This window comes from Lycium barbarum, chromosome 11 (assembly GCF_019175385.1).
Source record: "Lycium barbarum isolate Lr01 chromosome 11, ASM1917538v2, whole genome shotgun sequence".
Classification (NCBI taxonomy): Eukaryota; Viridiplantae; Streptophyta; class Magnoliopsida; order Solanales; family Solanaceae; genus Lycium; species Lycium barbarum.
Genome location: NC_083347.1, coordinates 89,584,584 through 89,653,861, shown reverse-complemented (window position 1 = coordinate 89,653,861; position 69,278 = coordinate 89,584,584). Strand labels below are relative to the sequence as shown.

The following is a 69,278-nucleotide window of genomic DNA, read 5'->3' as shown; positions in this document are numbered from 1 at the left end:
TAGATGAAGTATGTGGAGAGGTCTAGAAGTTTCTTGAGTTGTGTGGAAGAAAATGACGTGAGTTGAGGCTTAAGTTCCCTTTTAATAATTCAAAATCTGGTCTTTAATGAAAAATTGTCGGGATGAACAGTGGCCGTAAATTGCAGTTTACGGACCGTATTATGGTTTACGGTCCGTCCTCCATGGTCGTTTTAATCATCCCAGAAACAGAAAGTTTGGCTGAGGATTATGGCAATTTACGACTGAGGTTTACGGTCCGTAAACCAGTTTACAGGCCGTCCTCCAAGTCGTATTTAACCAATATCACAATTTACAGAAAGTTGAGATTTTTGACAAGCTGGAGGACGATTGCACTATACGGTCCGTAAATCACTTTACGGGCCGTATAGTGCCATATACGACCACAGGGCTGAAAATTTTTCCGCGACTTTCTTATTTCCAAAAATTCATAATTTGCCATTCCCGACTTAACAAAACATCATACACTCAAACTCTTCATCATTCCACTCATCATACAAGTACGGAGAAATTTCCGAGGTGTAACATGACTTCTGCCCCAGTTCTGACACTTCCAGAGGGATTGGAAGGATACGTTGTCTATTGCGACGCTTCAGGTGTTGGTCTAGGCTGTGTGTTGATGCAACATGGCAAAGTGATTGCGTATGCTTCAAGGCAATTGCGGAAACATGAGCAGAATTATCCTACCCATGACTTAGAATTGGCCGCGGTGGTCCATGCATTAAAGATATGGAGATATTACTTATATGGTGTCCACGTGGATATTTACACAGATCATAAGAGTCTTCAATACATCTTAAAGCAGAAAGAGTTGAATTTGCGGCAACGACGTTGGCTAAAGTTGCTAAAAGACTATGATGTTGAGATCCTGTACCACCCCGGAAAAGCAAATGTGGTGGCTGATGCTCTTAGCCGTAGGTCGATCGGAAGTCAAAGTGATGTACGACCAGAAAAGAAAGAGATGTCCCATGAGCTTCAACAGTTAGCTAGCCTAGGAGTCCGAGTAGTGGACTCAGGTAGCAGCGGAGCTACTATCCAGAATACAGCAGTCTCGTCGCTAGTAGCAGAAGTTAAAGAGCGACAATATGAGGATCCTATGCTAATGCAGTATAGAAATACACTCCCTCAGAAAAAGGAGTCATCACTTGACATTTCGGGAGACGGAGTTCTCCGATGTAGAGGGAGATTATGTGTTCCCGATGTGGCAAGTTTACGCCACCAGATTTTGAGAGAAGCTCATAGTTCCCGTTATTTTGTTCACCCCGGAGCGACGAAGATGTATCATGATCTTAAATCTATATATTGGTGGAATGGGATGAAGAAAGATATAGCGGAATTCGTAGCTCAGTGTCCTAATTGCCAATAAGTGAAAATTGAACTCCAAAAGCCGGGTGGATTGTTGCAAGCTATAGAAATCCCAACTTGGAAGTGGGAAGTGATTAACATGGACTTCATTTCAGGCTTACCCCGTTCTCGACGTAAGTATGATTCCATATGGGTGATTGTGGGTAGACTCACCAAGTCAGCTCATTTATTACCGGTCAGGACGACCTATGAGGCAGAAGATTATGCGAAGCTTTATCTTAAAGAGATAGTAAAACTCCATGGCGTCCCGGTATCTATTATCTCCGACAGAGGGACTCAGTTTACAGCTAAGTTTTGGAGGTCTTTCCAAGAGGGTTTAGGGACCCGAGTTAGCTTTAGCACGGCATTTCATCCCCAGACCGATGGACAAGTTGAACGTACTATTCAGACTCTTGAGGATATGTTACGAGCATGTATGATAGATTTTGGAGGAAATTGGGATGATCATTTGCCACTCATTGAATTTGCTTACAATAATAGTTATCATTCCAGCATTCAAATGGCACCATATGAAGCTTTATATGGGCGAAAGTGTAGATCCCCAATTGGGTGGTTTGAAACCGGAGAAACTAAATTGATAGGGCCAGACTTGGTCCAGCAAGCTATAGAAAAATTCAAGCTTATACAAGATCGGTTGTTAACAGGCCAAAGTCATCAGAAGTCCTATGCGGATAATCGTCGAAGAGACTTGGAGTTCAAAGTGATGGATTGGGTATTCTTGAAAGTGTCGCCAATGAAAGGCGTTATGAGATTTGGCAAAAAGGGGAAGCTTAGTCCCCGGTATATTGGACCATATGAGATTGTGCGCAAAATAGGCAAAGTGGCCTATAAGTTAGATCTACCTCCGGAATTGGAGTCAGTCCATCCAGTATTTCATGTCTCGATGCTTCGAAAATGTGTTGGAGATCCCACTAGGATCGTCCCAGTAAATGATGTGCAAATGACAGAGAAATTGACTTATGAAGAGGTACCCATTGCCATATTAGACAGGCAAGTATGGAGGCTTAGAAACAAAGAGGTGGCCTCGGTTAAGGTTCTATGGGGAAGCAGTAAACGAGAGGAGATGACATGGGAAGCAAAAGAAAGTATGCGATCCAAATACCCACATTTATTTCAGCCCTTGGAAGAAGCCCAAGATGAGACGTCAAGATCATAAGGTATGTATATTTTCCTTTTATGCTTTTGGGTCATGTGTGGCCAAAATTTTATGTTGTTATGTTGTGGCCCTGTGTGGCATCGATATTATGGGTTGTTGTGGCAGGATGGTAGCGCCATATTATAAGGGCAACTCTGGCGAAATTTTTGTAGAATTCCCGAGCACTTTAACATTCGGGGACGAATGTTCTTAAGGGGGGAAGAATGTTACACCTCGGAAAAAAATTCCGTTGGTACGTAAGTGAACGAACTAGTGATAAGTATGAGTGTATGCTGTTCATGAGCAAGAAATGACGTTTGATGACCTTAGGCGAGATTTCGAAGGTATCCGATGCGAGATGGGAAAGTTGGCTAAATTAAGATGAGATATAAGGTGAGCAATGCATGTGCATGGACGTGGGTGATTAAAATGAGAAGTCTAAGAAATATGGGAAGTTGCAGAATTGCAACTGCCCAGTGGTCGTAAAGTGCTAGGACGGACCGTAAACTGGTATATACGGTCCGTAAACTAGCAGGTCGTAAACTGCCATGCAAGGCTTCAACTTTCTGCCAGCCGAGAAATGGTAAAATACGACCTGGAGGACGGACCGTAAAGTGATTTACAGCCCGTAAACCATGGTCGTAAATCACCATGCAAGCAGCCAAAGCTTCTGGTTCTGGAAATTGTTATAGACGATCACGAGGGACGGTCCGTAAACTGCAATACGGGCCGTAAACCATGATGGACGACCACTGTTCACCTCAGCACAGATTTTGCAAGTCATTAAATAAAGGGGACCAACACTTGTTTTATTTCATTACAACATTACACCACTTCTCTCTAAAACCTCTCTCTACATTTATTATACAAGTTTTCAAGGATATTTGAGGATCAACAACATAAAACAAGGTGAATCAAGAGTAAGAACATCATCAAAGATCATCTAGGTCAAGAAATCCAAATGAAGAAAAACTAGGGTTTTGCTCAAAGTGGAGTATTATTAACCAAAGCTTGTTCCTACAACTTCTAAGATAAGATTCATGATTTTTACATGATGTTTAAGGTATTGAAGAGTTGAAATACATGGATTGTAGAAAATATGGTCAAGTAGGTCATTAATGATGAATAGTGACATTTTGAGGAATAGTTTGAATTGAATCATGAATGTTGTTGTGTTGTGATATGAATGCATTATAAATGGTACTAAGATCATGAACTAGACACTTTTGATGAATGGACGAAGTTGGATGTTATGACCATGAATATGGGTGAATTAGAGGCAAATTAAGGAATCTAGATAATGTGGATAATGTGAATGACTAATGGCCATTGTTATGATATTAATGAAGGTATAGACGCTAGCATTGGAAGGAAACGTGCAAGTGTAGAATAGTCCGACGAAAAGGTATCTAAGGCTAACCCTTCTTTCATAAGGCATGGTTCCTTGGCCAAACTCTTAAATCCTCTATATGAGTATGTTGTATTCAAATGATTGACACTCCGAGCTCATAAGCTCATGATCCTTGATATGTGCTACGATTGTACTACGCACCCCATATGACGAATAAGCATAAGATATAGATGTAGCGAAAATGATGATAATAGTGATGACGATGATAATAATAATGATGCTAAAGGTGCCTACGGGCTATTATACTTACATGTGCCTATGAAGGGCTATAATGACACCCCGAGCTTATAACGCCGGTTAGGATATATGTATATGAATATGTATAAAGTATGTATACAATTACGAAACGCGCGCACACCTCTGCAGATGGTACGGATAACCTTGAAGCCTTGGTAGGGCCAGGTATGAGTAACCTTGAGCCTTAGTTGGCCAAGTATGTATGAAACACCGATCCTATGAGGTCGGGTATGCTATGTAAATACTATGTATATGAAATGACTATGTATATAATATGAATATGAATGTGATAAGACTATGTATAAGAATACGAATAAGGACATGTATACGAATATGAGCACAAGTATGGTACGAGTACTATTATGGAATACGGATGATGACGTAGGTGTACAAATACGTATGAAAAATGGAAAGTCCTACGAAAGGCAGGTAAGTGCTATGACGATGATATTATTGTCTCCCCCTCCTATGCTATTTCATATGTTGTTCATGATGCTTATTTATTGATGTTGCTCATGCTTTACATACTCAGTACATTCTTCGTACTGACGTCCTTTTGTTTGTGGACGCTGCGTCATGCCCGCAGGTACACAGGGAGACAGACTTGATCCATAGCTGCCGATTCGGAGATTACATAGAGAGCTCCATTTCCTTCGGAGCCATATCTTTTGGGTACTCATTCTTTTGTGTATATAATTATGGGCATAGCGGGGTCCTGTCCCGCTAATGTGATATGTTATACTCTTAGAGGCTCATAGACATGTGTGTGTGTGGGTAGATGTGTTTGGCCTTGTCGGCCTATGTTTTGTATATCATTTTGTCGGCCACGTTGGCCCATGTACATTGATGTGGCATAGATGCCTATGATGATATAAATGTGGTGTTGTCCAAATGGGACTAGTTGACGAATGAATGGAAATGCATGTATAATTATGTGGCTCACCTAGATGTAAGCATAAGAGTAAGCTAAGAGGGTGCCCGGGTGGGCTAGCACCGAGTGCTCGTCGCGGCCCCGAGTCGGGTCTTGACAATAACGCCTATCCCTTTCCCCATACCCAATATACATATAATATATGCGTATATAACGTCTTCTGGTCACGGGTCAATATGCATATGTAAATGAATGCAATGCACAAATGAAATGATTACATAGAACTCTCGGAGTGACATAAGGTCGTACTACCTCCGATAAACATCCTTTGAGCTAGCATCATCAATATAAGAAATCTCAAGACCCATGAATAGAAGGAATAATCATAAAAGAGGTACAGTATCATCAAATACTGAAGTACTCCTAGTGCTTCTAAGAGTAGAGCAATATGGAAGCTCGTTTGCTCGCTTGTTCATTCATATCGTAAGATCAATGCCAAAATAAAAGAAAGGATATCCTTAACATACTTCACGTCTCCTTAACTACTAACATTTCCTCCCAAGCCGGCAAAATCTACATTCAAGAGGATTCACAATGAAGTTAAGTCTTAAAAACATTCTTAAGTTCAAACTAGAACGACTAAGAAGGCTAACGGAATTTGGACAGCACTTCCCCTATTTCATCAACTTCCACCATATGACAAAACAACTCCCAAATAACAATAACCACATCCATAATGTCACAATCAAGAATTTATATTCAATTCAACCTCAAATTTATTCAAAATCCCCTTTTTGGGTTCACCTCATAGTCATCTTCTTCATTACACCATTCATGGCTTCTCCACTTTAATTATATTCCTTTCTAAGGGGTACCAAACATTTACATCAACTCAACCATAAGAATAAGATGGAAAACATACCTCATAATTAAAGAACTTAACCTCACTCAACTCCCTCCAAGATCAAGCTCACCACAACTTTGGAAAGAAGCAAGAACAATCAGCTTCCTTGGATTACCTTCGAGTTTTGATGTTGATTCTCTCTTTAGATGATATGTAAAGGTGTGGAGTGATTGGGAACCTTAAAGAACTACTAGAAAGCCTCTATAAAGGTAGGGAAATGAGTGTGGAAAGTTGTAAATGAAGTTGGGGTCGTTTGGGATTTAAAAAGGTGGCAAAATCACACCCCAACTCACTTAGCGGAAAGTATACGACCTTGCACACTAAGTGTGCGGCCGCACACTGTATCCACCACTTATTGGTGGTGTTGGCCAGTGAGTCCACCCAAAATGGGCAGTTGGCGTGCAGTGTGTGGCTCAGCACACTCCATGTGCGACCGCACACTACCCTAATTTCCCCGATTTTGCGAACTCGCATTTCTTTCAATTCGTTTGACCTCCAATCCTTATGGAACCTTCTTGGAACTTGTATAAAACTTCATTAGCCATCTAAGGGGCCTTATATATCTCCCTCAAAGTGATTCTAAGCAATATGTAACTCACATGACGTGAAATCTTTCCAAACATGACTCAACCTCGACTTTCTCCGTCGAGCTTACTTCCATTGCCTCATATGGCCTTGGAACCTTGAGGTATACTCTTAGCATTATCAAATACCCTTCTTAACCTTACAAGGGATTCATGTCCAGTTTAGGTTTACATTAGCATATTTATAATGCGAGCGTCACGAAATTTCCAAGGTGTAACACAACATGAAATTAAACCTCTAGGTGATCAATTCCTATCATTAGCAAGCTAGAACAATCAACAATTCACTTAATTTTGGATTCTAGGCAAAACCCCCAAATTTAGGTATAAACGCTAACTTCTAAATCCACAAATTAGCCTCTAATTAGGAAGAAGTTATGAAATAAGGGATCTAATCATCAATTCAATGCTTAAAGAAGCTAACCCAACCAACAAATCATGATTTAGAAGCCTAGATAGAATATCCATTAAACCCACTTTTAATCTTCATCACTTAATGAACTAATCAAGATGAAGGGGATTCTAGAATGATTAGGGGTAATGGAATAGCAAGGACATTAGAATGACTTACCACCAAGAATCTTTTCTAAGAATCCTCTAGAATTTCTCCCAAAAGCTCAATTTTCGAAATAGTAATAAATGAGAGACTAAGGGCTTTTAACACATACTTAATGAATATAACAGGCCCGATACTGATATGGCGGCAGCGGGACAACTGCAGCAGTCTCGCCCTAACGGCCCATCAGACCGCCGAGACGGTCTGCTATAGTTACGCTTGGCCGCCCCAACGACCCATCCCACCGCTATGACGGCGCCGCTCGGATGGTAATGGTGCAGCCATGGCGGACAGCAGCACCAGAATTTCCCGAATTAAACACAATCTCAATCCCGAAATCCCGACTAATACCCGAGGCCATATGCTCACAAACCACATACACAGACACATACAAAAACACGCTACGAACGCACCCGTGACCTCGAAATTCCCAACGAAGGTCTCGTTAACCGAGTCAACCCCCGATACTTCAATTCCAACCTCCCAACCCAAGTCCCAAAATGCATCTGAGTGCATTGGGAGCCGAACCATATATGCACACAATGTCTTTGGCTTCTATGATGGCATTAATTTTACTCTCCCATGAGTCAAGTAGAATGTCAAGCGGCTTTTCAATCAGATTTTCTTGAGGAATATTCGCACCAAGAAAATCTAGTTCATTGGTTATATTGGTAAACCTATTGAACATCTCTTGGATAGATTCTCCTTAGTTCATCTTGAACAGTTCATACCCTCGATTTAATATGGAAGACCTTTGATTTCTTTACCTGACTCATTTCTTCATGTATGGAATGTAAGGTGTCCCACACTTTTTTGGTCATTTTGGAGGAGGAGATTTACTGTATTCTTCAGGTCTGATGCCACAAATTTATATTTCTTGACCTTGGCATTCTTTTGAATGACCTGATAGTATCTCTCCGTGCAGTCTTTCTTTTCTTTGGGGAGGACGTTGCTCCTTTGTCGTTTGTGATCATGGGAATACATGGGCCCTTCTGGATGATTTTCCAAAATTCAGGGTCGTCTCCAATTATAAAGTCCTCTATCCTTACTTTCCACCAGTCATAGTATTTTCTATTGTAGCTTGGTGGTCTTATTGTTAATTGTCCTTCTTGTGCCACTGGAGGTGCAACCATCTTTCAAGGTGCCAGCCTTTGTAGAAATATGTAGCTCTAATGCCACTTGTTAGGATCGGGCTACTACCTATGTACTCGAAGAACTAGATTCTTTGAGTCCACAAAGGTAAGTTGCGGAATATGTAGATCAACACAAGAATTTTTGCGTGGAGAACTCCTTGCTCGATGGAGGAAAAAACCACGAACTATCTCTTATAGGACTTTCCCAACTTCACTAAACTCGAGCAGTTTAAGGTTACAATGCCTTGTAACCTAAGGAATTGTTCCTTAATAGTCCTTCTTCTACCCTCTTAATGCAGAATACTTCAACGACTCTTACCTAGTCAAAGAATTCCCTTACAACTTATTATCAACTAATACCTATTACACAATTCTCGCAAAGGTAAATATATGGAACCATAATAAGAATCTAACTATCATAACTACATTGTTGATATGTAGTTGGCTCTTCTTGAGACTAGGTGTTGATGCTGCCCACTCTTGTCTCATGTTGGAATGTTACGATTGTGGTTAAGCTCCGAAGTACGTTCGTGTTATGTTTATATAGAAGTAGTTGTCGCCTTGTCTTGTTGAATCCAACCAAGTATTGATTTCATAATTGTACCCGAAACCAATCCTTGTTTGACTTGGATCTTCCTTCTTTCCTTGTATGTGCTTCAGCTTCCCTTTCCTACTTCAACGCTAATTCCATGTTGATCAACTTATGGTAATATTTTCATAACTTATTTTTCAACCTTTCATCGAATAGGGAATGAGTCAATATTCCGTTTTCTCCTAGTTGTATGAAATAGCTCTTTGGCAGTCTCCAGTGTTGCGTGATAAGGATTAGTTTCTTTAAGCAGTTCCTCTGATATTGTGACTGCTTCACTAAATCCTTTGGAGATCTGTTTGGACTTCTGATTCTTCAAATGCCTTCCTTATATCTCGCTTGTGCTTGACTGTCTTTGGGTACATTGTTTGTCAAATCATCAAAACATCATTTTAAGCTCAACATCTATTATTATGCCAGCAGCTACTCAACAGAAGTAGTGGCACGGATATAGCAAAGAGGAATAAAAAGAATAAAAAATTCAAAATTAGAGAAAAGGGTCAAATTTTCCCTAAAACTATGTGAAAGGTTCAAATTTTCCCTCTGTTTTAGAAATTTAATCTTTAATTGTGTGACACACGGCATCACTAGGTGCTAAGCTTCCACGACTTAAAATAAGGGCAAATTTGTTCCATTTCGCATAGTTCATGGGCAAATTAACCCCAGTTAATAATGGCGACGACATATTTGACCCCAACTATTAATGGAGTGCAAATTTATTTCGTTTCGCATATTTCCGACGCAAAATTTCTAAATTTTTGGTCCACCTTTTTTTTTTTGTGTGTTTGAAGTTCCCAAATTTTTGGTCCAGCCCCCTTTTTTTGTTACCCCTAGTCCCCCTATACTTGATATTTTACAATTTTTGATTCCGTAAATTTTGGCAATAATATGAGTCTTGCTATTTGTCCTCTCGCCATCGTCGTGGTACCCACTATGATGAATTATTAAATCCATCCGCGGGAATAATATTTTATTATTTGTTTGTTAAGACTAAAACGAATTATTTATTTGATAGAAAAACCAAACACGAAAAAAGTCATTGTCTTGTTTTGATGGAGAAACACAGAAAAAAGCAAAGTTATCTTTGTCTTCACTCAACAACACCTCACCAAATTGATGTTATTGCTATGACTATAACAAAAGGCTCCAACCATACTTTTTCTTTATAGCTAAAATCAAATCTTTTTATGGGAAAGATTGAAATAACTAAAAATAGGAAGGCACAAGAGTTGCAGTTTATTGTATGTTTGGGACAACTGTTTAGCTCTGTGTTTGCTGTTGAAGATTTGATGAGGATGGTAATTTTTCTTGCATGGATGATGTGTATAAAAAGTTGATTTCTCTTGTGTGGAAAGCCTCAACTTTTTGTAACATGCCTTTGTGTTTTTTATGTTGGGGGGGTGGCTTAGAATAGAAGGTACTATCTTTTTTGTGGTGGGTCACAATCTTTTTCTCAGATTTTGTGTGGGTTTCTTTAAGATGGGGTTTATCCCCAGTTAGTTTGCTTTGGCTTTGGCTTTCATATCATATGAGTTGTTGATTTTGAAATGCCTCCATCTTTGAAAGTGTTAGGTAGTGATTGTGAAGTGTGAATTCTAATCAAAGTTAACAAAAAAGCCCCCTTTTTTCACGTTTTCACTCAGATGAATAAACCAGCTTCCCTATTTGGGTTGTTGAGTATTGCTGATTAAATTTTGCTATTTGTTTGGATACAATTTAGGAATTTTGTTTAAGAATGAGGAGGTAGGTTGTCCCTTGGATGGACCGAAGGAGTTGGTTGTGGCGGAGGAAATCATCGGAGAAAAGTCCGAGTGGTGAAACTGAAAGCTCAGTTGGATCCATTTCATCCCTTTCTGAGAGGTTCTCTGATGATCAGGTTTCTTCTTTAATTAATATCCCTTTTTCTATTTCCAATGAGTACCGGCTGTATTCTTTGATTACTTAAAATGGACTACATTGTTGTGCTTATGGTTGGTTGCCATATATAATCATTTTCTTTTCACCCTATACTTGCTAGTCACATGACCATTCTATTCAATCTACTCATCAAGTTACATTCAATTCAGATTGCTTCTTTTTGTTCCTTTTCTAGAGTATTATTTTTTACTAGCATATTATGTGGATTGTACTTCATTTGTATTTGATATTCAGTGCACTCATGAATAGCTGCTCTGAGTGCTGAACTTGTTACCTCTGTCTCAAATATATCAGATTGGCTGCGGCATGAAAGGTCTTGTGTTAGGTCCCTTGTTAAAAAGAAATGTATCACTTAGCCCTAATATCTCTTGTACTTGCCTGTCATCGATTTCAACTCATTACTAGCTTCTTTGGTGCTATGCCTATTTACCTCAAACTGGCTGCTGCATGGCAACTTTTGCTTTAGGGTTTTCAGTGAATATTCAAGCTTCAGACAGGAAATTCTGAATGGTTGCGCACTGTTGTCCAGCAAGAAGCCTAGTTAATTGCGCAGGGTAATAAAAATTACAGAAACGCTACCTCTGTCCTATACATTGAATGCTCTAAGCACATAAGTGATAAGATATGTACTAGGTGACACATTTGTGGAATTTGAGTACACAGTGGTCAAAATGTTTCATTACATCCCGCTTGTCATGGATGAATCCACATGTGTTCTATACATGATTCATAGGGTGCTCAGAATTACATGGACTTGATTCCTCCATGTACATATCGACCCATCATTTCTCTAATATCTGGGAAGCAAGAGTTATATGATATTCTAACGCTCGTTACCCTGTTATTGCTGTAACTTTTTCCCCACACTCCTGCCTTTGCTGAAAATAGAAAGTGGGAGATGTACGGTAGAAAAATACTGCGAAGGAATAATTATCATTTCCCTCCGGGGTCTTAATTGATTAAACAAGATCATTTTAATGACGGAAAAGATACTGAAATATTGGTGTAGTGAAGTCACCTTTTTCTTGATGTATGCTTGCTGATGGATCTTTATTTGTTTCCAAAGGTTCTTCTGAATCACAACATTCAATCACCTGAAGTCACATCTAAAACTGCTCCCAATGATGAAGAACTTAATGAAACTGTCAAGACTCTATCAGCTAAATTATCAGAAGCTCTTGTGAACATCCGTGAGAAGGAAGACTTGGTAAAGCAGCATGCCAAAGTAGCCGAGGAAGCTGTCTCAGGTAGAACTTTATTTCCTTGAAGGTGAATCTTATGCTGGAACTCCCTCTGCGACTTTACTAGTTGTCATTATTGCCAATCATTTTCAATACATCCTCCATAGATTTAATTTTTAAAGGACACTGTAAATTGTGACCTCTTGCCTCTAACTTATATTATAGTAGTTGAGCTCAATATTATGTATTATCTATCATATTAAGGGTCACAGGCTTGTTGAACAAGCATAGATCATTGGTTGGCTCTTTATTTACAGTTTCTCCAACAGTTTCTTGAGGAAGATATGTTGTGAGTTTTCCATTTACTTGGGCTATGCTATGTCAATGATGTTTAAGCTCATAATCAATGAATTGGTTGTGCAAGTGGAGATCCAAAATCCTTTGCAGCTTGAGCTGAAGTTCTTTAATGAAGTCAAACCCTAAAATGGAGTATTTAATAGTAGTTGAAGTCTAAAATGGAGCATTTAATAGTTTCTACATAACTGATTGGTAACTTGGTATATAAATTTCTGCCAGTTAGATATTTGCTTTTGACATTTCTTCTGGTCAATAATTTTGTTTTATAAGGATGGGAGAAGGCTGAAGCTGAAGTATTGATCCAGAAGAGACTAGTTGAGACAGCAAACCAAAAGAACTCAATCCTTGAGGACCGTATCAGCCATCTTGATGGAGCACTTAAAGAGTGCCTGAGACAGCTTCGACAGGCAAGAGAAGAGCAAGAGCAGAAAGTCCAGACAAGTTCTGAGTGGGAGCCTAGAAAGTCTGAACTTGAAAATAAGCTTGTTCAGCTCCAGTCTCAACTGCAAGCCAAAGACAGTAACGTCCAAGATGTTCAGATTAGGCTTGAATATGTGGAGAAACAGAATTCAATCCTCAAGCTTGAGCTTGTTTCCATATCTGAGGAGCTCAAACTGATGACATCTGAGAGAGACTTAAGCACTCGTGCTGCTGAAACTGCTAGCAAACAGCAGCTGGAGAGTATCAAGAAGGTGGCTAAGCTTGAAGCAGAATGCCGTATGCTCAAGGCAGCTCAGAAAAGATCAGCAGTTAATGACCACAAGTCTACAGTCAGAAATGATAGTTGCAAAATGAGTAGTTTGGAGCCAATTAATAGTGACCAGAGCAGTTCTGGCTTCTTGTCTTCTGCTTTAGTTTCTGAATTGAGTCAGTATAAACATGAAAAGCCACATACAAGAGACCTTATAGCATCGTCTCTGGAGATAAATCTGATGGATGATTTTCTTGAGATGGAGGAGCTTGCAGCACGTCCTGACACAGTGTGTGAAAGCAGCAATGACAGAGGAGCTCACACCAGTGAACCCATTTCAAAAACTGAAGTTAGAGCCGCAATTAGTCAGACAGCTGAAGTGGAAAAGTTGGCAAAGATGGAGGAGGAGAAATTGAAACTAGAAATGGAATTAACTGAGTGTCAGGGCAAGCTTAAGATATCTAAAGAACAGTTAGAAGAAACAAAGGACAATCTAATTGAGGTAAGAGCTCAGTTATCTATGGCAAATGAAGCAAGGAGAAAATTGGAGGCTGAATTCAAGGCTAATACAACAAAGCTTAAAGACTTCACAGAACATTCGCAGAAAATGGAGGCTGAGATTGTGGAGCTCAAAGCAAAGTTATCTATGGAAAATGAAGCCAGGAGAAAATCGGAGGCTGAATTCAAGACTACTATGACAAATGTTAAAGATTTAACAGAACATTCGCAGAAAATGGAGGCTGAGATTATACAGCTCAAAGCAAAGTTATCTATGGCAAATGAAGCAAAGAAGAAGACTGAGGCAGAAGTCGAGTCTGCCAATACTACAGTCAAGAATTTAGATGAACGCTTAGAAGAAACACAAATTGATGTAGCGGAGCTCCAAGCTCAGCTCATTATAGCTAATGAAGCAAAAAGAGCTGCTGAGGCTGAACTTGAGGCTACCAATGTGAAGCTTATGAAATTAGAGTTTTGCTTGGAGGAAACTGAAAGCAAGTGTTTAGGGCTTCAAACCCAACTAGAAATGGTGGAAGGAATGAAATCTGGAGTTGAGGCTGAACTTGAAGCTACCAATGCAGAGAAATATGTGTCAGAGTCACAACTTAAAGCGACAGAAGTGAAGCTGCAAACGTTGCTTTCTAAAGTTGATTCTCTTCAAGAAGAGCTTTGCGAGGAAAGGGATTTGCACCAGAAAACTGCTGCAAAGTTGCAGCAACTGGAAATTGATAATTCAGTGATAAAATATGCCCACCTTCAGAAAGCAACTATAGTCGGGGAATTTAAAATCAATAAGGTCAGTCGCCAAATACTTTCATAGTTCAACCTCTTGTGCAAGAATTTAAAACCTTAAAATAGCTTAGAAGTTCTTACAGATTACTTGCTAATCAACTGGCAACCTGTTGCTAAGTGCTGATCCTTCATTTTCGTAGCTTCTCTTTGTCTAGAGGAGATTAAAGATTGATCATATTTTTATTCTCGGCAACAGTTAAAGGGAAAATTGGTTGTCATCTACATTCAGTGATATTTTTAGTTGCACAGAATGTGACAATACATGATTACTTTAGGTACTATAGTATATTTGAACGCTCAAAAGATATGTTTAAAAGTTGAGCGTTGAAGGTGGAGTAAAAGGTTACTTAATGCGGAATATGCTTTGGCTGCATTTGGTGTTTCAAAACAATAAAGAATGAACGTGAGAACATCTTTCTATTGTCTAGCCCTTAAATTATATTAAGGTTGTCCTAAGAAGTCGATATTTTCATTAGAGTAACTTTTCTTTAAACACAAGACTGATTCATAAGTTATTCAGGTTTTCTGTTACTTATAAGGTAAAAATGACAGTTTATTCAGTAGGCTCTTGAGGACAACCAAACCCAGTAATTAATTTTCTGTTAAACATAAAACTGCTTCATAAGTTATTCAGATTTTCTGTTGCTTCTAAGGTAAAAATGACAGTTTATTCAGTAGGTTCTTGAGGACAACTAAAACCCTGTTTTACTTACAGATCATCCATAGCTTATCTGGTTATATGCAATAAGTTTTTGTATTGCTATGTGATTTTTAACTCTCCAGAAGTCCTTATGTTTTACACTATGGTGAGAGCATAGTGTAAAACATTGTATCTCTTTTTTCTTTTTTTTCTTTTTTTTTAAATGCTAGACATTCCAATATTTTAGGTCTCTTATCGCTAGTAAACTTTTTGTAGGATAGCGCTAATATAAGACTTACATTAAGTGGGGTAATTTCGGTGTCATTTGTTTTATGTTGCATGCACAAATTTATATTCCAGAAACCCTTGCCAGTGGGTTTTCAGTAACTAACAAGTTTCCTCATGTTGATATCCATCTTTTCATGTGCATGGCAGGATAAAGAAATGGCAGTAGCAGCTAGTCGATTTGCAGAGTGCCAAAAGACAATCGCTTCCATTAATTGGCAATTGAAATCCCTTGCTATCATGGATGATTTCTTGATTGACTCAGATGAAACATTGCAGATACAATGACATCCCCCTAAAGGTTTGGTTCAAGGAGTTTCCTTCTTGTGGCTCTCCCTACCAAAGATTCTGAAACTCAAGAACTTCGAATAGACTGACAGGGTTGGTCGCCTTTAAATTGACAATTTCTTTTTGGAAGGAGGATAAATGTCGAAGATTGAAATGCAGCATAAAACCCGTAGAATTCACGATGGAACAATTGGATAGCTGAAGAAGTTGCAAAGCTGGAATAACAAAGTCTTTGGTGCCATTTATTAAGTGCTTAGACATGAATTTATTAGGTAGATAATTTTTTTTAAAAGTCATGCGATGTACTATTGATTATTAAGTGCTTATTTGAAGTATATAAAGGTTCCAAATTCATTGTACAGGACGTTTCACAAGAAAAAGTATGTCCTCATGTATCATACAATTATTGCACGACTCTTTATCTCATTATTAAATGGTTGAGAAACAATAGAGGTGTCAAATGGGCGGGTTGGACTGAAATTAGCCCATTTTGAATGGGCTGAGGTAATAAATGGGTTGGGCTAACATTAGCTCAAAAGTTACTTGGGCTGAAATGAGCTAAAAATGGGCTGGGTCATGACCCGCCCAACTTGACCCAGTTTTTTGAAGGGTCTATTTTCTAGAAAAACATTTTTCGCGAAAATTATTTCCGCCGATTTTTTGTGAAAAATATTTTTGAGGAAAATATTTTTTGTGGTAAATATTTTCGAGAAAAACATTTTTCGTGGTAAATATTTTCAAGAAAAACATTTTTCTTGAAAAATATTTTCCTTCATATTAAATATACCACAAACTTATAAGATACATGATACAAGAAAAGTGTACATATAAAAAAAATAAAGTAAATTTCAAGTAATAAACCCAAATTTAAGTAAATCTTAAAAATGGGCTAAAATTGGGTTAAGTTGGAGATCACTTTGGGCTATGTTGGATTGGGCTAAAATCAGCCCAATATGAAATTATCTTGAGCCCAACCCATAAAGTTTTGGGGGGGTTGGGCGGGACATCATCTTTTGGGCCAAATTTGACACCCCTAAGAAACAGTAATACCAGATAGGCTAGACACTACGTCGGAATGGGTTATACGTAATCCTTTTCAAAGCGAATGATCAAAATGATCCGCTTAATGTATGAGCTTTGGTTCCATTTGTTCCTTAAGGTCGTTTGGTACTCGGGATAAGGTAGAATATTCCGGGATTAAGTTTGACATTAAATTTATACTATGTTTGGTTGACGGTATAAATTTATGTCCGTCAACCAAACACAGTATAAATTTAATCTCAAAATTAATCCTAGATATCTCACCTTATCTCATCAAATTTGAAATTGTTTTATTTCACCTAACAGGGGGATAAATTAGTCCAAAAATTGTAATTCCAGGACTATAATCTTGGGACAATTTAGTTCGCGAACCAAACGACGTATAAGTAAGATAGAAAAATGGTCCTTAATGTATTTCAAAAAGTCATCGATTTGGTCCTAAGCCATATAAATGAAGATAACTGTTACTATTAATCTCAACGTAAATGGAGGCCCTCAGTGTCTTTCTCCATCACTTACTTAGCTCAATCGAAGACATTATAGATTTCTCCTCCCATACAGGGGCGGCTCAATGATATATGTGGCCTGAAGCGAAACTTCAACGAGAGGCCTTAAGTTTTTCGGTGCGATGTTTTCCTATATCGCTATACAATTACAATCCATTTTTGCTCAATGGATACAAAACACACATGCTTTAGCACCTGGTGCAATGGCTCCTGGTCGGTGCAACAGCAAGCAACAATTTAACTTGGGGGGGGGGGGGGGGAGGGGGGGGGGGTGATTCAGTGACAGTGAGTGGCAAGGTGGCTTTGTTGCGGGCGGATTCTAATGATTACGAGATAAACAATGAGACAAAGGAGAGCACTTAGACAATTCACCTTGAGTACAGAGAAGTCTGCCGATAAGAATTCTAATTTTTCTAGATTTTGAGATGCAAAATTATTATAATAATTTGTTTATAATCGATTTCTTCCAATAGTTCGTTTTCAATTAATAATATAGTTAATCCACTGATTTTCTTGAAGATACTTGTCGTTTTCTCACCAACTTCTTCTTGAATTTTATTTTATCGTCTAACTAAACTTTATCACCAATTTGCTCATCTACAATAAGTTCCCCCATATTTTTCACTTGTAGAATTTTTTGTTTATTAAAATTTATCAAGGGCTCCATTTTGATATTGTATTCAAGTTTCAATCTTTCTCTTTTTTGGGAGTTTTAAATATTCGGATTCATACTTTCTAGATGGCATATTTAAACTTTAAAAGATAACTAAAAATATAATATATACTATGAAGAAAAAATAAAAAATAAAAATAACAAACTTTAAATGCAAAATGATAACAATCAAACCTGGTTCAGCAGATATAAAACTTGATATTATTTTCACTGCTTGAGTGTCACGACCCGTCTAGGGGCCGTGACGAGTACCCGATACTTGTACCGAGCACCCCTTGTCTATCGTTTTACCTTTACCTCTTAGCAAGCCATGTAAACAGAGCCATTTTTTTTTTTTGAACATTAACATTAGCGGCGTCATTCTGAACATAGACTAATAAACTTCGTTATCACTTATACATCAACATTAGCATGCCAAAACACCATATACCTAACTATACTTAACTGACTATACATATCTGTCTACGAGCCTCTAGACATAGTACGTTTATACATAGAAAGGGCTGAGTACTGCCGTGCCCGAATATATATACACAAAATAGTACCAAGGAAGTGAGGCTCCGGAATAACTGGAGCACTGTCAACACTGCTGGTAGAGCTTCTAAGGATCAAATCCGCCTGTCTGCTGACCTGCGCGGCATGAAACGCAGCGTCCACAAGAAGGGACGTCAGTACGAATAGTGTACCGAGTATGTAAGGCATGAATAGTAGCATACGGAAAGTATAAAACGGAAATAACGACATAAGAGAATAATAGCACATGTCCTGAGGTAGAAACATAACCTGTATATATATATATACCCTTGGCAGGTGCTATGCGTACTTAGCTTTCCTTTAAGAATCTTTCCTTGTTCATATACATATACATATAAAATAGGACATCTCATATTGCCGAGGCGTCGGCAGCCGATGCATTTAACCATAAATATACACATCCCGCGTCCGGGCATCCCGCGTCCGGGACGATATCATATCATGTAATGCCAACTGATCAGGTGGATATGCGTTCATAACGCTCTGCCCTTACCTCCATTTTCCCCGTATACACATGCATATATCATGTACATATATCAGCGTCTATAGCGCTCTAGCTCTTTTATCATATACATATACGTGTGTCGTGTAAGTACATCAGCGTCTATAGCGCTCTAGCTCTTTCATCATGTGCATGTTTTAAAAATATATACACATATCTTACATACATTTACATGTCTTATATGCATTTACGTATCCTATATACATATGTCTCATAGGCACGCAGGAAAGTCCAAAGAAGAATCATGTAGTCATCGGAGTGACGTAAGGTCGGTGACCTCCAATTATATTATAGAATACTCGTGATCGCTTTGTCTCACCTTGAAGGAACGAGTATTTTAAGGTGAGACTACCAACGGGGAATAATATTAAAGTAAACGTAGAATGAAATCGGGGCATCATAGATGACAGTTCATAGACTTTGAAATCTTTTAGAAAATAAAGTCATAGCTAGGAAATATAAATAAGATTCAAAAATTAGTTTATCATTTTCATGTTTACATAAGATACTTAGCTTAGTCATCTTAGTCATAGAGTCGTTCCGGTAGTACGTATCATAGACATATTCTCTTATCTAACATCATTGTTATCATTATCGTCATGGAAGTGCCCTCGTTAGAGGAGTCATAGTATTTATCATTTGGTAACGAAATCAGGATCAAAGGTTCCCTTTGGATTCACTTCAAGTAAGTCAAGCAAGACTGTAAGGAAAAATCCGAGAGTAGCGGGCCCACCTCGGGCCGGATGGGGTGACGTATATGATTTACATATATTACGTGTCATGTCATTACTTGTGAGGGTCCTAGGGTAATCGGGTCCCACTTATGCAAGTTCAAGGGGTTTAAGAGGTCTTTCCATCATTTGCACACTTTCTAGTTCAATTCTATTGAACAAAAAGTGGAAAACTTTGGATGCGGATTCCGGGGAAGAGAGTTGTCCCCGAGGCGCGTACCCAACTTATTCCGTCTAAGACATGCCATAGAAAGAAGGGTGAAACCTTACATACCTTTTTCCGCTTCTTTTGCTATTCCGAATTCACGTTGCAATCTCGTCAAAATCTGCAAATTGGTCATGTTTACCAAAACTCTTATTAGGATACTTAGAGTTGAATTCTTAAGGAAACATTTGGCTATCGAAATTTCGGCAGCACTTCCCCTATAAATACTCCATCCCACCAAGTTCAACTTGGCAAATTTCAATCAACAACAATCCCGGGAATTCAAACCCGGCCAAAATATCAACCACAATTCCAACAACAACAATACTAACAACTTCCATATTCAATCAACTTACTACTTCTTCCAAAAACTTTCTAACTTTAATGAAAACAATCACAACCTCATGATCTATATTCCAACAACATCATACTAACCACATTACCTTCCATGCATGCAAGAACATTACATTCAATTCACATAACTTCTAAAACAAACCTCCACCTACTTCAACTTCACAAGATTATTATGCATTCATTAGCAATCTAGCATCCACAATTCAACTACAACCAAAACATTAAATAGAATTGACTCATTTTCTTCCATATTACTCTACAACTACACGGCCAACATCAAGCATACACACTACAACCTCTCCAAATTTATTCAACTTCCATTTTCCACATATCATTCACAACAATAACAACCAAACACTAGATAAATTAATTAAAACACAATTTCTACACACATATACATGTTCCATACCTCACGGCCACACCCCTATTTTTATCTCTTTCATGAATTTCATCCATTTTAACATACTACAACACATATAAACCATTCATAACACATAAAGAAAGATCAAAACTCACCTTTCTTCTTCAACTTCTCACTTGACTACAACTTGGCAACTTGTATGATTTTGAATCTTTCTTGCTCCAACAACAACTCCACCTTGTTAAGCACCCTTTACTTGGTAGGGATTGATTTTTGAAGAATTTTTATCAATTTTTCTCATGGACTTTCTCTATGGCCGAAATGGCCTTAAGCTTTTCTCTCTTCTTTCTCTTGTTCTTCTTTTCTTGAAACCTCTAGAACTTATTGTGATAAGGATGACTTAGTCATCCTTTTATTGACCAAATTTTATTTAATATTGGCTTGGGCCATAACCATGGCCGGTTGGGCCTCACAAATTTGGGCCTTATTATTTTTTTTGATTTTTTTGGGCCAACTCGGTTTGGTCCCGAGTTGGGCCTATCCCACTGACCTTTCGACCTTAAAACGTTCATATCTCCTTGTACCGACGTCACCTGGGGACCCACGACCTATGGTTGGAAAGCTAATTCAATTATCTACAACTTCTATTTCTTGGTACTTTTCCAAATTCCAAACTTATAATACCGTTTTTTCCCCTTGAAGTCAGATCACCCGAAAACGTTTTCTTAAAAATATTCGTTTGGAGGACTTCCACTTTGATTTGGCCCAAGGGTCCTTCTTGAGTCGTGTTTAACTTCTCATATGTGATTCATATGAATTTTTTTTAGATGTCCCAAAAAAAAAATCTTGATGTGTGGGTCCCACCTCAGCAAATAATCTGACGTTCAAAAATACGGGATATAACATTGAGTACTCTTGATGCAACGCTAGAATTTGAGAAAAAAAAACAAAAGAATTGTCAATTGACTTTTTTTAATGAAAAACAAGATTTGAAATCTGTAGAATGGAGAAAGGCCAAAGTGAAATATAAAAGTAAAAGTGAAGGGGCAATTCACAGTAATGCCCTTATTTTGGGGTGGTCTTTAATTTTTGCCCATCAAAATAAAAGTATTTAACTTTTATCCTTCGCCTAAAACCTCAGGGTTCCGGATTCGAACCCCTGCTCAGGCGAAAATTAAAAAAAAATAATAGCTAGGCAGAGGTTGCCTACAAACTATGCCTTAAGGTAGAGTTTTGCAGGCAAACTATGCCTTAGCAAACTCTTCCTTAAGGTAGAGTTTTGGGCAAAACTCTGCCTTAAAATTTTATCTTAAGGCAGAGTTTTGAAGCAAAATTATGCCTTGCGAATTCAAACCTCTGCCTTGCGAAATTCCTTAGTTTTTTTACTGAGCTGGGTTCGAACCCAGAACCTTGAGGTATTAGGCGAAGGGCAAAAATTAAAGACCACCAATTTGAGGGGCAAAAATTAAAGACCACCCCAAAAGAAGGGCAATCCGCGCAAAAAAATGAAAGTGAAGTACAAGTAGAGAGAGAATAATAATAAAGGGTAAAAATAATGTGGGCCCTGTGATAACGATGATTGTGCACAAATGAAGAAAAAAACCAATTATGGGAAAAATTCCCAAAAATACTTTCACTTCCCATTGTTTATGAAAATTATACTTTCAATTGTTTTAAAAAATAAAAAATAAAAAAAATAGCATGTACTAATTACAAGAAAATTTTGAGGCCCCTATAGTGATGGGGCCTAAAGGAGCTGCTTGGGCCGCCTTATCCTTGGACCGGCCCTGCTTCCCTATATCATTGGATATATTCGCCGTAAACTTACAATTTTCTTCAAGCTCTATCCCTATATCGAAAGTTTTTTCATGTCTCTTTTCAAGTATTAGGGATTTTGATGTGGAATTTGAAATTGTGTTGAACGATACAAGAGGGTATTTTTGTATTGTTGTTTGATAGCTCAGAAGATGTCACACGCCTAGTGCCTCCGTTTATTTGGATAGAAAAAGTAGATATTGTCTTTACTTATACGACTTAGGACCAAACTAATCATTTTTTTAGATACATTAAGGATCATTTTCGTCATGTTTATATATTAAGAACCAGATGAAACCAAAATACACACATTAAGGACCATCTTCTCTATCTGAGTCCATTCCTCCCGCATAACAAACGAGCCATAAGTTTAATGGCTGGTTGTTATCTGTTTGGATGGTTGTTACATCACTTACATGCCGTTTCATAAATGTATCCTATTATATTGTATTGTATTGTGTAGTATTTTATCATATGGTATTGTTTTGATGAATATAACTTTTGGATATATTGTATCGTTACACGTCGTTATATAATGCTACACACTAGCAATTTGCAGGATAAACCTACAAGAAAAATTAGGGTACATTGTAGAGCTAGTATAAAAATGTAGGGTAAAGGATAAACTAAGATTTTTGGATAGTAAATAAGGACAAAAGTAAAAGAAAAAAGGTAATGACGGAATCACACCAAATCGGTTGTTTCAAAAAATGAGATTTTTCATCGTTACATATTAATAAATTTAACGATATGATATATTAAAATTTAAGTAACAATCAAAACACATTCTAGTTAAATTAACAACAAATACAATACAATACAATAGGTAAGAAGACCAACCATGCAAACAAGAAGCTAAAGTTTGCCTATGAAGCAATTAAATGTCAAAAATTCTCACCAATTTTCATGTAATATATTTCTTGCTTTTGGTGGGACCTTTAGTTAGTAGGAGGTACTGACCAAATGGCTAACACGAGGACACATTTATCAAAGGAAATTAAATATACAACAAAATAATTTTTCATTGGTAGATTTTTGTTTTCCTCTTTAAAAAAATGAGGAGTCACAATTACAAAACTAACACAATGTTACGATAGACTGTATTGTTTATTGTAGTTTAATAACATTTGTATTGCTTGGTTTGACTGTATGATATTGTATAATAACTTGTAAGTTTACTAAAATACCCTTAACTCTTAATTAGAAATTAATTTATATATATTAATAAAATTCAGGTAAAGAATAAAATAGAAACTTTAAAAAATAAGTAGGCAGTGGGTGGGCATCGTGGAGGGGTGGGTGGTGTGAGGTGGGTGGTTTGGGATGACGGTGGGGGTAGTGGGTGGTAGGGTGGGGGTGAGTGGTTGTGAGGGTGGGGTTGGGTGGTAGTGAGGCGTAGTGGGTGGGGGTAGTGGAGGGGTGGGTTGGTGGGTGAGGGGGTGAGTGGTAGCGTGAGGCTGGGGTGGGGTGGATGGTGGAGAGTGGGGTATAATAGAGAAATGAAATATATAACCATAAAAAAATCACTAAATCCGTGATTTCAAAAATTAGAACTTTTCATGTTTATATAACCATAAAATAAATCACAAATTTACAACACCATAATTTTAAAAACAATGAAAACAAATATAATTTCATACAAAATCTCACGGAAACCACCATCCAAACAAGGGGTAAAGAAAGCGCTACCATTGAGGTCTGCATATTACAAAATCAGTATCGCCTAGAGAGAAAAGAAGAAGAGAGGGTTTGGGTTTTGGGTTAGGGCATCCCAAATTTTGCCACCTAAAATTTCCCAACTCCCAAACCCTTCTGAATTCTTTCCCTATTCTAACAAATTGCAGACAAACCCAATTATCTTCTCCTTTTTCCTGGCTATATTATTATTATTCAATTGTAGATGCCTTAATTGCTTACTTGGAAATATTCCCTGAAATATCAAATTGGTGGAAATATGAGTAGTCAAGTGCCTCCAGCCCCCAGGCGCAGTAGTTTGGTACAGAAGAGAAACATTTCAACTGTACAGAAGAAATCTGTGAATCAATCTGAAAATGGAGGCAGCGCCACTAACGCTACTAGCCACAGCAAACCCTCTTCTCCACCTCACTCGTAAGCCACATATATCTCTCTCTTTTCTATGTTTTATGTAACTTTAGCTTTTCTTCTTTTTGTCTTTCTTGGTTTTCTCTGATTTTCCCATACCTACAATTTTCGCATATTCTGAAAGTCAACCCTTTCCCTTTCATATCAATGAGATACAGAATAGTGTATAGAGTTGAAAGGATAGTGGGGAAGTCATTTGCTTTTCCATTCAAATTTCACTGTTTCTTCCCCGGAAGGGGAGCCTTGGCGTAACCGGTAAAGTTGCTGCCATAAGATTCACAAGCTCGAGCCGTGGAAACAGTCTATTGCAAAAATGCAGGGTAAGGCTGCATATAATAGACCCTTATGGTCCGGCCCTTCCCGGACCCCTCGCATAGCGTGAGGTTATGCACCGGGCTGCGTCCTTTTTTTCCCCAGAAGGACGTGATCACTTTTTTTTTCATCAGAAATTTGAAATAATAGTTTTTGGTAATACAAAATTGGTTCCGCTTCTCTGCATGGATGGAATGATATGGTCAACATCCTGATAGAGCAGTGAACCGTAGTAAATGTTCTTGTTTCAAAAACAGATCAGTGGTGTAGAGTTATAAAGTGAGTTGTTGAAGTCAAACCTTCTTTACGCTGCAGCTTATCATCAGTCTTTCTACTTTTTTTCCAATGATGTGTTTATGGTTTGGTTTTCATAAACCAAAATCAAACCAATTATGTCGGTTTATTTAATATACAAACCAAACCAAATATAGCCATTTTTTTTTTGTTTCGATTTTGTCTGTCTTTCTTTTCACATGTAATACAAATAATTTCATTCACTCTACTAGAGCTAAAGACACAATTTCTCACATGGCAGTATAAGTTTAGTAAGAATCGAACAATTTGATTAACCTATTATCTATTGAAACACCTATATGTGAGAAATTTCACTATAAGACATGACAATTATTCACTTTCATACGTCAAACAACAATCTTACATCTGTATATGTTGTCAAACTTATCTAACTTAATGATTAAAGCAATAAATATGTCACTTCTAAGTAACTTCAATATAGAAGAACAAAAAAAGGCAAAAAACTTAGTGAATATGCTTATACAACCATTTTAGGTTGAAAGTATATACAATATCTTTATAAACATAAATATTTATGGTCATATAATTTTATAAATTAATAGATTTATTGTTGGTTTGGTTTGTTTTTTTTTCTTCAATATTGAACTAAGCTAAATATTGCCGGTTTTTTAAAATAAAACCCAAACCAAACCAAGTCACAGAATAATCTTTTGCGTCTATTTGGTTTAGATGAAGTCGATGTTGTAATCTTTTTTCCTTATATAGTTTCATCAAATTTAACATTTTGGGCTTGCGCAAATGCTTGCAATTGCTCCAAAAGGCAAAGGGAGGATTTGTAGAAGATGGAAAAATACAAAGTCAACTGCATTCCTATGTCTTGGTCCAAAATTGTAATGCATATGGACATACATCAGAGTGGTGTCAATAAAAGATAGAGTAGTCAAAAGTGAACAACGCAAAAATGCTCTAAAGTTTGGTGGAGCTTTAAACACAGTGCATTTGAAGCATGGGCTTCAGCAAAGAAAGCATTGGGCTTCAGCAAAGAAAGCATCAATGAAGAAAAAATAGAAAAATGTAAACAATGCTAGAAATGTAACTATAAACACAAATAATAATTAGTCGTACAAAAGAATGAAAAACTCTAATTTGCTATACATACGTGGTTGTACCCGTAAAGTTTAGACCCTATGAGTGAAGGTGCACATGCCTTACACCTTGACGCCGACACTAAAGCGTCAATCAATCAAGGCAAAGTGCAAAACCAAGGGTTAAGAGAGCCTTCAATGAGAAAAGTTTGTAATAATTATTTTAGTGATAGGCAAGAGTCTTGGATGGGGAGGGAGTATGCGGGCAAGATTATTGAATTTATCAAGAAAGGTATTGTTCATGGAGCAAGATCAAAGAAAGCAGAGCTATGCTCAAGTAGTTCCGGTTAAAGGATGGCACGGTGACAATATTAAGATTTTGGATGGAGAAGGGTTATGGATGGTGCAAGTTTAATGGCTAGTAACACTCTCTCCTTAGCATTATTTATATGCAGTGTTGCAATTGATTATTTTATCCTTCTTCCTCTCCTCTTCTTGCATCATCTTTTTATTTTTAAAAAATAATTATTGTTCCTAATTGACAAAAGCTCTATGAAGGCTGGAGTGGATTATCTATTCATGCTTGATTGGACATTTTGGAGTGACAGCACCATTATCCTTAGTTGTTTAGAGGTTCAACAATGGGTTGAAAAGACTTGAAAAATGCGGCATGGGTAAAATCAAAGCAGCTAAATGGAATTCACTTCATATTCGAGTTCCTTTCGAGAAATGAAGTAGAGGAGTAAAAGAGGGGGTTGATTGCTTATCAAACTCATGTTGAACCTGGAGTGGTAGTCATCAGTCACTACTTATTGAAATAGAGACCTACTTATTTTGGATTTTAATTGTTCAATTTTCCAATACATTTGCGGTGGAAGAATATCTTCAAATAGATGGAAGATAGAATTGGTGGTTATGCACCTGGTGGTGGGATTATCCTGGGAATGTTGTTGTTGGAGATCGAAGATGACACATGGTATAGAACACGCAAGAGATGGGCTAATATGTTCATTTTTTCGATGTTAAGTTTTTAATGATTGTGAAACTCTTGGTGGATGACCTTCTCTTCATACTTTCGGTCTTATTGGAATCAATGTCAAAGTCTATCAGAGTTTGGGAGTAGTTGGCCGAAAAATGCAAGACGAAAGCAACTACATATAGGAAATGGTATTCTGGCGTCGCATATTTCTGATACATCTTCATCACTTGGAATGCGCACGCGTACGAGGCAGGTGTCAAGGGCGCAACTTAATTCAAAATTAAAAATCTTCGATGGGCTAGTGGTGGTAAAGGACACAGTTAGAAATGCTCATGGGCTTGGCTTAGTTATTAACCGAAAGGGATCTACAGGGGGCCCATATTCAGTTGAAATTAGAGCGATCAACAAATGGACCTCTTAAAAGAAAGATATCTTTAAGTTGAAAAGCTTGGACCCTACTTGAAGACCCAAGACCATTTTATGTAATTCGAGCTCATCTAGTGATCCTTTTGTCGTAGAGATCGAAGCCAACCAATACTTTAGACGAGAAATTTGTTCGAACAATCCCAAACACAAGTCTATGTCCAAGCTAGGGAAGACCGAAGAGCTTTATTCTTTAGAGCTGGTTAATGCTGACGAGTAAAAGTGGATAAGGAGAAACACATTAAGAATGCACAAACACTTGGTGTAATTACTAAAGCTCGAAGATGTTGAATCTATTGCTGCGAATTGATGAACGAGAAAGTTCTCAAAGCTGGCACCTCTAATAGTCCGTCCGAGCGAAGGAATCAAATTGGAGCTGCTTGAATTTTGTATCAACTATGGTGAGGAGTCCTGACACAAAGGAAGAAGCAAAAGAAGCAGGAAGGTATGGTCCAATAAACATTTGCTGGAGTATGAGGCTTATATAACAAAGAGAAGGGTAGATTGGGTGAAATTGGAGGCCCAGGATAACAATGGTGAGATTTTAGTGTTTTGGGACAAAAAAGGTGGAATTGCTAAGAGAAGCCGCTGGAGTTCATTCTGCGTTTGTATCATGGGGAAAGATTACCTTAGGGTTTAATTTCATATTTACAGGTTTTATGAGCCTTGTGATAGGATGAAGAGGAGTAAACTATGAATAAAATTAGCTGAAATTAAAGGGTTTGAAGCATTATCTTGAATAGTTGGAGGTGAAAAGACTTGGCTGAAATTGAAGGGGTTGAAGCATTACCTTGGATAGTTGGAGGTGACTTCAATGTCGCCAGATACTGTGAAGACGGAATTGGAAAATTTTCGGTACAGGAACTTTTTTTTGAAAAGTGTAACAGTAGATTTCTAACATTGAAACCATGTTTTCGGATAGCAAACACACAAAAAAAAAACATCTTTCTTCTCACAGGGAGCCTATGACATCTATAATTGATTCTGCTTCATCTGCATACTTTTCCTTACACTAAAAAATGAAATGACAAACAATTCATCTTAATCTTTTCTTATATCTTCAAAACATCTCGCATTTCTTTCTTTCCATAATGTCACCAGATACAAGATGGCATGATTATCCACCATCACTTTTGCTTAACATTGTCATCTGAGCTATTCCAGCAACCCAAACAACTCCTTTGTAGTCTTAGGCAGGCTCCACTCAAGTCTAGTCATGCTAAGAAACAGCTGCCATAGTTGATCTGCTACCACACAATGCATGGATATATGACCATTGCTTTCTGTTTTAGCCTGGTACAGGTGGCATCTAGAGCACATAAGAATGTCCTTTCAACTTCTCCTGAGCGAGACAAGCTTGTTTGGCCAACCAGGTGAAACAAGCCACTTTGAGAGGAATTTTAGTCTTCCAAATCTGCTTACTACACCACCAGCTATCTTGACTTCCATCTTTTGAGAGAATTAAATTGGCAGACTTAACTGTAAACAACTTGTTATTCTTGCCTTTCCAGGGCAATGAATCCTCATTATTAGCGGTCCCTTGAAACATCTCCAGTTGTTTGAAGAATTCAGCAACTGTCTCTATTCCCAATCTTTCAACTGTCTTCTGAAATTTAGGTTCCAACCTTGTTGGCCCCAAGCTTCTTCTGCTGTGATTGTTGGGATGGATGTCAAATTAAACAAATTTGGGAGTTGATCTTTTAATGGACCAAGCCCCAACCAGTTGTCAACCCAAAATGATCTTCTGCCATTGCCAATATTATCAAGAAAAATTGGCCACTGTTGTCTGATGGATTTCCATATGCTCACACCAAAAGATGTCTTCACTGGTTTAGTACACCAATGGCCCTCTTGCCCATACTTCAAATTAATTTACCTGCTGTAATTAGTTTGAAGAACAGATGCATGTCTTTACTGGTTTCTTTGGTGCAGCATGGCAATAGCTAATGATACAGAAGCCATGGTTGACTTTTTGAGTTCATTACACAACTTGCAATGAGGCTTTCCTTTGTAAATTCCTGCCAGTAGTTTTGCTGCTTTTCAATACAATACGCTTTACCAATAAAAGAAATTTTACCTACCTCCACAAAGCCTGTTCGTTACAATTGTATTTTCGTAGCCATTTCATTAAGGAGTTTATTATGCACTCCAAGTTCCTTATACCAAGACCACCCACTCTCGCTAATCGTTAAAGACATCTGGTTAACCAGATGAAAGTATCTGGTTTCCTTATTACCTTGCCGGATAAAATTTCTTCTTAAAGCATCAATTTTGTTCTCTACCTTGTCTGGCAAAGGAAAAAGGAACATCACATAAGTAGGGAGAGCATCTGATACACTGTTTCCAAGAACCAGCCTGTCACCCTAAAGAAAGGTATTGACTTTTCCACCTTGTCAATCTCTTCTCAGCCCTTTCAATCACCCCTCGCCATATATTCATAGCCTTGTTCTTTGACCCAAGAGCAAGCCCTAAATAAGTTGTGGGGAGACAACCAACTTCACAACCCAAAATTTGAATTTCTAGAACTTCATTAATTGGAAATATCAAACTTTTCCTCCAGTTTATGTGTATCTAGAGATAGCCTCAAGAACTGTGAGAATAAGTCTTAGATACCTTGGTCCATGCTTGCATCACAGAGCACTATAGTATCATAGAGATGTGAGATTTCCATATCATGGCCTTCCCCATTATTCACCCTAAATCCCTTCACCCATCCATTATAGTTTGCAATTTTCAGCATGTTCTTTAACCATTAAAAGGGTAGTCCAATGCACAAAGCATCCCGCGTTAGCAGGATTCCGGGAAGGGCCGCACCCTAAGGGGTGTGATGTAGAGAGCCTATCCTATACATCAGCCTATCCTAATGCAAGTATTAGTGGCTCCTTTGTGAGGAGAATGAACCTTCCGGTGACCCATTTATAAAAATAGAGAACTTGACAGTGATGATGCAAAAGAATATCCAGTTCAACCACTTCGATCCAAAGCCCATGTCTTTTAGCACCTTCATTATAAAGGCTTAATTCACATGATCATAAGCTTTTTCAATGTCTAGCTTGCATAGAATCCCAGACAAGTGACTTTTCAGTCTAGTATCCACAACTTCATTTGCTGTTAAGGCAGTATCCATTATTTGTCTCCTCCTAATAAATGCCATTTGCTGCTTCTCCTCAACTTTCTTAAGCCTTTCGGGCAGCATCTTTGAAAGGATCTCGTACGCACTGCCCTCCAGGCTAATAGGTGTAAAATCTTTTAGATATCTAGCACCATTCATTCTTGGTATTAAAGCCGCATAAGTTCATCAAAACTTTTCTTGATACTCTTGAGGGTGGAAGTTCTGCACTGCTTTCTTAATATCTTCCTTGAGAAAATTCTAGCACACTTGATAATAACACATTGTATAGCCATCTGGACCTGGAGCTTTGTCCACAGCACAAAGCTTGATGCTGTCCAAAACTTTCTGTTCTTCAAACTCCTAAGCCAAATCTCCTCCTCAGTTGAGATACTTGGACAATTACTAAAATTAAAGCCCGGCCTCTAGAATTCGGTTTCAGAATACAAATTCTGGTAAATGGAGGGATTCACCCTTTAGTAGTATGAATATCTGGTTCAGTCACCTGTTCCCCGTTAATTTCCAGCATATCTATATAGTCGACTCTGTTGCGTGCACTTGCCATCCTTTGGAAATTTTTTGTGTTCCTGTCCCCCTGTTTTAGCCATATAGCTAAGGGTCTCTGCTGCCAAGCTATCTCTTCATACTTTGCCACCTCTTCTAATTCCATTTCCAGATGTGCTTTTTCCAGTACTTCATCATCTGCGAAGATTCCTTGGTCCCGTAGCCTATCCGGGTCTGCAAGTTAATTTATAATAGATGTCTTCCTCTTTTCAAGGCTCCCATAATTTTCTGCACTCCATTCCTTTAGTTTTACCTTAAACTTGGAGGCTAAAACATTATCTGGTCTACCATTTGCCACAAAGAGATCACCAGCTCTTAACTTTTTCTGTGAAACCTTCAACCTCAAGCCACCAGTTCTCGAATTTAAATTACAACTTAGGAATTTCCCATTCACCACATTGTAGCATGACTGGATTATGATCTGATGAAAATCTTTGTAGCAAAGATTGACGAATTCTACTAAATTGTACGTCCCATTCCGTTGAGAACAAGAATCTAACTATTTTTGAAACTGCCTCGTGATTGAGCCCACACACAGAGACAAATAATTGTGGAAGATGGCCATGGAGAATGATCTAGGAATGTAAAGCCCCTCAGTATGCAATAGGTGTGCCTTTGTAGCAGTTCTCTGGAGAGCAGCAATGCCAATAATATATTTTTACATTGTAGCTATGCCTCGCAAATCTGGTCTCTATTTGTAAACCTATTTGGACTTTGGAGTAAATTGGGTAATTCCATTGGATGCAAGGAAGCTAGTAACATGTTAGCAAGAGCAGAAGGTTGACAGCAGGTGCAAAAAGACTTGGAAGACTACAGATGTGCATCATTTGAAATATGTGGCTCGAAAGAAACATGAGATGCTTTGAATGAAGGGCAGAGCATATTTCTTTGTAAAGCTTAAACATTTACATATTTTATACTCTTTGATGTAACTGCAGCATTTTAGATAGCATAACACAGTTTTGGATCTTTTTGACTCTCTGAGTCAATAACGAAATGGTAAATTCTGATCTTTTTTCCTTTCTCTAGTACCTTCTTGGTACTGTTTTAACAATATTACCTTTGCCTTTAGAAAAAGTTCCACCAAATATGGAAGAGAACTTTTGGTAACAAAATCAGTTGTTTGGCCTGTCTGAAGGAGGGAATGATATAATTAATATAACATTAGGGTGTGTCTGCACTTTTATGATAATGTTTATGCATGGTGGTGGATACATTTTATGCTTCTGAATGCTCACATGTGTGCTTTTAGGTCTGTTGCTGGGGAGAGAACAGTGAAGAAGCTGAGGTTATCGAAGGCACTGACAATTCCAGAGGGGACCACCGTGTCTGAGGCATGTCGGCGGATGGCAGCAAGACGAATTGATGCTGTTCTACTGACTGACACAAATGCCTTACTCTCTGGCATAGTAACTGACAAGGTCTTCGGTCATGTTCTTGTGCTCTTTTTTTTTTTTTTTTTTTTTTTTAATGTTATTTCTTTCGTGCATGCGTTCACATGTTTGGTGTACTGCTTTTTGTAAAATGTTTTTTAAATTCTAGGATTTATGTATCTCTGAAGAACTTAACACTAAAATGGTCGGTTCAAGAAGAATGAAAATATCCATTCTATCGATTAGGGAGTGTTGTATAATCAACATTCAATGAACTTGATAGTGTTCAACGAGACCAAACAAATAGATAAGTAGACCAGGAGACTGTTATTGCTGTTTTTCCATTTATTTATTTATTTATTTATTTATTTATTTTTAGTATTTTCTTCTAGATATGGTAAACCCCACCTCTCCTCCCCACATCCACAACCGAAGAGCTCAATAGTGTCTTTTTTCCCAATTTCCCTTGGTGACAAGAACCCCCAACTTCTCAACAAGGCTATTCCTCCCTTATCTATGAGTAGACGCGGGAGTTGTTAGGATAAAATGAAGGAAAGTGACAACTTATAGGGAAGTTACATTTGTAAAAGTAAAACTGAAGACACTTACAGCAGCATTGGAAATTAGTTGTTTCTCGCTTTCTTGTCTTATTAATTTTTTAAATTCGGATTTCTGTGTAGGATATTGCAACTAGGGTTATAGCTGAGGAGTTGAGGCCTGACCAGACAATTATTTCGAAGGTTATGACCAGGAACCCCATTTTTGTGACTGCAGATTCATTGGCTATTGAAGCCCTTCAGAAGATGGTGCAAGGTGTCTTTCTTGACATGTTATATTCTAATTTTCTCTCCCCCCCCTACCCCACCCCCCACCCACACCCACATTAAAAATGAACGGGAATCACAACAAATGTTCATACACCTAGGCCTAGTTCCATCGAGGAGTTATTTTAGAATTAATTTAGCGGGATTAGTGATCAATAAAATTGTGAAGTAGCAGTTGGAACTGGCACGGGCGTACTGCTTTAATTTACGAAATTGGAAGCTGTTTGTTAATGGACTTCTCTTGTACTTGAGATACACGTTGCTAGAGCATTAATCTGGTAAAAGACTTTTTTCTTTATTCTGATTTTTATATCGTCTTGTTTTGCTCATTTTAACAGGTAAATTCCGCCATCTTCCTGTTGTGGAAAATGGTGAAGTTATAGCATTGCTGGATATTACAAAATGCCTTTTTGATGCTATATCAAGGATGGAGAAGGCTGCAGAACAGGGAAGTGCAATTGCTGCGGCTGTTGAAGGGGTCGAACGACAGTGGGGGAACAACTTCTCGGGTTAGTAGTGCTCCATGTGACAATACTGCTTCGTTAAAGTGTTAGTTGCTGGATCATGTACCAAAAGTTAATATTATGTGTTGTCTCTAAACGCCTCTATTGATTTTTCCTATGTACAAGTACAACAATAATCTTTCAATTCTTCCCTGTGGTATGTCAGCTCTGACCAGACTCTACTAGATGAAAGCAAGATTTGCGAGCTATCAAATAGATTATCTCCTCTGTTCAGATTTATTATTTATTGCAGGGAGTTGGTAACTAGTAGATAGCAAGGGATACTTAAGTGAGCGCAATTCAGGAACATACTGTGTATATTTTTTTTTTTTTTTTTTTTTTAATGTTAATTTTTTTATTATTAGAGTGGCCTAGAGATTGCCACTACATTTGAAGTGGTATTTGGCAGAGAGTTATGATGATACATCTCTTAACTTCAGGTCTGTGACCAAATGCTATATCAATGTTTGTGATATGCTTTTCGTGACTTTTTTGGCCTTACAAAGGCCATTACCAGTTAATGGAGATGTGGAGTTGAGTGTGTATGACTTTGAAACAAAGTTGATGAGTAGGTAGACATGGATCCAAGTTTGCTTGGCTAACATATACAAGCAATATAAGCTGTCTACACTTGATGCTTGGTCAATATGCATTCCTCTCAATTTGTTGCTTACATCAGATTGTTCCTGATTAGTTTGAGCTCGTAATAAACTTATACATCTGAAGTATGGTAATCGCCTTATGGTTTCTGCACTCTGTTTCAGCTCCATCTGCATTTATAGAAACACTGCGGGAGCGGATGTTCAAGCCCTCTTTGTCAGCCATTGTTTCTGAAAATACCAAGTATAGCTTAACTTTCCTGTCACCTCTTAAATTTAAGAATGTGTGCAGATTGACTTTTAGCGCCTGATTTGAATCCTGTTATGTCATCAGGGTTGCAATAGTATGCCCCTCAGATCCTGTGTATGTTGCTGCTAAGAAGATGCGAGAATTACGGGTCAACTCGGCTGTTATCACTGTTGGAAACAAAATTCAGGGGATATTGACGTATTTACTTTTCCTCAACAAGCTGGAATTCTATGTACATCTACTAATGTTATTATCTTTTCATGCCAAACACTTGGCAATTATGTAGTGCATGGCTAATAGATGTCTGCTGGTATTGTGATGCAGCTCAAAAGATATTCTTATGCGTGTTGTAGCACAAAATCTATCCCCTGAGCTGACACTGGTGGAGAAGGTTTTGTTTCTCCTTATCTCTAGCTGTCTTAATTCCAATGAGAGTTCCAAACATTTTCTGTTACTTCAGTGTTTTTAACAGCAAAAAGTGCAAAAAAGTGACAAAATCCATGTGGTTTAAAATCAAAAGTGAGAAGTGAAGCACACACTTATTACCGAAAGTTAAATACTGACTGTAAATAGATTAAAGTACTCATAATAATCAAGTGCAATTAAAGTTACTTGTCTTAGTATTGAATATATAATAATGATGATATTATTAGAATAAAGTTTCAATGAAAGCCATAAAAGACAACTTCAATCACAAAAATTAGATTTCCATCTCCAATTAATCAACAACAACAACAACAACAACCCAGTGAAATCCCACAACGTGGGGTCTGGGAGGGTAGAGTGTACGCAGACCTTACTCCTACCAAGGTAGGACGGCTGTTTCCGAAAGACCCTCGGCTCAATAAAAAAAGCATAAAAAGAGGTCAGATAAGGCTAAGAGATTCAAAGCCATATGGAAATGAAATAACGCAAGCGACACAGATAACATAGGATAATCAAAGCACAGGAAATAACAGATAATAGCAGAAATCAGAGCACAAGAAATTAAACTGCGATAATGCCACTACTAATAAGACAGGGTAACGAGACTATCTACGAGCCTTCTACCCTAATCTGAGTCCTCCAAACCCTCCTATCTAAGGTCATGTCCTCGGTAAGCTGTAACTGCGCCATGTCGTGTCTAATTACCTCTCCCCAATACTTCTTCGGCCTACCCCTACCTCGTCTGAAACCATCCATGGCCAACCTCTCACACCTCCACACTGGGGCATCTGTGTCTCTCTTCTTCACATGCCCAAACCATCTCAATCTCGCTTCTCGCATTTTGTCTTCCACCGAGGCCACTCCCACCTTGTCCCGAATATCCTCATTCCTAATCCTGTCACTCTTGGTGTGGCCACACATCCATCTCGACATTCTCATCTCGGCAACTTTCATCTTTTGAACGTGAGAGATCTTAACTGGCCAACACTCCGCCCCATACAACATAGTCGGTCTAACCACCACTTTGTAGAATTTGCCCTTAAGTTGTGGTGGCACCTTCTTGTCACATAGCACTCCGGAAGCAAGCCTCCATTTCATCCACCCTGCCCCAATACGATGTGTGACATCATCATCAATCTCCCCGTTGCCTTGCATAATAGATCCAAGATACTTGAAACTACTTTTCTTCTGGATGGCCTGGGTACCAAGCCTCACTTCTAAGCCAGCCTCCTGAGGTGCTTCACTAAACTTACACTCTAAGTACTCTGTCTTGGTCCTACTCAGCTTAAACCCTTTGACTCCAGAGTATGTCTCCAACCCTCCAGCTTAGCGTTAACTCCGCTACGAGTCTCGTTGATCAGGACTATGTCATCCGCGAAAAGCATACACCATGGCACCTCACCTTGAATTTGCCGCGTCAATCCATCCATCACCAAGGCAAATAAACGGACTAAGAGCTAATCCTTGATGTAACCCTATCACAACTGGAAAGTGCTCTGAGTCTCCTCCTATTGTCCTTACCCTGGTTTTGGCTCCCTCATACATGTCATTGATCACCCTAATGTACACCACATGTACACCTTTAGTCTCGAAGCATCTCCATAGGATCTCTCTTGGAACTTTGTCGTAAGCCTTTTCTAGGTCGATGAATACCATGTGTAAGTCCCTCTTCCTCTCCCTATATTGCTCCACCAGTCTCCTCACAAGGTGGATGGCTTCTGTAGTTGAGCGTCCCGACATGAATCCGAACTGGTTCTCTGAAATAGACACGCCTCTCCTCACTCTCATCTCCACCACCCTTTCCCACACTTTCATAGTATGGCTTAGCAGCTTGATACCTCTGTAGTTGTTGCAACTCTGGATATCTCTCTTGTTCTTGTATAGAGGGATCATTACACTCGACCTCCATTCTTCGGGCATCATTGCCGTCTTAAAGATGACATTAAACAACCTAGTCAGCCACTCCAAACCTGCCGGGCCCGCGCTCTTCCAAAATTCCCCAGGAATCTTGTCAAGTCCGGTCGCTCTTCCCCTGCGCATCCTACGAATAGCACCCTTAACCTCCTCAACCTTAATACTCCTGCAATACCCAAAATCGTGACGCCTTCCTGTATGTTCTAAATCTCCCAACACAATGTCTCTGTCCCCTTCTTCATTCAAGAGTTTGTAGAAGTATGACTGCCATCTCCGTCTAATGAGAGTCTCCTCTACCAATACTTTGCCATGCTTGTCCTTGATGCACTTCACTTGATCCACATCACGTGCCTTTCTCTCCCTCGCCTTGGCTAGCCTGAACAATTTCTGATCGCTCTTCTAGTTCAGCATAAAGGCGTTCAAAAGTTGCCGTTTTTGCCGTCGAAACCGCCAACTTCGCCTCCTTCCTCGCCATCTTATAAAGTTCCCTATTCGTCCACTTCTCCACCTCATCCTTACTTTCTATCAACTTCGCATACGCCACCTTCTTTGCTTCCACCTTCCCTTGAACTTCTTCATTCCACCACCAGTCCCCTCGATGCTGACCACGACTACCTGTCGAGACCCCCAACACTTCCCTTGCTACCACCCTAATGCAACTAGCCGTCCTGTCCCACATACTGGTCGCATCCCCACTACTATCCCAGGCCCCCATTACCTTCAATTTCTCTCCCACCTCCAGGGCACTAGTCGTGTTTAAACTCCCCCATCTGATCTTAGGTCGGTCATCCACGACCCTCTTCTTCCTCGTCATCTTGATCCCTAAATCCATCACCAAGAGCTTATGTCGGGTTGTAAGATAGTCGCTCGGAATGACCTTACAGTCTTTGCACAGACCTTTATCATCCTTCCTAAGGAGTAGAAAGTCTATTTGAGTCTTAGCCACTGAACTACGGAAGGTTAGCAAGTGCTCCTCATTCTTTGGGAAACTCGAATTGGCTATCACCAACCCAAAAGCTCTTGCAAAATCCAAAAGTGAGACTCCTCCTCCATTCTTGTCCCCGAAGCCAAAGCCTCCATGCACATCATCATAACCTCCCGAAATAGGCCCGATGTGCCCATTGAAATCACCTCCCACGAATAGCTTCTCAGTAGGCGGTATGCCTCCCACTAACTCGTCCAAATCCTCCCAAAAGCGCCTCTTCTCCTCCTCGCCTATGCCCGCTTGCTGCGCATATGCACTAATAATGTTCAAAGTGAGCCCTTCAACGACCACCTTAATCGACATCATCCTATCAGTGGCTCTCCTAACCTCTACCACCTGATCCCTTAATTCACTATCTACTAAAATGCCCACCCCATTTCTATACTTCGACCTATCAGAGAACCACAACTTATACCCGTCTACCTCCTTAGCTTTAGGACCTACCCATTTGGTCTCTTGGACACAAGCTATATTAATCTTTCTCTTCTTAAGAATCTTAACTAGCTCTATGGACTTCCCCGTTTACGTCTCAATGTTCCAAGAACTCAACCTAGACGCTCCTTTAACCCACTTACCCCTCCTAACCCTCGCCTCCGTCCCCGAACGAGAACATGACCCTAGTCTACCATCACTAACCAAAGCCACGAAAATGAGTATGAACTAATAAATTATTCAAAGGTCTAAAGTCAGCAAAGTGTAACTACAAGTGTATGGACAAATAATGGATATGGCAACCGGAGGTACCAACTCCAGTTGAACTGAACCTGGTCGCCGCCGGAAAACACTGTTCAACGTCCGAGTTACTGTTCACTACCGGAAAAATGTTCACAAAGACCTGAAAGGGAGAAGAGAAGAGGGGGGAAAAAGAAAAAAAAGAACAAGAAAAGAAAAAAGAAAAAAAAAGGAGAGAGAAAGAGAGGGCTGGCCGGAAAATGTTGCCGGAAAAGTCACCGGCGATGGCGCAGCGGCGCTCTGGCAGCGCCAGAAGCAGATAAAAAAGGGAAAAAAGGAGAATAGAAGAAGAAGAGTAGAAGAAGAAAAGGGAAAAGGGAAGGGAAGGGATTAATCTCCAATTAATCAACCTGAAATATAATTAATTTGCAACATTACTTTTCAACTTTGATTACATTAGTGTTATACTGGGAAAGTAGAAGACAGAAGCAAACAAGAAGTTAAAGATAGAAGTAGCAGAATAAGAGGACTTGCATACTAGAAGAAAAAAAGGAAAGAGTCATTTGATTGAGAAGAAAAAGGTGAATCAAAAGAAGTTGAGAAATACAAGTAGTTTTAGAACAAGCAGTACAAAATCTAGGAGGCCAAGAAGATAAGAACAACAAAGAGAACGCTAAAGCATACTTCTAGATAAGTTTTTATATTCAATAGCAAAGGTCATTTTCCCTTCTGTTTTTTCATTTTTAAATTGAAATTCAAAGAGTCAACACATCACGTTGGGATCACTTTGCACCCCATTCTTTGAAGAGTACACTTTTATGAAGCACAAGGCTTCAACCATGAAGTGACAACCCCTTGCTTCACATGAAAGCAATGAAACAATCGTTGTTATGCAAATAGTGTTCAATTTGTAGCTTGGTAAAATATCCTTAAGGATTTGCATGTGGGATTGCTCTCAATGGTGCAATTCTATTTAAGAATGGTATCACTCTATCCTTTGCATATTTTACTTGTCATCTGCTTCGGGTTTGGCTTCTATTTAGAAACCAGGGACTTGGATGCATGATAACTAATACGCTTAAGTTACACCTTTTATGTAAAGCGATCGTACTAATATAGTGACTCGCCAGATCAGATATCGAACCTGAAGGAGCTTGAGAGTTAGACTTTTAGGTATCTGTATTCTTTTTTGATAAGGTAATAATTTTATTTCCATATCGCTTTGAATCTCTTAGCCTTATCTGACCTCTTTTTATGCTTTTTATTGAGCCGAGGGTCTTTCGGTAACAACCGTCCTACCTTGGTAGGAGTAAGGTCTGCGTACACTCTACCCTCCCCAGACCCCACGTTGTGGGATTTCACTGGGTTGTTGTTGTTGTTGTTGTAATAATTTTATTGACAATTGGGGGAAAAAGTACCGTATACAAGCCGTATACCAAAAAGAGAACCTACGTCAAAACATGATTCTCAAAAAAGGAGACCCAATCTTCTATACAAACAGGGGTCTCATGGGACCACGTTTATCCTCTTAAAATTATTGTAATGTATTAAAACTACTAAATTAAGACTAATAAGAATTAATCAAACACTTGGGTGCGGAAATTTAACTAGGTTGTACTCAACTGATAAAAAAACATAGGATGTGTACCTAACCTAGATGTAAAGCTAACAAATATAATTTGTCAAGCTTTTAGTGGTTAAGGATGTTAGGGCAACAAATACTCAATTACCCACTCAATATTGAGTGGTCTAAGCCAAGTTTAACTCCTTCAAGTCAAAAGGATTGCATTAAGATCAACTGGTTAATTGCGCAATTCGGGATATTCTTATCTCTAGTTCAATCCCTTTAATTAGAACTAATTGACCTCTCAATTAGTCTAATTGATTGTTAGTTAATTTACTCAATCCTAATTGTCCTTCCTCAAGTGAGAATCAAGATATTTAGGGCATAAATCAATATTTGCAGCCACTAATTTGAAATATAAGCAAGAAATTAACTAAATAACATTGAACCTAATCATATTTGAGAATAAGAGAAATGGAAGAGAAATAGTGTCAAAGGATTATTATTAATTTATTTGAGAAAAGAAAAATAAAATAAAATTAGAAAAAACCCTCAGGGGTTGGCCTGGTGGTAATTGGCTTGAGCCTTGGGGTGCTCCCTTTCAAGGTCTCAAGTTCGAAACCCACTGGGTGCAAACAATTTCTGAGGGCCATCGGACTGGGGTAAAACCCTGAATTAACCGTGGTGCACTTGCGGGAAACTCCTTGCCGAGGGCCTGTGCGCTCCCGGGATTAGTCGGGGCTCAAAGAGACCCGGACACCCGGTGCTTAATCAAAAAAATAAAATAAAATTAGAAAAGTTATATTAGCTTGTAATTACGTAGTGTATTTACCGCCAATTCTTACCTCCCCCTTGAGAATTGAAGAGTGTGATTCCACCTCTTCAGTTACACCCAATTCCATGTTGACCAAGCAATTACTTGGCCATACGGACATGCTAAACTGTGTAATTACACCCAATTACACACAAATCCAATTCCTAGATGGCTTTCCAAACAGTCTCTCAGAGAATTTCAGCTTCAGTTCTTCTGGCAAGAGAGAAGCCGCACAATATAGTGCGGTCTGCACTTTACTTCTTGTCAGCTTCACACTCTTCTCCCATACTGAATTAATAAACTTCTACCGGCAAGCGCGTCACTGCACAATAAAGTGCGGGCTGCACTTTTCTCCCTTCATTCATATTTTTGCTTCTTTTCTTTAGGGTCCCAAGCTCCTCAATTTACATCTCTTTGCTCCTTTTAGACTTTTGATACTCATCCAACTTATTAATCTACTTACTGAGTTGAAGCTCAGCTGCAAGAGAAAAAACAACATTAATTAGTGACGCATAAGTGGTAAATATTTTGATGGATATGGATAACCTGATATTTTAAAAATAAGACAACCAAATGAAACAGTTAATAACCATAAAATATATTATGTATGTGCGCGTGTGTGTGTCACCATTTCCTTAACTTTTGCCTGATATATATGTAGACATGAGGTAGTATGTTATAGTTGTGACATACTTAAAAATCATGTTCTTTTATGCTATTTTGTTCGACAAATGAGTTTAAAAGGATGATTTTGAAATAAGCCTTCCTCTTTATAGCTGAAGCTATCTTTTAATTTTTCTGTTGCCTTAAACTATTTATTTATTGATTAGTAGCTATATATGACAGAAAACAAAGTACTCGTGAATTACAAGGAATAGCAGCATTCTTAATCCAATTTATCAGACATTATAGTTTGCTACCCAGTATCTTTTCTCCTCATCATTTCTCGATCCCTCAATCTCTTGCTCGGTCAACGTCAAAGCATCTAAATGGATCACCTCTCTTCTGCAAATTCAAACTCTATCACCCTTATGTGTTTAGTTTCCCATATGGGTGAATCCAGCCATTCTGTTTATCTTTTACCTTTTTCTTTTCTTAGTATTTTCTAGAGGTGGCAGAATTAGCCCATAAAATCATAACCCGTCCAACCCGCCAAGTTGGGCTGATTATTGACCCGCCCATTTATTAGCCCAGACCATTTAAGCCCAACCCATTTCAGCCCATCAAAAATTTAGGCTGATAGTTAGCCCAAATTGATCCATGAGAAATCTTGTCAAAATATTTTCAAAAAGGCATTTTCTTAATTTAATATGTTACATATAGCCATAATAAAGAAAAATAATAATTTTATTAGGTACTCAAACATTATAAAAGAACAAATAAAGCAATTAAAACTTAGTAAGAATTCGGTGGGTTGGGTTTTGACTTACTTTTTAGCCCATTTTAGCCCAAGCTGCTGACCCACCCATTTATTAACTCAGCCCACTTTGACCCACCCAAATTCAGCCCAACCCATCCGTTTGCCACCTCTAGTACTATTTTGATTAGAGCTTCTTTCACTCTTGTGCTCTTCAAACCTATTTTTTGAGCCGATGGTCTTTCAGAAACTGACTCTCTACCTCACAAGGTAGGGGTAACGTCTGCACACACTCTACCCTCCTAGACCCCACTTGTGGGATCTCACTGGGTATGTTGTTGCTTCTCCAGCAGAAAGTTAACAAAATTTGAGGACCAAGAAATTAACCCTCCGTGAAACTATACAGTCATGCGTTTGGTGTAAAAGTTCAATTCTTGATACTTCAAGGTTGGTGTTTATACCATTGAGAAGCAGAAAATACAATTTCTAAAACTGTGGTCAGAACAAATGTTGATGATTAGTAATAGAAAATTTGAGCTGATCTAGCAAAGTTCACGCGTTGGGGAAGGTTGTGTTGTGGCAGGTGTGTGAAACATTAGGATAATGGTGTGCAGTTGCAGTTATGTCTCAGGTTAGAACGGGAGGGGACAAGTCCCTGACTATTGCATTATTATTAAAGCACTGTAGGATGTATTCCATTGTTAAAATAGGTGACCTGATAGTTGAGGAAATAACATGATGTTATTTGGTATTTTGCTATATGGCTTGTTGATGCATGTTTAAACGTTAGAAGGATGCTCTGAAATTGACATGCAATTCTTTAAGTAACACTGAGCATCCTTCTCATGGAAATCCTGAGGTGCTTATTCAAGTTCATCATTGGCAGCTGAACTTGTTTTTGGAAGCTCACGCAATGCTCCATCTACATGGTAGTCTTCATTGCTGGACTTTGTTGAACAGCTTATTTTCACCTTGTACTCTTTGGACTTTGTCAAAAGTTCATTTTATTCAAAAGCTCATCTGTGATGTTCCTTCTGTCCCACTTCACACCTCGGAACACACCCTTCTTATAGAGATAAGCACGCTTTCACATCTTATTAACCTGAATAGCTGGTGAGAGGAAAGGTTCCTTTTGGTCAACGTCTTGGAGCTGATAGAATTTCAGAATATGCAGGAATATACAAATATTGTTTTTTGGTTCTCTTTAGCCATGTCTCTTATCCAAGGAAAAATGTTTTTACTGAGACCTTGTCATATTTGTAGGTAATGACCTCAAACCCTGAATGCGCAACATTAGAGACAACGATACTTGAAGCTCTGCATATAATGCATGATGGGAAGTTTCTACACCTTCCTGTTCTAGATAGAGGTGAGCTTTTGCTTCTTGACATTTTCTACATTTTTCCAACTCTGACGTTAATAGTGAAAGTGGTTTCCACCGTCAAGCTTAACCTATATTTTTGCAGATGGATGTGTTGTCGCATGCATAGACGTATTGCAGATAACTCATGCAGCTATATCCATGGTAAACTTCTAGCCATTTCTTATGTTATAGGTCTGAAAAGTGATGGCATGTGAAATCCTAGTTTGAATTAGATGGCATATAGGAATGAGTCTAGTCACCTCTTTTGCATTATGTTGCTCTGATACGCGTGTGGGCACCCGACACGGGTGCGGATCTAGAAGTCGGATTCGTCATCACCTAAACTAAATCTTAGAAATTCGGGGATACAGACAGGAGTATGGGTGTAAATATGGTTTCAGTACAACCTATGTACTGTTTTGTCTATTAATACACACAAGTTACCAGTTTCAAAAAAAAAAAAAGATAGGCGTATGGGTACGAGTGTTAAAGATATAGAGAATAAATGTATTTTATGACATATATAAGTATATATTTGACATTTTTTTTTTCTTTTTTAGAAAGTAACAGTTGTATGTATTTGACTAGATCAGTACATAGGTTGTACTGAAAACCATATTTACGTCATAGCAAAAGTCAGGAAACTAGTCCATAAAGTGAAATTCTAACAAGAACCTAGGATTTCTATTATGGACTCAGTATCATCTAGGTAGATCTGCTTGCACCAAAAACAAAAAAGCTTAATGCAATTCAGTTTGATCTGCTGTACTTCACTGCTGGTGTCTTCAAAACACCTGGCTTTGGCAATAAATGGATCAGGTGGATCAAATATTGCATCAGTACAGTGAAGTTCTCAATCCTGATAAATAGCTCACCAGCAGGTTTTTTCCCTTCTAAGAGGGGTCTGAGACAGGGAGACCCTCTGTCACCTTTTCTATTCATCTTAGCTATGGAGGGGATGAATGATATGCTGAAAACTGCTAGAAGTAACGGTTGGATCAGGGGTTTTAAGGTAAATAACAGGGTTGACAATAATGTGGAAATCTCTCACCTACAATATGCAGATGATACTTTGATTTTTTGTGATGCTGAGATGGAGCAGTTGAGAATACTGAGGGTTATTTTCATCATCTTTGAGGCCATTTCTGGGCTTCACATCAATTGGGGAAAGAGTTTTATCTATCCAGTGAACAATGTGGAGCAGATTCGTGTGTTAGCTGATATACTGGGAGGGAAAGTAGGAGAATTACCCACGATATATTTGGGTATGCCTTTAGGGGCAAAAAGCAAATCAAAGGGAATATGGAGTGGAGTAATAGAGAAGTGTGAATTTTTTTTTTTGACAAACTGGAAGATGCAATACTTATCTTTGGGAGGGAGATTGACACTTATCAATAGTGTTTTAGATGCATTACCAACATATATGATGTCAATATTCCCAGCCCCTGCTAGTGTGATAAAGAGAATAGACACATTAAGAAATAACTTCTTTTGGCAGGGAAATAGTGATGACAAGAAATTCCATTTAGTCAAATGGGAAATTTTGCTAAGAAGCAAGAAGGAGGAAGGTCTGGGAATAAGGAATTTGAAGGCCCAAAATCAGAGTTTGATGATGAAATGGTTGTGGAGATATGCCTCAGAAGAAGAACCTTTATGGAAGGAAGTTATCAGAAAGAAATATGGGGAAGATGGTAGTTGGACCACAAATACAGTAACCACCCCATATGGTTGCAGTGTTTGGAGGTCCATCAGAAACTTGTGGCCAAAGATGTGGAATAACTCAAGGTTAAAGGTGGGAAATGGCAGGAAGATATCCTTCTGGAAGGACAATTGGATGGGACAAGGTTCCCTACAACAAAGCCTCCCAGATATCTACATTCTAAACCAACAAGAAGAAGTAACAGTAGCTGAGGCATGGTCTAATCAGGGATGGAACTTGACTTTTAGGAGAATGCTAAATGACTGGGAAATTGGGAGGATAACAGAGTTTTATAATGTCCTAAATCAGTTTAAGGGCATCACTGGAAATGCAGATGCTATGGTATGGCAAGGAAATTCCCGAGGAAATTTTAAGGTGACAGAGGCATACAGGATTCTAACCAAAGTAAACAACCAAGTGGGTTGTTGGCCATGGAAAATGATTTGGAAAGTGAAGATACCTCTGAAAGTAGCTTGCTTCTCTTGGTTGGTGGCCAAAGAAGCAGTATTGACACAGGAGAAACTGAGAAGAATGGGTTTTGATCTATGTTCTAGATGTTATTTATGTGGGGAACAATCAGAGACAGCCAACCATCTCTTTTTACATTGCAAATGGACATACCAAATCTGGAAGATCTTCATTAACCTGAGGGGAATCAGATGGGTGATGCCAGGTAATACAAAGGGGGCCCTTAGCAGTTGGGACAGAGAAGGTCTTTTGTCAAATCAGAAGGAGAGATGGAGGGTTGTCCCTGCATGTATATGGTGGACTGTATGGAAAGAGAGAAATCAGAGATGCTTTGAAGATAAACATAGTGACATACAGAAGCTGAAGATGAATTGTTTAGCTCTCTACTATTTTTGGTGTGAGAAGGAATGTCTAGTTGAAGCAGAAGATATCTTTGATGTTTTGGATAATATGTAACTAGCAATATAGGAAGGCGCTTTTTTGCTACAATCTGTAATAGTTTGGTTGGGGGACTATACTTTTATGGTATAGTATACCTGTGGATATATAGAATGTTAACATTGTCAAAAAAAAACACCTGGTATTCCTTTCTTTCCATATTGTCCACCAAATGCAGGCTGGGACAATCCTCCATTTATCTCTGTCTGAGGCTCCTACTCCTGCCTCCTCCCAGCTATAAAGTAACTGAGTAATCCTTTTTGGCATTACCCAAACAATGCCTCTTAGATTGATAAAAATCCTCCATAGCTGGGCTGTAATCCTACAATGTAAAAATAGATGACCAACTGTCTCAACCTCTTCACCACACAAGTAGCATCTGGAACAAAGAGAGAACTTTCTTTTTTTGAGGTTTTCTTGAGTCAAAACAGCTTCTCTTGCCAACCGCCAAGTGAAACATGCAACTTTGTGAGGCACCTTCACTTTCCATATGTGCTTCCAAGGGCAATGTTGCCCTTGTTGGTTCCCCTGGATCAAGAATTTGTAAGCTGAGCTCACTTTGTAAATGCCTTTGCTGTCTTCTTGCCACCATAGTTTGTCTGCTCCTTCCCGTGTTACTTTAAATTCTTCCAGTTTTTTGGAAAATTCTGTCAATGTATTGATTTCCCAATCATTGAAGTTTCTTCTAACCTGAATGTCCCATCCTTGAGCAGTCCAGTTCTCAGCTACCTTCTTATCTTGATGTACTGCCAGTCCATGAATGCTAGGAAAGAGTTCCTTTAGACAAGTGCTTCCCAACCATTTGTCCTCCCAGAAAGAAGTGTTTTCACCATTGATCACTTTTAACAGTGGAATGGATCCTCAAGAAAGGCCAAAGATTTCTTATAGATCTCCACAAGCTGATTCCCCAAGGGGTGTTCACCTCCTTAGTCACCCAATTGTTATCTTCCCCATATTTTGTTTTAATGATTCTTCCTCAGTAAGGTTGAGGTGTTTGTGACTACCTCCACAGCCATTTGAGTCTTAAAGCTTTGCTCTGTAAATTTAAGTTCCTGATACCTAAACCACCTTGCTTCTTTCCCAGTATAACATCACAGCACTTAATTAAATGGAATACCTTCGTATCTTGGTTACCCTTCCAAAGAAAGTCCCTTCTGATCTTATCAAGTCTTTGGATAACCCCCTCTGGAATGGGAAAGATGGACATCATATAGGTTGGGAGTGCATCCAGTACAGAGTTAATGAGAGTGACTCTGCCCCCTAGTGATATGTATTGTGACTTCCACCTAGATAATTTCTTCTCACACTTTTCAATCACAGAATTCCAGATATTCATAGACTTTGATTTAGCACCTAAAGGCATTCCCAAGTAAGTAGTTGGCAATGAACCTACTTCTCCACCCAAAATCCTGGTCAAATCTTCCATATTATTCACTTCATTGATAGGATACATATGACTCTCTCCAGTTAATATGTAAAGCAGAAATTCCTTCAAACAGTACCCTAATTGTTCTCAAAATCTTTAGTTGATCTTCATCAGCATCACAAAAAATTAAGGTGTCATCTGCATACTGTAAATGTGTGATTTCAATGTTTGCATTTAAGTTTGAGCTTGTCGCAACCTCAAAGCCTTTGATCCAGTTGTTGGTTCTTGCCACTTTGATCATATTATTCAGGCCCTCCATGGCTAATACAAACAGAAAAGGAGATAGGGGGTCACCCTGCCTCAACCCTCTATGTGCTCTGGGGAAAAACCTTCAGGCGAACCATTGATAAGAACTGAGAACCTGACAGTTGATATACAATACTTTATCCACTTGATCCATTTTCTTCCAAAACCCATACAAGAAAGCACTTTCAGCAAAAACTCCCAGTTGACATGATCATATGCCTTTTCAATATCCAACTTGCATAAAATTCCTGGCTTGCCTTGTTTAATTCTGGAGTCCACTGCTTCATTGGCAATTAAGATGGCATCCATGATTTGCCTATCTTTAATGAAAGCGATCTGCTGTACATCCACCAGCTTGTCTATAACTCTTTTAAGCCTCTGTGTGAGCACCTTAGAGATCAGTTTATAGACACTGCCTATAAGGCTAATGGGTCTAGTCTCTCAACTCCTTAGCACCTGTCTTCTTTTGGATTAATGCTATGTAAGTAGCATTGAGGCTTTTCTCAAAAATTCCATTAGAGTGGAAATTCTCAAAAGTAGCCATGATATCTGGCTTCAGCACATCCCAACATTTGATAAGGAAACCCATTGTATAGCCATCAGGACCTGGAGCTTTGTCCATGGCACATATCTTCAAGCATGACAACACCTCTTGTTCTTCAAAATCCCCCTCTGGAGCTGCTTTTTCTTCTTCATTAATAGCAGGACAGTTAATTAGGTTGCATGAAGGCCTCCAATCTATAGACTCAGAGTACAAACGCTGATAGAAATCAATAATTTCTCCCTTTATTCTTGTTGGATCCTCCACTGTTTCTCCTTGTATCACAAGCTGATCAATGTTTTTTTTTGAAACTGGCAAGCTGATCAATGTTGTTGCTTCTCTTATGTGCATTGGCCACCTTATGAAAGAAACTGGTGTTCCTATCCCCTTTTTCAAGCCAAAGAGCCCTAGATCTTTGTCTCCATGCAATTTCTTCATTTTTAAGATGCTCTTCACATTCCATCAACAAAGATGCCTTCATAACTGATTCTTCCTCTGTTAGCACTCTATTCAGCACCACAGCATCTAGTGTAGCCAATTTACTTAGAATCTGAGTCTTTTGAAATCCCAGGTTTCCTTGGCTCCAATCTTTCAACTTGGCTTTTAAAGCTTTGAACTTACAAGCCAGAATGAAATCTGGTTTGCCTGTAAAGACAAAGGAGCTCCACTAATCCCTGATTCTTTCCACAAACCCATCAGTATTCAACCACCAGTTTTCAACTTTGAAATAGGATTTGTTGTGCTCCCACACTCCACACTGCAATTCAACTGGGAAGTGATTAGATTCCAGTCTTTGCAACAGTGACTGCTTGATATTCCTGAACTTATCATCCCATTCATGTGAGAATAGAATCCTATCAATTCTGGATGCTATTCTATAGTTATCACCGTTATACCATGTAAAACACCCTCCCTCCGACTGAGGGTCTACCAATTCCATGTCTTCTATGAAGTCTGAGAATTCCTCCATGGCAGGACTTCTTCTTCTACAATTCATTTTTTCAGAAGGAAATCTAGTAACATTGAAATCCCCACAGACAGCCCAGGGGCCATCTATCAAACCCCTTACTGCCCCTAGTTCATCCCACACATTTTCCCTCTCTGTTCTGCAGTTTGGGGCATATACTCCAGTTATATGGCACTCAATTTGACATTTAAGATATAGAGAATAAATGTATTTTAAGACATATATAAGTATATAGTTGACGTTAATTAAAGTCAGTAAACTAAAGCTAGTACAATTAAATTCCTTGAAAATACTTAATATTTTGTTCTTAAAGTGTATCTCCTATAATAGCAAAGTGTTCTGGTACTTTATTGTAATTATATATATGATATAAACTCAAAATCAGACCAAATACCTAGTCAACCAATACTTCTTAGCCGCAGCGTAGTCAAAGTACACAAGTTAGGCTGTCTAAATCTAGTGCAGATCCCACACCACACACACCCGAATCATGTCAGGTCGACATGGATAACAACAACAACAACAACCCAGTGAAATCCCACATCGTGGGGTCTGGGGAGGGTAGAATGTACGCAGACCTTACTCCTACCAAGGTAGGATGACTGTTTCCGAGAGACCCTCGGCTCAATAGAAGCATAAAAAGGGAGTCAGATAAGGTTAAAAGATTCAAAACGATATTGCAATGAAATAATGCAAGCGACACAGTAAAACAGGATAATCAAGGAATTCAAAGCGATATGGAAATGCAAATAACGACAGCGGCACAGATAAAATAGAGTAATCAAAGTACAAAAAGTAGCAAATAATAACATAAATCAGAGCACAAGAAATTATAATGCGCTAATGCGCCTACTAATAAGGAAAGATAACGAGACTTATCTACTAGCCTTCTACCCTAATGTGGGTCCTCCACACCCTCCTATCTAAGGTCATGTCCTCGGTAAGCTGTAACTGCGTCATGTCCTGTCTAATCACCTCTCCCCAATATTTCTTTGGCCTACCCCTACCTCTTCTGAAACCATCCATGGCTAACCTCTCACACCTCCGCACTGGGGCATCTATGTCTCTCCTCTTCACATGCCCAAACCATCTCAGTCGCATTTCCCGCATCTTGTCTTCCACCGAGGCCACTCCCACCTTATCCCGAATAGCCTCATTTCTAATCCTGTCACTCCTAGTGTGCCCACACATCCATCTCAACATTCTCATCTCGGCAACTTTCATCTTTTGAACGTGAGAGATCTTAACTGGCCAACACTCCGCCCCATACAACATAGCCGGTCTAACCACCACTCTGTAGAACTTTCCCTTGAGTTGTGGTGGAACCTTCTTGTCACATAGCACTCCGGAAGCTAGCCTCCATTTCATCCACCCTACCCCAATACGATGTGTGACATCATCGTCAATCTCCCCGCTGCCTTGCATGATAGACCCAAGGTACTTGAAACTACTTTTCTTTTGGATGGCCTGAGCACCAAGCCTAACTTCCACGCCAACCTCCTGAGGTGTCTCACTGAACTTACACTCTAAGTACTCTGTCTTGGTCCTACTCAGCTTAAATCCTTTAGACTCCAAGGTATGTCTCCAATCCTCCAGCTTAGCGTTAACTCCGCCACGAGTCTCATCGATCAGGACTATGTCGTCCGCGAAAAGCATACACCATGGCACCTCACCTTGAATTTGTCACGTCAATCTATCCATCACCAAGGCAAATAAAAACGGACTAAGAGCTGATCCTTGATGCAACCCCATCACAACTGGAAAGTGCTCTGAGTCCCCTCTTACTGTCCTTACTCTAGTTTTGGCTTCCTCATACATGTCTTTGATCACCCTAATGTATGCTACAGGTACACCTTTAGCCTCCAAACATCTCCATAGGATTTCTCTTGGAACTTTATCGTAAGCCTTTTCTAGGTCGATGAATACCATATGCAAGTCCCTCTTCCTCTCCCTATACTGCTCCACCAGTCTCCTCACAAGATGAATGGCTTCTGTAGTTGAGCGTCCCGGCATAAATCCGAACTAGTTCTCTGAAATAGACACGCCTCTCCTCACCCTCATCTCCACCACTCTTTCCCACACTTTCATAGTATGGCTTAGTAGCTTGATACCTCTATAGTTTTCGCAACTCTGGATATCCCCCTTGTTTTTGTATAGAGGGATCATTACGCTCGACCTCCATTCTTCGGGCATCGTTGCCGTCTTAAAGATGACATTAAACAACCTAGTCAGCCACTCCAAACCTGCCGAGCTTGCGCTCTTCCAAAATTCCCCAGGGATCTCGTCAGGTCCGGTCGCTCTTCCCCTGCGCATCCTACGGACAACACCCTTAACCTCCTCGACCTTAATACCCCTGCAATACCCAAAATCGTGACGCCTCCCTGTCTGCTCCAAATCTCTCAACACGATGTCTCTTTCCCCTTCTTCATTCAAGAGTTTGTGAAAATATGATTGCCATCTCTGTTTAATGAGAGTCTCCTCTACCAATACTTTTCCATGCTCATCTTTAATGCACTTCACTTGATCCACATCGCGCGCCCTTCTCTCCCGCACCCTGGCTAGCCTGAACAATTTCCTATCCCCACCTTTCTCTTCTAGTTCAGCATAGAGGCGTTCAAAAGCTGCCGTTTTTGCCGTCGAAACCGCCGACTTCGCCTCCTTCCTTGCTATCTTATAAAGTTCCCTATTCGTCCACGTCTCCACCTCATCCTTGCTTTCTATCAGCTTCGCATACGCCATCTTCTTTGCTTCCACCTTCCCTTGCACTTCTCCATTCCACCACCAGTCCCCTCGATGCCGACCACGACTACCTGTCGAGACTCCCAACACTTCCCTTGCTACAACCCTAATACAACTAGCCGTCCTATCCCATATACTGGTCGCATCCCCACTACTATCCCAGGCCCCCATATCCTTCAATTTCTCTCCCACCTCCAGGGCACTAGTCGTGTTTAAACTCCCCCATCTGATCTTAGGTCGGTCATCCACGACCCTCTTCTTCCTCGTCATCTTGATCCCTAAATCCATCACCAAGAGCTTATGTCGGGTTGTAAGATAGTCGCTCGGAATGATCTTACAGTCTTTGCACAGACCTTTATCATCCTTCCTAAGGAGTAGAAAGTCTATTTGAGTCTTAGCCACTGAACTACGGAAGGTTACCAAGTGCTCCTCCTTCTTTGGGAAACTCGAATTGGCTATCACCAACCCAAAAGCTCTTGCAAAATCCAAAAGTGAGACTCCTCCTCCATTCTTGTCCCCGAAGCCAAAGCCTCCATGCACATCATCATAACCTCCCGAAATAGGCCCGATGTGCCCATTGAAATCACCTCCCACGAATAGCTTCTCAGTAGGCGGTATGCCTCCCACTAACTCGTCCAAATCCTCCCAAAAGCGCCTCTTCTCCTCCTCGCCTATGCCCGCTTGCTGCGCATATGCACTAATAATGTTCAAAGTGAGCCCTTCAACGACCACCTTAATCGACATCATCCTATCAGTGGCTCTCCTAACCTCTACCACCTGATCCCTTAATTCACTATCTACTAAAATGCCCACCCCATTTCTATACTTCGACCTATCAGAGAACCACAACTTATACCCGTCTACCTCCTTAGCTTTAGGACCTACCCATTTGGTCTCTTGGACACAAGCTATATTAATCTCTCTCTTCTTAAGAATCTTAACTAGCTCTATGGACTTCCCCGTTTACGTCTCAATGTTCCAAGAACCTACTCTCAGTCTAGATGCTCCTTTAACCCACTTACTCCCCCTAACCCTCGTCCCCGTCCCTGAACGAGAACATGACCCTAGTCTACCATCAATATCCAAAGCCCCGAAAACGCGTTTGAACTAATAAATTAGTCAAAGGTCTAAAGTCAGCAAAATGTAGCTACAAATGTATGAACAAAGCATAGATATGAGAACCGGAGGTACCAACTCCAGTCGAAATGAACCTGATCGCCGCCGGGAAATACTGTTCACGTCGGGGTACTGTTCACGACGTACTGTTCACGGCGGGGGTACTGTTCACAGCAACAACCAAAAAACTACTGTCCGGAAAAATTCGCCGGCGACTGAGCAGCGGCTATTTGGCAGATAAAAAGGGAAAAGAAGGAGAAGAGGAGAAGAAAAAGGAAAAAGCGAAAGCAAAGTAAATGTAGCCGGAAAAGTCGCCGGCGTTACCTGGTCGCCGGTATTACCTGGGTGTGATAGTGGCCGGAAAAAGATCTGAAATATCAGATATCAGATCTAATCTGATCTAAATCTCAGATCTGAATGGTAAAGGGAAGAGGAGAGAGAAAGTTAGAGAGAGGAGAGAGAGTTTCTAAAAGAGGATGTAGAGCACTTAATTCCGATGTAGAGCTAGGAAGATATTGATTACCAAGTTTGAAGGATTTTGAAGGATTTGAGCAACATAGATTTTGCATGACTAAATTAGTGTTTTTGAGAAATCAATTCTATTTGTAGGACTTTAAAAAATAATATTGGGGGTTGTATACGCGAAGACAATTTCCTTGGTGTATCATAGCTCTGCTTTACATTTATTGACTAGTAAACACACATTGCTTCGACTTGTTTGATTATTTTCTAATGAGTTGTGTAATCATTATTATCAGCATCATTGATTTAGTTATAACAGAGACGCCCTATCTAAGCTGCAAGTTTGAAATAGCAATCCCATCAAACACACTTGAAAGACTGCTTCAAAAGTGGCTATTCCTTTGAGAGCTCTGGCCAAGTGTTTTTGGGCTAAGATGGCACGCAGACCGTTATGCAATAATATTGAGCATCTAGATGTTCTATATTATATCGTTTCATTAGTTGGTTATCCTTAAAGTTTAAATTTTTGTAAACCTATTGTGGTTATAGAGGTTATATTTTCTGCTCTAGGCTTCTATTTTATAATGTATCAACTTCATGGAGGGCTCAATTTTGAAGTGTGGGGAGAAGGCCCACGTGCTGTATTCTTGGAGAAGGCACACTTGCTGTATTCTTTCCAATGTTTCTAAATATCTAGTTTTCGTTTCTAAAAGACGAGTAATTCAAAGTCTAGATTGACATGAAAATTGGTCAAACGCTCAAATAAAGCCTCAGTACGCGAATTAGGACTTGTATCTAAAGGAGGAGCGTATCATAATTTTTTGAGGAAGGAGTGCAATACTGAGTATGTTGTCTCACATTTGCTTTTTTTTATAAAGGTGGAGAACAGCTCGGGTGCTGTCAATGATGTGGCCAATACTGTGATGCAGAAGTTTTGGGATTCGGCACTTAACCTGGAGCCACCAGATGATTATGATACGCTCAGGTACTTATGCTTCCTAGGTTGCTGCTTTCATGACCTGTGCATAATAAAGCTAACAGTGCAAGCTTTGTTCTTTTCCTTATCATACAGTGAGATGTCTATGTCTCAATTGATGATGTCAGAAGGGACAGAAGCTGGAAAATCTGGATATCCATCTTTGGGTCTTGGAAATACATTTGCTTTCAAATTTGACGACCTTAAAGGTCGTGTCCACAGATTTAATTTTGGTGAGTGCTGCAGACTTCATTACATTGTGCAGTAGAGCATTATTCAACCTTCTGTATCATTGAAATTACTTGATTTTCGTTCACAAGAAGATATACTCCTTCCATTTAGATTTGTGTTGTACCTTACTTTTTAGTTTGTTTAAAAATAAATGCCACTTTTCTGTACAGAGTAAATCTTAAATTCCAACATTCCCATTTTACCCATAATGACGCTTCCCGACAGGAATGATATGACATGTTTAAGAACACAAGATTCATAGAGTATTCTTTGCTATGTTATACACACTTTTAGTTTGGAATCATAAGATTCAAAAGTTCTCTTACATTCTTAAATTTTGTGGTTAGTCAAACTAAGGTACATAAGATGAAACATAGGAGTAGTTTGTTTGTTTCTACTTGTGATGGTTTCATTATGGTGAATGTATGCTTTTGTTGTGAAGAACTGCTTTTTTGCAATAGATAATATGTTCACCTCTAGAAATGAGTTGCTATGAAACTCATTTAGATATCTTCGAGTAGCTGTATTTAGTGATATTAAGTTTTCATTTTATCATGAGAGTATTCTCCCTTGCCATTGGAGAATGTAGCTTATGCTTCATTGCAGGAGTCTAAAAGTGGAGGATTTCTAAGGTTTCATGTTTTGTGAAGTTTGTATTAAAAGACTATAGAGTCTGACTAAGCCTTTTGTGCGAGCTGAAGAAACTGGAGCTTAAATTAAAGTGCTGTAAATTTTGGTTGAACAGGACAGATTTCCTTGAATAAGGTTAAAATGTCTGATTGAAGAAAAGGTTTTATGCTGGTAATGGTGCATATTATACAAGCTTTTAAAAAGCTAATATTAACAACTTGAAAACCTAAATGAGTTTGTCTCTATGTTATTGACTGTTTTTGTCCGTCAGTAGTCTTCTCATGGTTATGCTTTTACAACTACACTGCAGGATTCAAGGTGGATTGTTTTCTGAAACTTTACTATCCAGTAAAATAAATTTAGTTATAAGAAGCAACACCAAAGCTTTTACTACATAGGAATTCCCCCTTAAAACTTAAAGAGGTTCTATTCATGCACTAGTTCAACTTAATTCTTAGAGAATGCATCTCACCCTCTGCTTCTTCTTTCTCAGGCTCAGAGAGCTTACTGGAGCTTGTTACTGCAGTTATGCAGAGGTTAGGTGCAGTAGATGAACAAAATCGTCCTCAACTTTTGGTAGGTGTTAAAGAAATATCTTGTGTCGCCTTGATGAATTTTGTTTTCTGTTTTTTCATGTAGTGTGTATATGAGGAGATGAAGGTGATATGAAACTTTCTGTTTTTGTAGTATGAAGATGATGAAGGCGATAAAGTTCTGCTGACATCTGATAGTGATCTTGTTGGTGCAGTTAACCACGCCAGATCACTGGGACTAAAGGTATGCTGATGCTCCTCGTTTATGTCTTTTCCTATTGCATCGACTTCTAAACATTTTAAGTTATGGTTGTCAAATTTGAGGAAGATCCTGTGTCACGAGCAATTGCATCCCTTTGATAATGAATGAATTTGTGATCATAATGCACGAGGTAGTTTGGTCATTAGTCGGATAAGGCAGAGAAGCACCAACTTGTATGTACTGACAAGTACCTTTTGATATTTCTGGAAAAAATTGTTTCCCTTAAGCATCAAACTTCTGATTATGACCAAAATTCCATCACGCATCTGTTTCAGTCAGTGTATCTATACAGGCTCAATCGACAGTTTTGTCGTTAAGTTTCATGACTGCTACATTTCTTTTTCAGGTCTTAAGGTTGCATCTAGACTACTCTGATGTAAACCAAGAAAAACCAGTGCAGCAATTGAGTACTACCTCTGAAGAGAAAGAAGGATGGGGTTCACTGCGCATGGGGATTTTTGCAGGAGCTGTTGTGCTAACAAGTGTTGGTGTACTGGCCTACTTGAAGCGTACCAATACATGCTAAAACCAACTTTTAAGGATTCTGCTAAAAAGGCGATTGGTTCCATTGACTGATGTGTGAAGTTCCCAAATTTTGCTGCACATATTTTGGTGGCCTCACTTTTGTTATAGGTAGAGAAAGGCAGTGTTTGAGGTGATGGACAGTGTCCAAACATGCTCATATAACAGTAGCTATAAAGGATGAATCCGTCTTTTCTCCCACTCCCTAATGCCAACTGGTTGACAAGAAAAGGAGTGGGGGAGCAAAGGGAAAGAAAGGAGAGTTCATGAGTCTAAGTAGCAGCTGTATCTCGTTGATGCGAGTTATATACGTGTTATTTGTTGGTCAATTACTGTTGTAAATTTGAACCCATAAGTTTTTCCATGGCCTGTAAGTCCTTCCGAAGTTTGCGGGGATGCATCATAAGTTAAGTACTGTAAAGCATTAGTAAATAACAACAGCATATGTGTCTTGGTGCTCATCTTTTTTCTAATACTTTTTAAATAAATAAGAATTTGCCTTCAGCTTAGCAACTACAAATCTGGTATGTAGAATTCAGCCATGGTTTAAATACTCAGTAGCAATAAAAAAGAAAAGATAAGAGTTGGGGAAACTATCAAATTGTTTGCGCCTCATTATATTCCACCAAGAAGCCATATCAATCTGCTATCTACTGATAAAATGCAAGAGCTGCGCTGATTGTGTAACAAAAACTATATGCAAGTGAGGGTCGTAGAAAACTGAGATTGCTTGCGTTTGGTATGTCCATATTTCGTAAGTTGCGCCTTCAGAGATTTCGGACGCTTGAGACCATTAGTGGTTGGAAGCCGTTGCAAAGCAAAGCTATAGAAGTTCGTCTAGAGGAAAGTTATAGCAAGATGACTGCTATGATAAAGCAGATGAAGTGCTTCAGTCACAAATGTAATGGAATTCAAAAATGAAAAAGATTAATTTTGTTATATGACATGGGAAATGAAACTTGCCAAAAGAAATCCAGTCTGGTCCGGAAGATTAAATGTCTTGGGTAAACTTAAGGAGACAACTCGTCAGCGCTTGAAAACTACAACAGGATTCAAATTTTAGTGTTTAAATATGGGTAAATCCTCTAGCTGATTTGAATTCTCGAATGGCTAGTAGAAAACTTAACTACGCGTTACTTTGAATGTTGATATATAATTTTTGTCCCAAAAATAAGCTTCTTTTGTTTTTTATATACACTTAGAATTGACAATTTTACCGTTCCACTCTCGCTTCTCCAACTCTTCACCTGCAATTTCTTACCAATTTTCCTACTACACATCTAGTCATTAACTCAATCTCTCAATTGCGCAAGATTAATAATTGAAGAAATATCCAAGAGCATCAAATAGATTACTCTGTTGCAAGTGAATTTCACTAATAGCACCAAGTTTTTTTAATTTTGGAAGCCTGAAGTTCTTGTTTGTGGTGAAAATTCGAAGTCACATCAATCCTTTAAATTAGAAATGATACATCTAGTCCCAGGGCATTGTCACGCTCCAAAACCCACCCTGGACGTAACAGGCATCCGATGCTATGAACAACACCGGAAGCACCTTATGAATTAATAACAACAAGTCCCTTTTTTTTCTTTCATTAACCAATTAAAAGACGTTATAAAGTAACTAGACAAACACATGCTCATAATTTAAGAAATAAAATCAGCGGAAGTCTGTAATAAATAGATTGTCAAAGCTTAGAAATACCCATGAGAGTCGAACAATGACTCAACCAATAGCCACAAAACAACATCTATCTATGGAGGCTCTAAGATAATGAATAAACGTCTAACTCATCGGGACGCAGCCCGGAAACTAAAAGCAATAAGTAAAATAGAGGGTGTCCCACGAATGAAGGTGTTGGCTCACCAAAAGTCTGGAAAGCACCAAGTACTCCTAATCTGTGAGATATATCTGTACGTGCTCTTCTTCGTTACCTAACATACCATAAAAAACAACAATGGTATGCCTGAGTACTGGGTACTCAGTAAGTGTCTCGGGAACAATAAGTAATATAACAAAATAATACAATAATGATTAGTGAAAACAGTTCCAATAGAATAATCTGCAATCAAAGATAAGATCAATCGTACAACTCAAAATCATCAATAGAAAACCATCAAGACAAGTATATATATTTTCCGATTCAGTATACCATTTATTACCATTTGAGTCTTTTCAATTCGAGACCAATATCACCAACAAGCTCCTCCAAGGCGAACAAGTTCATTATCATCAAAATCCACTCACAGGCAACAAAGATACGAAACAAGCCACTCGCATGCTTCCAAAATACGAAACAAGCCATTCACAGGCAAATCAATCAACCGATACTCCGGGCTAGAAAACCACGGAGGATAATCGTCCTCTGGACTAGCCCAATAATAGATGCACCAGGCTATACGTCTCGAAGGTCAATCGTCCTCTGGACTGACACAACAATACTCGTATCGATACGTTAGGATCCTTAACGGCTAATCGTCCTCTGGACTAGCACATCTTGCCCATAGAGGCCCAAACACAAACAATTACAATCATAGCATAGAAGCCGAATCTCAATCATGGCATGGAAGCCGAATCACAAGTCATATCATGATAGTCACATTATTGCTTACGGATTATGTTCATCATCCCATCATAAGGGTACATCGAGCCATTTCAGTTGTGGAAAACCGAGTTCACTTCTTTAAACAAGTTTCAAGTTCGACACAATCCATTGTAGAACCTTCACCTGAGATAGTCAAACCTTTCAATTTTCAAGTTACATATCCCTTATGGGTTAATTCGAGTTCAAACACCAAAGCTTTATATCTAACTTTTCAATCATCCTTTAAAGGGAAAAACAATCATGAATACGTATACATATATAATATAGTACAAACAAGGTTTAATGTGGTCTTGTCCCTCACGCACACAAACCACAACCAAAGAGTTCATAAAAAACCGTTCAAAAGAGTATGTCCAAAAAGAGACATACAAATCACCTTGATAGTCAAAAAGGATTTTTAAAAGAGACGTACCTCAAATCACACTAAAATCTAGCAAAACGGAATTCCCAAGGTTCAACAATCAATCTACAATGGATTTAGATGAGAAAGAATAGAGCTTCAATCTAATTCTACCCATATACCCCCTTTATAGAAAAACTAGGATTTTCATGTCTAGAACGTGTTCTTGAATACGTCGTGAATCATTCATGAATTCTAATCCCATAAGATAAATTACACTAGTCTAAACCCTTTCAATAACATCAGAAAATTCAAGGATCGTACGTTTTTGAAGGAATCTCAAATACCCCCAAACGTCCCTTCTTCCTCTCTTTCTTAGGTTTCAAGAATCTAGGGTTTTTGGAATATGAACTAGTGTTAATTTAATGTTAGAATGACGAAGTAATCATGTTAATTGATCAAGAACTTACCTTAGATGTTTTGGGGAAGTTTTAGGGTTGTTTCCTCTCAAAAAGTCGGCCAAAACGAAGTGGGAATGAATATAATGAAGTGGGAAACTTATAAAATTCGAAACCAGAAAAATAATGGGCCGCGGCACCCTTGTGTCGTGGACCCATCACGGATAAGACCACCTATGGTACCCCTGCGTGGCAGTGGTGGCGTACAAGGCACTATTTTTGTCAGAACCACATTCTGACCGCGGCACCGTTGCAACGTGACTGCCGACTATTGTTCAATAAAACGGTCATAACATTTTGTACGTAGATCCTATGGATCTGGACGACCTACCGTTGGAAATTTATTTCAAATACCTACAACTTTTATGTTTTGAGTTTTTTCAGATTCTCAACGAAACTATCCGAAAAATGGGAAATAGTAAGAAGTCCTCCAGACTTAGACGAATTTAGAAGCCCCTAAGAACTTCACTTTTTGGGTTTAACTTTGAAATGACTGTTTCTCACCCGAATTCATCCCGAATGGATCCATATAGCTAAAATATCATCTTAATACTAGTTTTACACATTCATACCTAACCCGGATTTACGGAGTGTTACAGGCACACAATGTGGGACTCATTCATGAAGGTATTCCAGTATTATGGTGCTACAAGGGATGAAAGATCAAGGTCAAGAGGAGTTGCATGATCGCAATATCAACCATTTTTGTAAAACTTTCAATTAAGGATTGTAATCATTTATGTAATTGACAATTAGGGTCATTAGGGCTTATTATATATTGTTTATGATATGTTTCCTACTTAAATTATTTTGATATTGATGAATGTTAAACTCATTCGAATGTGATGATAAATTCCTTTGTTGGCGTTTTAAACTTGTTAAGGCGAATTTTCATTGTTCCTAGTGATTAGGTTCTATCAATTGTTAATTGATTGGGTTTTTGCAAAAGTTCTTTCAATTACATTGCAGGGTATGATGAGTATGTCAAGAAGAAGTGGATTGAATATGGGCCAGAGAAAAGCATTATTTATCTGGCTGTTAAGTTTGGCCAAGGGAGAAATAATGCCAGAGAAAAGCATGATTTATCTGTCTGCTAAGTTTGGCCAAGGGAGAAATAATGATGAGCCCAGAAAGATGTATAAAGAGAGATGACTCCTACCGAAAAGCTCTTATTTGAGCTGGTAAAAAAGTGCATCCCGGCCAAATCAGAGAGGAAGAATGAAGCAAACTGCTTAGATATGGTAGTGATGGATGTGCTTGATCAAGAGTGTGACACCTCGGAAAATTTTCCGTTAGCATACAATGAATAGACCAACGAAGAGTATGAGTGTACGATGTTTTACTAAGAAGGGAATGACTACCAATGAGTTTTGAAAACGCGAAGGTTGCAGATTTGCATTGCGACCCAATGGTCATAAAATACAATACGACCCGTAAAGTGATTTACGGACCGTAAAGTGCCATTGTCCTCCAACTATCAAAACTTCAACTTTCTGTCAAATGTTGAAATGGTTAAATACTACTCAGAATACGGACCGTAAATAGAAATACGGCCCGTAAACTGCGACCGTAAACCACCATGGCCTACAGCAAACCTTTCTGTTTCTGATATCCTTAAATACAGTCGTGGAGGACGGACCGTAAACCAGAATACGGCCCGTAAACTGGGTTTACGGCCAATGTGCATCCCGACTACTGTTCACAAAAATCAGATTTTTAAGTTAAGTATAGGGACCCCAAGCTCATTTCATTTCATTTCTCATCTTCACAATTCAAGAATTCTCTAGAATACTCCAAAACACTTCATCCACAAGAATTCAAGAGAATCAAGGGAAAATCAAGATCAACAACGCCAAATTCAGGAAAACAAGAGTGTGATACCTAGCTCAAGTTCATCTTCCTCAAAGAAAACCAAAAGAGGTGAAGTAGGGTTTTGGTGCTAGAGTAGAGACTCCACTCAAGGCTTGTTCCACCATCATCCAAGGTAAGTTTCATGACCATTTCATGTTGTTTAAGATATTGGAAGGTTAAGATACCCGAATTGTAGAAAAGCATAGCAAATGAGTCATAAATGAGTGAATAGTGCCATGAGTGAATGGTAGTTGAATTGAATCATGAATGTTAGTGTGTTGTGAGTATGAATGCGTTATAAACGACATGTAGACCATGAGATAAGTGTGATACATGAGAAAATAAGATAGCGAACCCAAAACCATAAAGGTGGTAAAAATGAAGAGAAATGGTGGATCATGGTCATTGTATATGAATGATGATTGTTGATTGCTATATTGTAGTTGTTGTTGTGGGTGTTGGGAGTTGATATGGAATATGGGAAAAGTAGTATAAACAAAGGAAGTCCTGCCCAATTGTCTCTAGAAATAGTAGTGCATTCTTATAGTTGATTAACTAACGTTAGTACGAATCCTCTTTTGAAGGTAGAGACGTGACATTGAAGGAGAATAAGCGAACGCTAGATTGCTTAAATGAGAAAGGTATGTGAGGCTTAACTCTTCTTTCAAAAGGCATGAATCCTTCAAGTTTTCTATAATCCTTCTATAAGATGAAGCTTATGAATCCTTCTATATATCGAATCACATATAAGCATGATAATAATGACAATGAGCTAGAGTATAGAGATTCAAGAAATTGTGGCACGATGTTCCTACAATGCTAATGATGTTATTATTGTTACCACTCGCCTTATGCCTTATTTCCTTCAAGGCGAGGCATGATACCCATGAAATGTCCATAACACAATCGGGGGTTCACGACCTTACGTCACCCCGACATAGTGTGGTTGCCTTATAGCCTAATGTATGCTCCTAACGCTAATGTATGCTATGACAATAAGATGATAAATAATGCTAACTTGTAATACGACTATGGGATGCATGGAATACCAAGAAATGATAACATGATGCTATGGTATGAGATGTGTAAGAGTGATGTGTTATGATTGATTTTGTGATGATATAATTCCACCGCGCCACGATGGCCGGGCATGTCACCGCTAAGGCAGGATGCATATGATTCTACCGTGCCACGATGGCCGGGCATGTCACCGCTAAGGCGGGCTGCGATGTTACACCGAGCCTAGAGGGCCGGGCATGATCACCACTAGTGGGCGGCATATGATGGTTACCCGGACGCGGGTTAACGACGAGGACTATGATGAGATGATTTATATGATGTAATGACATGTATACCATGATTATATAAAATGTGATATATGTAAGTAATGCGATTGCCTATGACACTTGTGCAGGTTATACCTTTGCCTCTCGACTCATGATCTTCCTATTATGTTTGTTTATTTCATTCCTGCCTTACATACTCAGTACAATATTCGTACTGACGTCCGTTTTCTTTGGACGCTGTGTTCATGCCCATAGGTAGACAGGGAGGAGATCTTGCTACAGATTCTTAGAGGCTGTTAGCTGACTGAAAGTACCCCATTGTCCTGGAGGTGCCTATGATGATTCTTTTGTGTACAATTGTAAATGTCATCTCATAGAGGCTCGTAGATACTCAATGTGGGTCACGTGGTCTCATGGTGTGGTCATTGTGTAAATATATATATATATATATATATGTATGGATATATTTAGGGGTACGGCGGGGCCCTGTCCCGTCATATGATTCTGTTGTATTCTTAGATGCCTGTAGACATGTATGTGGGTCATGGGTCGTTACTGTTCAGTTATGTCTGTGTGATTTATGTCTTAAGCGGTCCCATTTGCTATGACAGCCTTAACGGCTTATATGTATTCCTGTATGTATATATTTTGGGGCGATGTGTTTTACGACAGCCTTGCCGACTTCTGTGTGATACATTTGTTTATATGCGACCGCTTGAGACGATGTCTGACCTTTGTATCTGAATAAGCCATTTGTATGCCGATTCCGGTAAATGAGTGTGTACGGGTGCCCAGCTCGAGCACTAGTTACGGCCCACGGGGTTGGGTCGTGACATAATATATATTTTGTGTCTTACATATATTATGATTATTAATAACTATAATTATTATGGTTGTTATTTGTTTTACCAAATGAAATTGGTTTGTTGATATATCATTAGGTAGTATATGTGCATGAAAATACGTGGAAGATTACTTTCAAGGTTGTAAGGCATGAATTAGGCTTACATTGATACTTGGAAATATACTTGAATGTATTTTTGAGATCATGAAAAGATGTTTTATATTTTGGCTCACGAAAGATTTGTTTCTTTAAAATTTCTTGAAGGGACTAATGTTTTCCTAATTAAAAGAGATAGTAATGATGTAACACTTCAATATGCCACTATATTTGGTGTCATCATGGATTTAGATTCTATTGATAGCATATAAAGAGAAGGAATTTGGATCCAATGTTTTGGTTCCAGACAAATGGTACAAACAAGAGCCATGAGAACATCTTAACAAGTGTTGTTCACAATTTACATATAAAGGTTGGAGCCCGATCACCGTAAGAACAACAATTAAGGTGATAATTCAAGGATAAAGTAGTAATCAGGTTCTACTTTCATAACACCACTTATTTATGAGTTTCTATTTTTGTGATGTTGTGGAACGTGTTTCGTAAATGTTAGAATAGATGATTAATTTTGTGATGATCTTGAAATGCATGCTAAATTTAGGAATAACATATTTGACATGCTTATAGTGATTTGTTAGTCCATTACGTAAAGATCATGTGGAGTTTACTTTCAAGTTGTGGAACGACATAAATTGGATGGATCATATTTATGTTTTGAAAGTCGTCACATAACGTTGATATCTCTTGAGAGAAACATAAAGTATTACTCCTTTGTGTATTATGCTTAACAACAGAAAATGTGAATAATCTGAATTTTGGTAATATTTCTAGACTTGAGGTTATCTATTAATGTGAACTAATGAAATGTGGCTAAAGTTAACAAGGAGTCAATTATTTTTAATTGGGAATCACTATATTTTGAGATTTTATTTTAAGTGATCCTCATGAAAATTTTTCTTTTGGTACGAGAGACCTATTATTAAAGAGTGATAATTGACGTATGCTTGATGAACAAGATTGATGATTCGCCACTGATATTACTTGGCGAGGTTGAAGAATGTCAGAGTCTTCTCATAGAGAATGAAAATATTCTTTCTATTCATTCGGTAAGTACTTCGGAAATGAGACACAATCACATGGGGAGTATAATTCTTCTGATGAAGGTACGTAATATTTTTCTGGTGAGTATTTTCTTGCTAATCAAATATTAGTAGCTTTTTGGGAAATAAATAAGAGAATGGTTATGGTTAATATATAAAGTGTGGCCACACAAGGGATGCTAACAATTCTTATGTATTGTGATACTACATAAAGTGTAGCTTATAATCAAAATATTGTTGATCTTCTCATTAAACATTTATTATGTGAGAAGATAGTGTAGTCGTGGGAAACATTGGGCTATTACCATTATAATAGAGATAATCTTGAATGATATCTACTCTTTCATGTGAATGTCAGTCATAACTAAAAATTCATATTTTAAGAGTTCAAGGATAAGTCACCAAGACTTATCCAAGAAATGTTGATGCCGAGGTTACATTTCCGGTGCATAAATATACTCAAGGAATAGTGGGGCTGATAATACATACAAATGAATTACTATTCCTTTAAAGCCCGTGTTTGATTATATGCACTGATTTTCCACACAACGAGAAGGCTGAACTTTGTTCTTAACAATCTTGAGCTTATAAAGTGGGGTGATAAGAGCGGTTGTGGACACTCTTGATGAGATTGCCTATGCAAGTAAGAAAGTGAGAGGCCGCTTTTTATGGATTTTAATGGTGAATCCTAGAGAACTTGCTAAACAGGATTGAGTGCAAGACCCATATTAATCGGCGCTGTCATTGCGGAACAAGAACTCATGTATAATACGAATATGAATTTTATATTCATATTCATTCTAAAGGTTTGAGGCTGGTTAGCTACCTTTAGTTATGTGTTATACAAATACTCAATAATATCCTTCGTGCGTTTGTGAGTCTGTGTATTATTATTATTATTATTATTATTATTATTATTATTATTATTATTATTATTATTATTCAATAATAAGTGGGGGATTTTTATATATATAATATTACATAATTATTATTTAATAATTATATTGAAATAAATAAAACAAAAGGAATACTATTTTGAAATTGTAAGTGCCGTTGTTTGCTGTTGGTAAGCCAACCATTATGTTGCTTCATTTAAAGTCCAAACGTTGCCTTTTAATTTAACTTGAGCCTAAAGCACCCATTGGGTGGTGACAAAAGTTTTTATATAAAAGGCATTGCAGAAGCCTTAAAAAAACAAAAAACAAATTCCTTTGTTTATAAAAGTTCTGTCATCTTCCAACTCAAGCACATTTTGTTATTTTTCCATTCTGTCTTCTTCCAAAACTCCTTTCCTATTGGGTTGAGTTCTTGTGGTAGAAGAAATCAAAGAGTGCAAATCTAATTTCCAGAGTAGGCATTGTATTCTGGGGATGGACTTTCCCGTTAACTACTTGCATAATGTGGGGGAAACTACTATCCTAAAGATAGTTTCTTGGAAGCGCCTTGCTTAATCGTTCGTGTTTTCATCGAATTCTGTTTACGGATTTCTCTCTTTTATTTATTATTTCACATGCACAATGTCACTCCATTGTATTATTTTGAATATTCTACAAAAATGTTGGCAACAAGATTGCACAAATACTGAAAGAATCAGGTAATTACAGAAGACTGGAGACTGTTTGATACAAGCTGGAAAGTTGTTCATACGCAAGAAGAATTCCTTAAGGATTGAGATTAAGAATTAATCCATTAATGATGCAAGGAATAAAAGACCAAGGAATCCTCGCAGATGATAAAGTACTTGAAAAAACACATCTGGAAATGGAATTAGAAGAGGTGGCAAAGTATGAAGAGATAGCTTGGCGGCAGAGACCCTGAAATATATGGCTAAAACTGGGGGACAGGAACACAAATTTTTTCCAAAGGATGGCAAATGCAAGCAAAAGATTCGACTATATTGGTATGCTGGAAATTAATGGGGAACATATGAATGAATTAGATACTACTAGAGGCAGGGCTTTAATTTTATGAATTGTCCAAGTATCTCAACTGAGGAGGAGATTTTAATTAAGAGGGAGTTTGAAGAACAGGAAGTTTTGGACAACATCAAGCTTTGTGCTGTGGACAAAGCTCCAGGTCCAGATGGCTATACAATGGGTTATTATCAAGTGTGCTAGAATTTTCTCAAGGAAGCTATTAAGAAAGCAGTGCAGAACTTCCACTCTCAAGAGTATTTTGAGAAAAGTTTTGATGCAACTTATGTGGCTTTAATACCAAAAATGAATGGTGCTAGAGATCTAAAAGATTTTACACATATTATCGCGAAGGTCAGTGTGTACGAGATCATTTCAAAGACGCTGACCGAAAGGATTAAGAAAGTTGAGGAGAAGCTGGTGGATAAGAAACAAATGACATTTATTAAAAGGAGACAAATAATGGATACTGCCTTCATAGCAAATGAAGTTGTGGATACTAGACTGAAAAGTCACTTGTCTAGGATTCTAGGCAAGCTAGATATTGAAAAAGCTTATGATCATGTGAACTAGACCTTTATAATGAAGGTGCTAAAAGACATGGGCTTTGGATAGAAGTGGTTGAACTGGATAATCTTTTGCATCATCATTGTCAAGTTCTCTATTTTTATAAATGGGTCACTGGAAGGTTTATTCTCCTCACAAAGGGGCCACTAACGCTTGTATTAGGATAGACTGTCTACATCACATCCCTTGGGGTGCGGCCCTTTCCGGAATCCTGCTAACACGGATGCATTGCGCATTGGGCTAACTTTTTACTGGTTAAAGAACAAGTTAAAAATTGCAAACTATAATGGTTGGTTGAAGGGATTTAGGGTGAATAATGGGGAAGGCCGTGATATTGAAATCTCACATCTCTTATATGTTGATGATACTTTAGTGCTCTGTGATGGAAGCACAGACCAACTAAGGTATCTAAGACTGATTCTCAAAATTCTTGAGGCTATCTATAGAGACACATAAACTGGAGGAAAAGTTGACATTTCTAATTAATGAAGTTGTAGAAATTCAAATTTTGGGTTGTGAAGTTGATAGTCTCCCCATAACTTATTTGGGGCTTGCTCTTGGGTCAAAGAACAAGGATAAGAATATATGGCGAGGGGTGATTGAAAGGGCTGAGAAGAGATTGGTGTTACATTTCATAATATCAAGTTGTGAATAATGTTTTAATGATGACATCTTAATGTGAAGATAATCCAAAAAGGAAAGAAGATGCAGTACACTGAAGCAGAATACAAAAGGTATCAAATTCGTAAAAGGAAAACAACATCAAGGAATATCAAAAGAAGAAGAGCACAAGGCAACTCCAGAGGTCTGGTGTCACGACTCAACCGGAGGGCCGCGACGAGCACCCGGTGCTAACCTGCCCGGGCACCCCCTAGCGTACCTTTACACCACATAATAAAACATATATTTCTATTCATCCATCATATTAGTCCCGTTGGACAATCAACACCTTTATATCATCATTGGCATCCATGCCACATCAATGTACATAAGCCGACAAGGCTATCAAAATAATATCCCAAAATATAGGCCGACAAGGCCAAACATATCTACCCATATACATATGTCTATGAGCCTCTAAGAAGAATACGTCATATCGTATAGGCGGGACAGGACCCCGCCGTGCCCATAAATATGTACACAAAAGAATCTATACCAAAAGCTGCAGCTCCGAATGAAATGGCGCTCCGCTATGTAGTCCTTGAATAATGAAGCTATAGATCAAGTCTGTCTCCCCGGCCACCTGCGAGCATGACGCAGCGTCCACAAACAAAAGGACGTCAGTACGAAAAATGTACTGAGTATGTAAAGCATGATCAATATCAATATGAAAGCGTAATAGACAACACATGA

At 38.7% G+C, this 69,278-nt stretch overlaps 2 protein-coding genes across 4 annotated transcripts; both read left to right on the top strand.

The window, feature by feature from the left end:
- The first annotated feature begins 9,819 nt into the window (after positions 1–9,819).
- On the top strand, positions 9,820–15,900 carry LOC132620404 (filament-like plant protein 3). Of its 3 annotated transcripts, none has more exons than XM_060335064.1 (5): positions 9,820–10,101; positions 10,524–10,679; positions 11,787–11,967; positions 12,529–14,243; positions 15,315–15,900. In XM_060335064.1, exons 2-5 carry the CDS (start codon positions 10,563–10,565, stop codon positions 15,450–15,452), a joined length of 2,151 nt encoding a protein of 716 aa, XP_060191047.1. In that variant the 5' UTR covers positions 9,820–10,101; positions 10,524–10,562; the 3' UTR covers positions 15,453–15,900. The 3 variants fall into 3 exon arrangements, with proteins under 3 accessions (XP_060191047.1, XP_060191049.1, XP_060191048.1); XM_060335066.1 differs by having other exon boundaries at positions 9,820–10,220; XM_060335065.1 differs by lacking the exon at positions 9,820–10,101 and having other exon boundaries at positions 10,227–10,679.
- A 7,937-nt stretch (positions 15,901–23,837) lies between these two features.
- On the top strand, positions 23,838–57,408 carry LOC132617424 (CBS domain-containing protein CBSCBSPB3). Its single transcript, XM_060332427.1, has 14 exons — positions 23,838–24,283; positions 32,257–32,425; positions 33,058–33,190; positions 33,540–33,710; positions 34,469–34,547; positions 34,638–34,751; positions 34,878–34,944; positions 43,549–43,654; positions 43,752–43,810; positions 54,629–54,735; positions 54,823–54,959; positions 56,081–56,163; positions 56,275–56,364; positions 56,729–57,408. The coding sequence occupies exons 1-14, from the start codon at positions 24,129–24,131 to the stop codon at positions 56,906–56,908; spliced, it is 1,650 nt and encodes a 549-aa protein (XP_060188410.1). The 5' UTR covers positions 23,838–24,128; the 3' UTR covers positions 56,909–57,408.
- Positions 57,409–69,278: the final 11,870 nt, after the last annotated feature.

Coding starts and splice junctions, on each gene's coding strand:
- LOC132617424 (XM_060332427.1), top strand. CDS start 24,129: ATGAGTAGTCAAGTGCCTCCAGCCCCCAGGCGCAGTAGTTTGGTACAG. Junction 24,284..32,256: donor CCCTCTTCTCCACCTCACTC/GTAAGCCACATA, acceptor GTGTGCTTTTAG/GTCTGTTGCTGGGGAGAGAA. Junction 34,945..43,548: donor AGCTGACACTGGTGGAGAAG/GTTTTGTTTCTC, acceptor TCATATTTGTAG/GTAATGACCTCAAACCCTGA.
- LOC132620404 (XM_060335064.1), top strand. CDS start 10,563: ATGGACCGAAGGAGTTGGTTGTGGCGGAGGAAATCATCGGAGAAAAGT. Junction 10,680..11,786: donor AGAGGTTCTCTGATGATCAG/GTTTCTTCTTTA, acceptor TTGTTTCCAAAG/GTTCTTCTGAATCACAACAT. Junction 11,968..12,528: donor AGCCGAGGAAGCTGTCTCAG/GTAGAACTTTAT, acceptor TTGTTTTATAAG/GATGGGAGAAGGCTGAAGCT.